The sequence below is a fragment of the Equus przewalskii genome, chromosome 13 (genome assembly GCF_037783145.1).
Source record: "Equus przewalskii isolate Varuska chromosome 13, EquPr2, whole genome shotgun sequence".
Taxonomy (NCBI): Eukaryota; Metazoa; Chordata; class Mammalia; order Perissodactyla; family Equidae; genus Equus; species Equus przewalskii.
The window spans coordinates 18650235-18722323 of NC_091843.1; the positions used below are offsets into that span (position 1 = coordinate 18650235).

Genomic DNA, 72089 nt, shown 5'->3' on the forward strand with positions numbered 1-72089 from the left:
TAAGGTAGAGACATGGATTCTAATCTTAGTTCTGTCAGTTCTTCTGTCCATCGGTGACAGAAGCAGCATGCAGTGGCTGCACTGGCTAAAACAAGCTGTGGGAAATAAGTGTCTAAATACAAACCCTTCAGTTCCTACTCAACCAAGGCCAAAAACATGGGCGACATTAGGAAATTTTTTTCCTTGAGTGAAATATTCTATAGTCTTATGTTTCGGAATCCTGTCTAAGCTCAGTGCCTAACTCCTCTGGGTCCTGCGTACAGGGCTCAAACCTCAGGTCTGAAGGCAAACTTCATCAGCAATGTGGAGTGCCTTGAGGTGGCGGGGAGCCTACTGTTGTCACTGCCCCAGAAAAGCACAGCCAGCAGCCTCAGTAAGACACAAGGCAACCTTAGAGAAGACAGTGATGGGGTGACCTTCACATGTTTAAAGGCAGCTTCTTGAACACCTGTGGAAAATGAGGCAGGGGCTGTCCCCGTGGCTAAGTGGTTACGTTCACACGCTCCACTCTGGCAGCCCTAGACTCGCTGGTTTGGATCCTTGGCATGGACCTATGCACCACTCATCAGGCCATACTGAAGCAGCATCCCAGATAGAAGAACTAGAATGATTTACAACTAGGATATACACTATCCTTTATACAAATATACAAAATCCATGTATATGTACATGGGCTTTGAGGAGGGAAAAAAAAGAGGAAGATTGGCAACAGATGTTAGCTCAGGGCCAATCTTTGTCACCAAAAAAAAAAAAAAAGGAAGAAAATGAGGCAGGCTAGAAAAGCTTTTGCAGCACAAGCTGAAGCTATAACTCCTGGCCTCTGATGCCAACTCTGCCAACAGCAGAATCCAATCAAAGTGTCACACAGACCTAGGAAATTATCAGACCTTTTCTCCCAGTTAACTTCATGAGGCAAAGTTGCAAATAACTATATTCTGTTTTGGGACAGTCAAACCATCCCTGTAAAGCAGTCTTGTTTACTTGAGACCAAGTACCACAGAGTCCACCAAAACCTACATCCTTTGAAATTTAAACGCTCTTCTCCCCACCTCACTCCCTTCCCTTGCTTCTGTCCCTGGCATTCTGTCCCTGAGGACTTCTGTCTTTAGTTTGAAGACTTTCACGTTTGTCTGTTTCTGACTTGCTACATTTGGTGGTGTGTGTGTGTGTGTGTGTGTGTGTGTGTTGGGAGGGCACCCGTGTGCTCAGGCGGCATGAGGCGGTTGCTTCGTGTGAGCCTAGGCTGGGGTGTCTGATGCAGATGTCAGTCTGGCACAGCAGCCCGTGCAGGGACCATGAGGTTCCAGTAACCTCAGATCTCTCTCCACACATCTGTGACTAAGGGTTCCCTGAAGAGCCTTTGGGTAGTTCCCCTCACAGCTGTAATGATGCCTGATGGCTTAGGACCCCCAGGGCCTGGTGGGAACTCCCCTCTGGGTAGGCTACACTTCCCACCAAGCCAGAACTAGCAGCTGGGACTGAATCCCATGCCATGCTTTAGCTACGGGGGAAATGTGAGCCTCCCGAGTTTCCCCTTGAGTGAAAGGAAAAAGGAGGGGGGGGGGGGTCAGATTTCTAGCTCTGGCTGATAGAACTTAACTCCTGTATGATGGAGCTAATTCCTAGCGTGCAGACCTCAGAGGGTTGGAAAGTTAGCAGCAAACTGAGTAAGAATATTTCCGACCTTTGTGATGGTAGACTGGTACAACCAACCCACCCCATACACCCATCCCTAGCTTCAACAGTTACCAGCCTGTGGCCAGGGAGATGGAAAGTTTTGATGCCTGAAATATGAGGGCATCCTCATTAGTTTTTATAAGCAATTTTATCATTGGTTTCTTTGCCCCTTGCAGGGTTTAAGCAGTCGTTCTGATACTCTACAGTTATTTCAGCCCTGCCTCTTGGGTTGGCTGGTGGCAAGTAATCCATTTCATTTGCAGGAGCGTTAACGGACTCGGTGCAGTGCGGGCTCAGGGCAGCTCTCCGCACAACACAAGGAGGTGACTGGAAACGGTCACCTCCTCTCTCTGTGCGGCTTTTAATTGTGCGTTTCCCCAAAGGAACAGATTTTTCAGGCACTTCTGGTGGAATGTTCACAGGCTTCCTTTTTAAAAGAAGTCCAGGTGATGGAAGGACCAAGCTTGTTAGTACGGAAGTGCAGCAGGGCGGACTGAAGAGGATCATAAACATCTCACTGAAACTACTTCAAGGAGATTTCCTAGGGCCTTTCGGGTACACTTCTGCTGACAGGAGTATTAGAGGAAGAGTTCAATGCCTTAAGAAATAGGGAGGCATGAGGTGGAGAGGTGAAAGGCAGGATGAAAAAGGGGCGTGATCACAGAAAGCAATGCAAACAAACGACAGCCGACAGCCGGGCGGGCAGCGACACTGGGACACTAGACACAGCTCCAGCGGCTCCAGGCTTTCCTTTTATGCCAATGGCACGCTTCAGGGAAAGCACAGATAACGCAGGAAAAGGGACAGGGACTTAAGTCACACTAATTTTCCCTGTCCTGTGTGGTGTCTCAGATTTGCACTCTGGTCTTGGAAAGTTATTGGACCTTTCCCTTTAAAGATCTTTCTCGAGGAGATTAAAGCAGCCGTTAACTGGCACAGCGGTTCTCAGCCTCCTTGGTCTCCCATCATAGCCTCCCCCTTTGACATTCCAAGTTCTGCTAAACCCGTTGTAAAACACAAGATTTGCAAGTCTGCTTAGCTCTTAGGATCAGACAAACAACCCTTGCCAATACATCTTCCGACCAGGTTTACATTTAACACCTGCTGCCAGCTCCCCAATTCAACAGTCTATTCAGAGAGTAAAATGCCGCCAGGAAGTCCCTGTGTCTGGGTTTCCTAAATCAGTCTGGATTCTAGCTCGAGAGCTGTGTGAGATGTTGTAATTCAGCAACAGCCTTGGAGGCCAGCTCAGAGACCCGAGGAGCCCCAGAAATAATCACCAGGCCCAGCCGCATTTCCTAAAGCAGTCCCCCATGTTCAACTACACAGCGCATAGGAACTATGGCTCTTGCCATTTATGGACTAAACAAACATTCATGCCTTTGACTATACCTGAGCAACTCTGAAGGTCCAGTGTGTGAGGTCTTGCCACTTTACTGAAGCTCAAATGTAGGCCCCGGGCTGCGACGTGCAGGTCATTAGCTAGTAGGCTCAGCCACTCCCCGGCCTCCACATCCCGGCATGGTGTAATAGTCTCTATTCCTATAAGCACAATAACTTGTAAACTGATAAAATATGGCATCTGTGGGGGTGGGACAAGGAGCAAAATGATAGGAAAAAACCCAAACAGCTACAGTGCTTGTGATGGAAGGGAAACGTGAAAAGTCAGAGTTCTTAGAAAAAGAGGTTAGATTCTGAGAAGCAGATAGCTTGGATCCATGGTGTGAGGAAAATGAGCTAATCCACGGTGCACTCTGCACAGGAAAACCACCATCCCAGTATGAATTTGCTGTAGTAACAGTCCCAATTTCCTTGGGTAAGCCTTCTGCAGAGGACCCAGGGAAGGGAAAAGCTACTCATGTGGAAGTCGGACATGTGGTTAAGACAGCGTGGAAACGTACACAGAGAACACAAGAGTCGATGGAAATGTGATGTGGGAGAAGGTGGGGAGGCCCACATTAGAGGAGAAATTGGGGATTTTTGAAAAGTCTCAAGACAAATCCTTGCAAATATCCAAGATGCAAAAATGAAAAGTTAACAACCAGGAGACATATGCTTACAGGCCAGGTTGAATGCTCAACATCTGAGGACATTCCACACGGCTGCACAAGACGGGCTCGACTGGCTGCAAGTGACTCCTTTACAAAATGTCTTCTTAAGCTTCATGGGTACAATTACTGCATTCACTGTTGACAAGTCCTAGCTGAGCCCTCCAACTTGGCCGGAACTGCACACCTATCCGAATAAAAATACAACTGCGCCAAGTTAACTGGGACCAGCAACTGCAGGTGTCGAGGCCCTTCTGGGCAATCCACAGGGCAGTCCCAGATCCACTGGCCTTGAGCAGGTGAAACCAAGCTGTTGTCTTTCACAGCCTCCCAATGCATTCTCTGCACAGTGAAAAACAGCATGGAAACCTTCTAAACTGACATTTGAATCACTTGCTAGGTTTTAAAATTTTGAGGAAGACGGCTAGTTTCTACTTATCTTGAGATAACAGATAATGGCTTATAGCAAAGGAGCTATCTTAAAAAAAACAGGTACCAAATAAAGGGCACAGAATCTGAAGATCTGGATAGTGATGGTTGTTCACATTGAGACCACTTCTTATGGAAGGTCCTTTACTGACCATTTACCAAGTTCCAGTAGGACTGTAGCCGGTGCTGCTGCCATGAACATGGCCCTTACCTTCTAGGAGCTCGTAGTCTGCTCCTGGAAGCAGACAGGGAATAGTAGATCATAGTATTTTATTAAAAAATTGTCTTAGAGTCTTCCAGGAAATTCTAGAAGGAGATCCAAAATTATTTCGATCCATTGCAATTTCATTGGAATACGAATATATACAGTGTCACCGCGTGATTGCCATCAAACTAAGTTCTGGTAGACTTCTTTTGGTGGGGGGAGGAAGGCATCACAGGGCTTCCTACATCTTAGACACAATAGGCAGATATAGGCCACTTTCCTCCCTTAGACCTGTCTACTTTTCAACCTTTTCAGGATTTTTCTGTTGTTGAACATTTTTAAAAGGTTTGAATCTATCTTTTCTTCCAGGTTTTGGAAGCAGAGAAATAATGTGGTAGATGAAAATTCCTTGGTCTAAGCTATCTCACACCTCGTTAGATTCCCTTCCTTTCTTTTCCAGATGCATCACTTGGCCCACTCACTAGAAGCCTTTACCGTTGGCCTTGTTTGGCATCCTGTAAGATTTCACTGTGGTGGCAGAGGACGGTTGGGGCCTAAGATGCAAAACCAGTATCCCCTGCAGCAATGCTGGTGTCTAAGGAAGGCTGGTTCTAGGCAAACACAGCTATTTCCTATTCCTCGGAGGCTCAGAGAGTCCTTCAGGAATCTCAGACCTGACCTTTGCCTAGTCTCAGCCATTGAGCTCAAAGTCATATGTGAGAAAGTGATTCTCAAAATGTAGTCTGAGGCTCTCCAGAGGTTCCTGAAACCCTTTCAGGAGTCCACAGGGTAAGTAAGAACTATTCTCATAGTAATGCTAAGGGGTTGTTTGCTTTTTTCACCGTCATTCTGTCACGAGTACGCAGAATTTTCCAGACTACATGATGTGATATTGTGACAAACTGAGTACAGAAGCAGATATGAGAATCTTGCTGTCTTCTATCAACCCACACATTAAAGAGATCAGCAAAAACGTAAAATGATGTCACTCTTCTTACTAAAATGTTTTTGTTTTGGACAATATTTTTCTAAAAATACTATTTATATTAACATGAAACGTATATGTCATTTTTAAAGGAATTAACTAAGAATTCTCTCAATTTGAATTTCTACTATGGTAAATATCAATAGATATAATCCACGTGAACCAATACGCTCTTTAACTTTGAGTGTGATGGGGTCCTGAGATCAAAGGTCTGAGAACCGCTGCTCTAGCATAACACTGCTGCACAGGATGCGCTCCCACCAACAGCTGGACCACACAACTTTCAGCCACAGCTTCTCAACAACTTGTGTGATTGTTCACACACACCTTTTTGGGAAAATTAGATGCAGATTTATCATAAAGATAGCTAGATGAAATTAACCACACTCTTTCTTTCTTTCCCATTCCCCTTGTAGAGCCCATGAAGAATTTCGCTTCAATCTGGGAGAGAGGCTTACTAGCCAATCAGAGTTAGTGCTGCACATCATTCTGCTATCTGCCAACACACAAGCGGCTCTGAGTAACAGATCAAAGAACGAGCACAATTCTGAACACTGGGGGGACGACTACTGCATGTCACTTAGAGAATTATATGTGTACTTCATTTCTAAGATGAAATTTCCAGGTCACTGCCTTTGTCACTCAAACCAGAACAGTGTGAAAGCTTTTCACTAGCATCAACTGATGAACAGAATTAAAATCTACCTTTGAAATTTCTGGGTTCATGTGCTCTAAAAGAACATGGTTTTGTTCTGGGAGACATATACCACCATTCCTGAATGAAGCTATTTTAAATTGAAATTATTCAGATTGATGCTTGGTCACAAACACTGATTTCACAATTATCTGCACAAACCCGGAGAGGCCAAGACAGCCAGTGAGGTGGAGTTTCTGAATTCTGGTACATGGTTGAATGGTCGACTCTTCAAGATCATCTTCAAGGTGGCAACTAAGACCTTGGGCAGATTTGTGGAATCCAGTAACACTGCTTGAAACCAACACTGCTCCCAAAGCCACAAAGTCTTCTGCTTTAGCTGTTTGTATGGGGACAAAATTCACAAGCCAGCTCAGACCATCACAGAAAGCGTTTATTACCACAGAGGAAATCGGGAGATGCTGTAGCCCACACATGGCAGCCCGGGCAGTGAATGTGATCAGGGAGAGGGGCAGCAGGCGGAACCCCATTAATCCTGTCTGGGTAGTCTCCAACTGGCAGGTTTGCTCGGTGTAGGAGAGACTCTGGCTGGCCTGGTGCGTTTGTATGGCTCAGGGCAGTCAGCCTTGACAAGCAGGCTCCCTCCTGGACAAAGCAAAGGACAGCCAGAACCAGGGGTGACAGCTGCACAGACACCACCTTAAAATGGAAATCAACTTAGGCTCATTACATCAGGAAGTGCATTTCTCCCTGGTCATAAAACAAGAGGGAAAAGGGAGCACTGGGCTCTACTGGATAGCCTGTCTGTGAGATAAGATGCTTTTAAAAGTTAAACATTGGCAGGGCCTTTCCCCTTGCTAACAGCAAGCAGCACACAATTGCCAAACTAGCTCAAAAAGCTACTGTTATCTTTGTTATCTGTTATTATTTGGATTTTGAACAAAATTGATGGAGTAGGAGCCAGTAGAGGAATCCTGTTTGATCTGGAAATTTTCTGTGGAGAGTCCAAAAGGTCGGAGAACCAAGTTCCCAAGATCTTTTAGTTTACCTGCAATGTGAAAGCAGAAACTCAAATAAATAAGGGAAATGAACAGAAGCAGGAAGACCCCAACTGATCTTGCCTTACTATCTGATTACAAAATATAAAGAGTATCTCTCTGTAGTTAAAGAAATTCCTGCTTTTAAAATGATGAAACCTTCAGCCCTACGGCGCCCCCCGCAGTGCAGTCCCTCGGTGCCATCCACCCCCACGCCTGTGCCTGTGCAGACGTGCGTGACGGAGCCCTGCTGGCTCCCTCTGGGTCAGCAACACTTCCTGTCCAAACTGGCCAGAACCCCTAAAGGACACAGGCTCTGACATGGGTGATGGCCAATCAACCGCAGCTCCCGGGGAGCTGGAGGTGTCCTGCTGAGCCCCGGCTACCTGGTGGGGAGGGCAGAGGTCCCTCCAAGTCTGTTCTCTATGAAACTGCAGCAGCCACTTGCTGAATCTAATTCCACTCAGCAAATTTCTACTGAACCTGGATTCAAACTCAAGAGCCACCTGCTTTTCTAAGCAAAGCCTTAGCTTTCACACCAAACCCATCATTTCTCTGGAAGTGGGAGATCTTGTTCATCTGTATAGCACCATCAACCTTAATCGTCAGTCTTTTCTCCCCAAGTTCCAAGCTACTTATTAATCACCAGGTAAGTTCATGTCCTAAAGCCCAAACTGAGACACACGGTATAACCAAGGACTTTTATGCTGACTTTACATACAAGAGGGCCATGGAGTCTGTATGTCAAAACTTGGAGTTTCCAGGACATTTGAGAGATTTATAGGGATTTATGGGGCAATGCGATGGAATATTTGAAACAAAGAGTATTTTAGAAAATTGTGGCTAGGCTGGGGGAACAAACAGTTTCAACCCTTTCTAAACTGTTCCAATTTTTCTTGTAGGTCTGCTTCCAATGGAGACGAGAATGGAGTTAAAAGAGAAAGAAAGTCCTAGTCATCAGAGGTACAGGTTTCTTCCCACTTTACCACTTGTTAGCAGCTTTGTCCCCCTGAGGCCTCCCACCTAGAAGTAAAGCCCAGGTAAAGAACTTAAAGATGCATGGCCTTTCAATGTCAAGGCCTTTCCTAATAACTCACGGAAAGAACTTTCAGTCTCAGTCTGAGATTTAGCCCCAGAAGCCCACCATATTCCGAGAAAGCTCCCAGAAACCAGGCTGACCATTTCCAGACAGGCTTCCTCCACTTAAACCTGGAGCAGTGCTGCTGTTTAAGAAGAATCATGGGCCCAGACTCACCCTGCACACAGGTGGCAGACACAGAGGCCCCGAGCACAGCCTCAACAGATGGACGCATGGGTAGGGGGCCACCAGAAGCAGAGAAAAGACAGGGCAGCCTCAGGAGAGCGTGAGTACCCAGAACTCTGGCAGTCTGCCTTGAAGTTGATGTAAGAGGACAGGGAGGAAACACACATTTCAAGAAACCCAATAAAATGTCACTGCTGGCACAACCCTTGGCTCTTCTGACACAGACTGAGCGAAATGAGAATGAATCTCAGGAGTCGCTCACATCACACTCCCCAGGAGGGGCAGCTCCACCCTGGGTGAGGGACTACTGCAATCATCTCCATTGTCAGAACAACACTTTAAAGTGCAAACTGGGGGCCGGTCCTGTAGCCAAGTGGTTAAGTTCGTGTGCTCCGCTTTGGCAGCCAGGGTCTCGCCAGTTCGAATTCTGGGTGGGGACATGGCACCGCTCCTCAAGCCATGCTGAGGCAGCATCCCACATGCCACAGCTAGAGGGAGCCACAACTAAAACTACACAACTATGTACCGGGGGCCTTTGGGAGAAAAAGGAAAAATAAAATCTTTTAAAGTGCAAACTGTACACTTCATTTGATATCTACTATGGGAGGCGCTGGGGTCTAAAGGGTAAAAGCTAGTCTTGGCTTTTGAGATGCTCACAGTCTAGTGGGGCATTAGACATAAGACTGAGGTGTGCCTGGAAGAGGAGCCCTCGGGCCTGCAGGGGTGTGAGGAAGGCATCTCAGGAGAGACTATACTCTGCAGTGCTGAGGGACGGTGTGCAGTGACAGGACGATGCCATGCCACTGTGTTCTAGAGATGGCAGCAAAGCAAGGGGACAAGTATTCAGACTGCAGACGGAGAGGGAGCATTAGGGCCTTCCGTAGGCCCTCACTTTGCTTGCCCGGCTGAAGGACCTGCCCACCACAAGGAGCCCGCAACTTTTAGCTTGGCTGATTCCATGGGGTGGCCGTCATGACAATGTGCTTCTCCAGATGCAGGGAGCACAGCTGCTGCACTCCGTGCTGAGGGCACATGTCCCATGGCTGCTCCCTGTCAATGAGTGAGCACGGCAGGGACAGGCCAGGGACTCCTCTGACAGGCAACTCTGGCTCCCCACTGGCTTTATTGAAGCTTTCTTGGCACTCACTGCAGTGTAAGACTTTTCCTACCTAACTTCTCTCTCTCCTCCACAGGGACCTGATGCCTCTCCCACTCACTTCCAGGTCCTGCCTCTCGGCCCCATTTTCCTTTGCAGGTGTTTCTGCCAATAAATTTCCTTTTTTTTTTTTTTTAGATTTTATTTTCTTTCCTTTTTCTTCCCAAAGCCCCCCAGTACATAGTTGTATGTTCTTAGTTGTGGGTCCTTCTAGTTGTAGCATGTGGGACGCTGCCTCAGCATGGCTTGATGAGCGGTGCCATGTCCGCGCTCAGGACTCGAACAGGCGAAACCCTGGGCCGCCGCAACCGGGCGTGCAAACTTAACCACAGGGCTGGCCTCCCCAATAAATTTCTTGTACTTCTAACCCAGTCTTGGCTTCTGCTTCTCTGAGGACCCAACCTAACACACATGGTATCATGGTTTTCCTTCCACTCTCATATCTCTGCCTTTGTAACAGTCCACAACAGTTTCACTAACTATTGTCTCTAGGACAGTAGAACAGAACATGAGGAGTTCTGCTTGCTAAATGAGACAATGTACATAAAGCGCCTGGCAGGCAGCAGCCCCTACTAAAGACACACGATTACACAGTCTCTGCGTTAGAGAAGACCTGAGGTTACCTGACTTAATTCAACCGACATGGACTAAGTACATATGTGTGGCAGCTGGCTGAGTGGTGGGGAAGCAAAGATATGTGACACGGTCTCTACACTAGAATAAGCTTAGATACGACGGGGCAGATACATACACCCAGAAGCCAGTTCAGACGTAGCTGAGATATAAAACGTTGAGAGTCAGGAAGAGGAAGATTCCTCCCTTTCAGCTTGGGCAGTGAGGAGGGGAGATCTGGCAGAGCTTCACATGTAAGAGTTTGCACTTACACTGCCACCAAAGAAGAGACAGGACTGCGACCGTTTGAGATAAACGGAGTGGACAGTGCAGGCAAAAACGGTTTGAGCAAACGTACAGAAACAGGTGGGCAAGGGTGAGCTGTGTGTCCCTTGGGCTGAAAGGTAGGCCCCCTGTAAGGTATTCATGAGCCAGGCCCAGCGGTCTATGGTTCTTGTGCCATAAGGCAGGCCACTGATGGTTTGAGAACTAAGCTTTCAGGGTTAATCATGCTGTGGCAAAGTGGAGAATGAACCAGAAGAGGAGAGCCTGGAGGTGGTTCCGGCAGAAAGTCAGTGGAACATTATGGGAAAGAGGCCATTTATCACTGAACAAACATCTGAATGTCTATATTGTTGCATAAAGCAGTTCTGAAATCACAGTGGGGCCACTGGGAACATAAGGGAACACAGCAAAACAATTATAGTAGAACCAACAAGTTTTTGGTGTTTGAAAAATTCACCTTCTGATGTTTACGATGGTGGCAGAGAAGCACCTTCAGTAGAGATCATGCTCCTAAAGACACACAGAGCCACATACTTATGCATTTTCCTGCTGCTGTTTGTCAGTTTGGGCGCTCAGAGACCAAAGCAGCTTCCTCGTACCCACGACAGGATCATCTGCCCAACTAGCCTATCTGCCTCACTTTGCACTGGCTGCCAAATTCTACACTCCCCTATCTGGGCAGTGATCAACGAGATTCCTTATTTCCGCTTGTAGCATATCTGGCACCATTGCTCGGCCTGAACATGTCAACAGGCCAGTTAGGATCTCATCTGTTAGATTGGATTCCATGGCAAACAGGAGTCCAAAACTGTTTGTGCTTAGACAAGAATGTTTACAACTAAGGAGCAATGCTTATCACTGGATCCAGTTCTCATAAATATTAATTTCTGCATCTCCAAGCAACATTCTCTCACGATAACCCCAGTGACTGACTTCTCTTCAGAGACACTGACTGCGCAGTAGTCAGTTTACCCTGAGGAGAGCCAGGAGCGCCATTTGTCTTCACTTCCTTATGATCCCCGGGGTTTGGGCCCAATGGAATAGGCCCGTTGGGACTTCCTCCTATTCAGGAGAACCAGACTGCATATACCTGAGCCCCGATACTGCATTTCCTCTTGTGAAGCAGGAACCCAAGCCCTGCAGCTAATTCTTGCTTTCCTCTGAGCAAAAAGCAAATCAGGAGATAGCACGGAGTAGAGAAGATAAAATTCATCCCCAGTTCAAAGGCTTATATTAGCTCTGGGGTGATAGTGGAGGCTGAGATAAGCCTTACCCAGAACTGTCAAAGAAGCAGGAGTTTCTCCTCAGAGGAGAAGCTGAGGGAGCAGCAACTAGGAAATGAAGCAAAAAGCAAGGCACTGAAAATAACAAACTGACATTCCCTACTGAGGGGATGACAACAAGGAATTGGTTCAGAGACCCTCAGGTGGCCAGAGCACAAAACACCGCATGTTTATGGTCTGTAATGAGTACTAGGCAGGGTGGCGTGAAGAGAAAGGTGAAAGACTCTGGATTTCCGCACCCACGTGTATGGCGTCAGCAGTTTTAGTGACAGTAACAATTCGGAGTCCTTCCTGTGATCTTCAGTGAGGGAGATGATTCTAGGAGCCTGTACTACTTGCAGAGCAGAGACACACATAATGCACAGGAACAGCCAAAAGAATGTGTCAAACCCTCAAAATGACAACAAACAAGTTACTTCTAGTTCCATATCTAGCTCTTGAACGTGGCATCATACAAGATGGTGGTCTTAATTCAGTTCACAATTGTGTGCTCCTTAGGATGCTAGTGGCCAGGAGTGAACATCTGAGTAACTTCAGGAATCAGGAGAGCAGGAATATGTTCCAAGAAGGTGGAAGGAGGTGACAGCACGAGTATAAAACCTGGGCTGGATGATAAACAAGGCCCCCGTGTGTGCGGAGCAGCTGGCAGGGCAGCAGCAGCAGGTGCCAGTGAAAGGCAGGTAGGATCACTGGGGCAACACCCTGCCCGTGTCTCTGGTGAATACATGAGTTTCACGTTGTGGCTCTAGGTTATCCAGGTCAGGGCAGGCACCCGGCAGCTCTTGGATAAGATAGGAAGGGCACTATCTCATGGAATAGTTGGACCACAAGCTTTATATGCTATTGGGACACACCCCACCCCAGGACCTGGGTGGTATTCCCCACCCACTCCATAAATGGTGATGACCTACAGTGGGCTGACTTGAATTCTCCAGTGGCAGCTTCTCCAAATAAACACCAGAAACGAAACCTGGCACAGAATGGCTCGCCACAGACAGCTGTCTGAGATCTCACGTCCAGTGAACTGGAAGAGCACATTCTGAAATGTCTACTTTCTACCTTTCCTCTGCCACAGCTATGGCACAAAGAGGGAAAGAGAAAACTCAGTGACATGCCTGCTTCCACTCAGGAGGGATCTCTCAGAGAGAGCAGCTGAATTCCACTCGTCACTGCATCACTGTTAGGGCCAGACCCTGATCTGCCTTTAGATCCTCTCCCAAGCTGCCTGCATTGCCCACCCACTCATCAATCACACCGCCACACAGCGGCTGATAAACTCGAGTGTGCATCAGAAACACCGAGAGGTGGGGCCGGCCCCATGGCTGAGTGGTTAAGTTCGCGCATTCTGCTTTGGTGGCCAGGGTTTCACTGGTTCAGATCCCAGGCATGGACATGGCCCCACTCGTTGGACCATGCTGAGGCAGCATCCCACATAGCACAGCCAGAGGCACTCACAACTAGAATATGCAACTATATACTGGGGGCCTTTGGGGAGAAGAAAAAAAGATTGGCAACAGTTGTTAGCTCAGGTGCCAATCTTTACTTTTTTATTTATTTATTTACTTTTAATTTTTTTTTTAAGATTTTTAAAATTTTTTTTCCTTTTTCTCCCCAAAGCCCCCCAGTACATAGTTGTATATTCTTCATTGTGGGTCCTTCTAGTTGTGGCATGTGGGACGCTGCCTCAGTGTGGTTTGATGAGCAGTGCCATGTCCGCGCCCAGGATTCGAACCAACGAAACACTGGGCCGCCTGCAGCGGAGCACACGAACTTAACCACTCGGCCCCGGGGCCAGCCCCAGGTGCTAATCTTTAAAAAAAAAAAAAAAAGAGAAACACCCAGAGGGGCTGTAAAAACTCACAGTGCTGGACCTCACCCCCCCAATTTCTGATTCAGTAGGTCTGGGGGGGGCGCTGGAAAATGTGCATTTGGGGCAAGCTATCAGGTGAGGCTGCTCCAGGCACTGTATTTTGAGAACCAGCCCCAGAAGATGATTAGCTTTTGCAGCTGGTGAGTAGAATCTTGATGAGAAGCCTGATATTGAAACTAATGGTAAACATCTATCTCTAGTGATCAGTGGGATGTTAAGGTTGCCTGGGTGGAGAGGCCCTCTTAGACAACGTGAAAAGCAGCCCACGTTACTTTCTGGAGACAGCAGACGACTTTCTCTTCTGTCTATAGATCAATACGCTGAGATGACAGGAGACTGAGGGAGAACCACTAACCTACACATTCAGATTCTTGGCAATTCCACTTGTTTGAGATTTCATGGCTGGGCCAGGATACAGGATGAAACAATTTGCAAATGATGATGAGAAAAGTCTTTAGCCCACACTCCCTTCTATTTGTAATCACAGTTGGCTCAGAGGCCTATGTTAGCATCACCACCTGGCCTCCAAGTACATCCCTCTTGCCCTCCCAGCACAGCTGCCCAGAAGAGTGGCTCATCTCACCACCTCCTGTGTACAGACCTAACCCAGGGAAGGCACCCCTCTCCCCTACAGAGTTAAACAGCCACGCTCCCTGAGATGCTCCTGAACGCAGAGCGGCAGACCGAGAACTTGTCTTCGGTCTTCTACAGCTGAGCAGAAAAGCTTCAGGGATTCTGAATATGTCTCAGCAGTTTTCCTTTAAATTTTGGGGTTTTTTTTTTACTATTTACCTATCTATGTGAGCAAAAAATTTAATATTGTGAAATCAAAACAAAGAAGTAAGTTAGATACAGATACTCAGAAGGCTGTGCCTGCCATCTGAATCCCTCTGATTTCAAATTTTTGTTCCTCAAACTTGCCTGATTATTCTGATTATAAATGCTGCACATGTGAACTTACACAAATAAAATACCACTTCTTTTTTTCTATACTGTGGTTTCATGTAAGATTTTTTTAAGAGGTTCAACTGTTCTTTTAGATTTTTTTTAAAGATTGGCACCTGAACTAATGTCTGTTGCCAGTCTTCCTTTTTTTCCCCTTCTCTCCAAAGCCCCCAGTACATAGTTGTATATTTTCAGTTGTGGGTCCTTCTAGTTGTGGCACTTGGGACACCGCCTCAGTGTGGCCTGGCGAGTGATGCCACGTCTGTGCCCACGACCTGAACCGGTGGAACCCTGGGCAGCGGAAGCAGGACGCGCTGGCTTAACCACTTGGCCACGGGGCCGGCCCGTATTTTTTTTTTTTTTTAAGTGAAAATCCCTAGATTTGAGCAAAGCCCAATAACAGGATGTCAATCACCAGTACCATCAGCACCACCAGATGCTCAAAAAACTCGGAGCCTCTTGGGGTGCTCTGTCCAGGAAATCTGTTCCCACCTCATCACACCATCAATCATACCCATAAGGCCTTGTAAACCTGACATTCCCTGGCTATTCTGGCCATGAGGCTAATCTTCCCTGAGAAAGGGATAAAGCAAAACACTCCAGTTGCTGCCTTCTTTAAAATCTGAAGCCAATACAATCGTTCTCTCCAATTAGCAAGGACTGTGGCACTATGACTGATGGCTACCCTGGGTCTCCACTCGTGTTCTAATGATGATATTTATAAGTGACAGGCTAGGAAGGGAGGAGCAAGTATTTTCCACCCATTCATAATTCCAATTAGGATTTTTTTCTCAAGGAGTGGGGTACATAGCTCTTCAAGTTACAGAATGAAAAGAAAAGGCAAGTCAAAGGTTACTGAACAAACCTAAACAAAAGCTCATATTATTAAATAATTACATAACTGCTTTGTAAATGTCAATGATAAACAGTGTTGAGCAGTTTTTTAAATTTGTAACTGCCAGTCTTCCAGCAGAAGCCAGTGAAGCTAGCACTAAAAATCGTGCAAAAACTTTGCTCAGGACTTCTAAGGAAGTAACATTATTTTACCCTCAGAGTGACTAGCCTCCAAGATCTCCCAGCACAGGTTACATCATCTGTAACCAGTGGGGAAGAACACCACAAAGCTCGAGAGGCTAAGATTCCACGTGGAGAGTGATTTCTCCCTTTTAGGCTCTGCTTTGGTGGCTAACACCTAGAAGCAATACTTTATTCACGATTCTTATGTTCATTATGAAAATAAAGGAGCCTAGCCATTCAAACTATTGATGTGTAACAACAAACTGACACATTATTTACCAAGCAACTTAAGCTGTTTAAGTCTGACGGGAGGAGAATTCAGTGCAGAAGCAACTGAAGGAATGAATTCAATTAGACTATTTCAAATGAAGGGAACAGTATAAGTAAAACCCAAAGCCATAAAGGCAGGCAAGTCTGGCTCATTAGAATTTAGAGTGACAAGGACAGACGGAAGTTTTGATTCCATCTGGAATTGACAATGGCAGTAAGATTCGGTTTATACTCATCCCTTCGTGGTTCCGTACTGGCTCAGAAAAAAATGGCCCTAGAGAGTGATGCCTAAGTGTCTTTTCCAAGTCCACTACGGTCATTCAGAGTCATCTCTTTCAGTGTGAAATCCAGCTCAGCTAAATGCAAAAATTTTTTTGTTGTTAAAATAAAGCATCACTGATAGAATAAATAAGAAAATGCTCTTTTCTCTCTTCTTTGAAGAAAGAGTACCTCTAAAATATTTTTTCTGCTCAAACATGGTGTCAAATTTAATTAAATATGTAAAGTAGGGAAAGAGCCTTTTTGGAAAAACTGAGGAAGGCTCCAGAAATCTGCTGAGACTGAGTCAACCCAGCAGGGGCCAGAGGGCTCTGGACCGTCTACGTTACTAGCCTCTTCTCAATCAACTCCGCTATAAAGTGATCCTTTGGGAGGTTTGTTCTTATTCTCTGGATACTGATGCCTAAAGGCCATAAATGGTTAGGCTCAATTTATTTTAAACGATTTTTCCTTTAGGCCCACATGACTGCAATATCTTAAATGCAATTTACATGACAGATTTAGAAAATATTCAGAAGGAAGAACATATAGCAGATCTTGAGCAGGGAAATATCAGACAGGTCATAAGCAGAATATGCTGGACAGGGCTCTGTCCAGGAAGCTTTATTCCCCTTAGCCACGCAGATTGTTCATGAGAGGTGTTCCTGATTCCAGCTATAAAATGCTTTGGAAAATAAGAGAACTAAAATATACATCTATTAACCCACTTGCCCTATCCTCCACCCACAGTCTTTTTTGCCACTTACTTTTTACTCCTAATTCCTGCCCTCTCATGTCTTCTCAAACACTAAGGGGACTCTCAATGTCATTTTCAAAACAAAAATTCCCTTGGTTCTGACATGGTGTTGGCTTATAGCGATGGCATCCTAATGAACTTAAAACCTTAGGTTGTTTACTCAATGAAGAAACTCAACTGTTTCTATAAGATTCATGATCTGAAACAGAGGTTGGTGGTATCCCAGGTTGGGAGTTGAATTATGTTTGCTCCTTCTGAAGTCAAAAACGACTAAGAACTCAACGGCCACGTGGTATTGCTGCCCACAACAAATGAAGGGCCTTGAAGCTGTTTCCAACTGTTGTCCTCTCCTCTAGTGAATAAAAGTACTGATGTCCCCCATCCCCAGCTTCCTAGCTATTTATGGTCAAGAGAAAGTAAGGGAAGAAAACTTACCCAACATCTCTTCCTTTAGCCTTTCATTACGTTCTTCAATTTGCTTAGGTAATCTCTGAGGGAAAAAGAAAAGAAACAAGGGTTGGGGAAAAATCCTTTGGCTTTATTTTGAATTTGAGAAACCTTAAAAACCTAATGTGAAAGCGAGATCAGGTTAAGTACATATATACCATCCTATTAAATAAAGAAAAAACCAAGTATGTGTTTGTGGGTAAGCTACACGAAGACATGAGTTTTGTCTGGTTCACTGCTATATTCCCACTTCTTGGCACAGCGGCTCGAGGAGGACCGCAATAAAAATTTGGTGAATAAACAGATATTCACACAAACAAGTCTGAAAGGATACACACCAGATGATTACAGTGGTATATTTAGGCGGTGGGATTATGGATATTTATATTTTTAATTTTTTTGCTCATTTGTATTTTTAACTTGTCTTTTCTTTATATAGTCTAACTTGTTGAGAAAGAGCTCAATATGGGACATTCCCAAATGATCCTCTAGCTCAGGGTTTTTCAACCACGGCACTATTGATATTTTGGACGAGGTTATTCTTTGTCGTGGGGGCCGTCTTGTGCAGTATAGGATGTTTAGAGCATTTCTGGTCTCTACTCACTAGATGCCAGCAGTCCCCTCCCAGTCATGCCATCAAACTATCTCCAGACATTGCCAGTGTCCCTGGGAACCAAACCATCCCCGGCTGAGAACCACTGATGTAGATCAGGGTCTCCTATGGCCGCTTTTGGCTCTGTAATTGGCCCCAAGTTCTCTGGGATCCTAATAATAACTCAATTATAATAATTCAAAATAAAATAAATTCTTTATTCATAGAACAACTAGCATAAAAACCTTCCTTTTACAGAAGGCTTAAAACTAATTTGACAAGGATAAAGGCTACCGAGAATTTAACCCAGATTTTAAGAACTCTATTTGCTTTCCTCGTGTCAAATTTAAGTTAATCCTACCACCATTCAGAGATATGTTAAAAGTTGGATAAAGGATTCAAACTGTTTATGTATTTTAAGTATCCAAACCAGTCTATCTCCCATTACTCCATTTCTAGATAATAAAAGATCTGTCATTGTTAAGGGAATTCACCTCAAGGGTGTGTAAAAACAAAGCAAAACAAAACCCAAACTACCGAGGATATTAATGCAGATAGATCAGTCAGTATCCTCGGGTCTGCTCAGTGGAATAATAGTCCCATGAAATAAGTGGGAAAGCCTGGATAGCACGGGCTCAAATGCCCTCAGGGGCCAGAGATGAACTGAAAATAAGTAAAGGAACCAGGTGTAAGGCAACAGGAAGTGGTGTGGTCAGCAGTGGAAGTGGAGAGCTCCAGTCCAATGCCAATGTGTAGAAGGTGAAGTAGGATCCAGTATGTTCACATTCTCCAGTTTTCAAGAAGAGTCCAACTTAGTTTTTATTCAGTAAAATCTTCCCATTTTTGAATGTTGGCAAGTGGCCTCAATTAAATAAACAAAACAAAAAAATCTGGCTTAAATAAAACAAGTCCATTGCTTTCCCCCTCCTGCCTGCTGGCCTGCAATCTCTGCTGCATACGGGGGTTGACGACAGACCCCTCCATTCTAATGGCTCTCTGAAAAGTCTGGCAGCAAAGAAACCTGGTTAGTTAAAGCTAGTGTTTCTCAAACTTATTTGAGCATCCATTATTTTGGGGCAATAACATATACACATCCAACTCTGTAGCACATTCTTCAGACAGTATGTTGCTCTGTGCATTAGAGATAATCAAGGAGTGATGCTAAAGGTAAAAGCACAAATCTGGGGTTATTTTTAAAGGAGGGGAACCCAGTAACATTTAGCTAATTTATAACCAACATAAAAACATTATGACGCTTAGAAGCAAAGGGATTTGTAGTGCCAAGGACAAGAATAAGAGCCATTTTAAGAAAGATAAGAAGGTTAGCTTAGGAGACATTCACTTGGAAATGTGCTGGGCACATGACAATAAACAGAAACTTAGTGAGTAAGGAAAAGAATGGACAGAAAATGAGAAGTTTACGACCTATATACTAGGGGTCACTTTGGACTAAGCGATACACTACAGTGGACAAGATTTCCCTCGTCCAGCATTGAAATACAGTTCTTTTCAACCCTACCGATTAAAGGTTTTCACAGATGAGACTTTTAGAATAGAGATTAACTGGTACATGGCCACAGTGGGTCTGTGGCCACCACTTCAAAGTTCTATCTCCCATGTGTTTTTGAAAGCTGCTCAAAAGCACAGAAATGGAACATAGTTATGTCCCAAAGGATTATTTAAGATTTGCTGAGTAGCAATACAGGGAATAGAAGAAAAAATATTTTTTAAAAAAGAGGTTTACCATACAAGCTTCTCTTGCTTGATGTACTGATGGATCTTTCTCTAATATAGATTTATAGTCTTCCAGGGCTTCATCTAGCTTGTCAGTTTTCTCGTACAATTCCGCTCTCCTCAATATTGCTCTGATATAGCTGGGGTTTAACTTAATTGCTGTAAAAAAGAGAATAAATAATTGTTACCATGAAGAAAACGAGCCTATACATCCTCAGCTACATCTTTCCTTTATTAAGCATGCTCCAAGAGTCCAAAAGGAAGAGTCATTTGTCAAAGGTGTACCTGGGTCAGCAAACTTTTCCTGTACAGGGCAAGATAGTAAAGATGACAGGCTTTGCGGGACAGACCTCTGCCACAGTTACTCAACTCCGCTGTTGCAGCACAAAATCAACCACAGACGATGAGTAAACAAATAACGGTGGCTGTCTTCCAAGAAACTTTTATCTATGGATACTGAAATTTGAATTTCACATAATTTTCATCGGTTACAAAATATGTGTCTTTTATTTTCAACCATTTAAAAATGTAAAAACCATCCTTAGCTCATGGGCTGTACACAAAAGCAGATGGCAGGCTGGATTTGGCTTGCGGCTGTAGTTTACAGCGTGGTCTATACCCCAACTCCTGGTTTTCACCTACTTGTCCTCCACCCAGTTCAGAATACGTCAGAACCCAAAGCTCAAGTGCACAATGGCAAAGTGAGAGAGACTGTAAAGGTACATATTAAAGAGTTTGGTGACAGGCTCTGCTATCATTCTCTTTTTTCTAGGCCTCAACTACTGAGGTTGTGCCATGATTACTGAGGTTACATTTTTAGCTAAACCCTCACTGTTCCTTCAAACTGCTGCTATAGCACGTTTAGGTCACTGACACATAACATCCTTTCCTTTATCCGACGACAATTCCCCTTCTAATAATCCTTTGCCTGTGTTTTGGTTCAAGGGTACTGCAATTCTCCTATTCTTTGTTGAGTTGTTTCTTTTTCTGTTAGAAAGCAGTGTCACAGGTCTAGAACATTTTTCTCTTCAAATAATTTACTCGATTGTCATTAATTCATGCTTTCGGTAACTATTTATTTAGTACCTGATATATGTACCGAATGTACTCTATCTCTGGAGTGGTAAAAAAGATGGACAAGGGTCTTGTTCTCATGAAGCTTTAGGCTATTCTAGTAGGCAAGAGTAGAGAGAACACAAATAATTTCAGAGAGTTATAGTGCTATATAGAAAGATAAAACAAGGTAATGTAAATGCAAGTGAAGGGGGAATAAGGTAACTTCAGAGAGTGGTCAAAGCATATGAAGAGGGAATGTCTGAGGGAGACCAGCCATTTGAAAAGCTAAGGAGCAGCTTACCAGAAAGAGGGACTAACAAGAATAAAGGCTCTAAAGTAAGAATTACTTTGGAGGCATGTTAGTGACTAGGCTGGGGGCTGTGGAAGAGATGAGGTCAACAGTATAGGCAAGGACCAGATCATGAAGGCCTTGCTGGCCAGGGAAAGGAGCTTGGACATGTTCCTAAGTGTGATGAGAAGCCAGTGGAATGGTTTCAAGCAGACGAAAGTCATGATCTGATTTTCAGTTTTAAAGGATCACTTTGGCTGTAGTGTGGAAGGCACAAGTGAAAGCAGTGAGACAGTTGGGAGGCTAGTGCAGTGGTCCAGAGAGATGATGTTGGCTAAGCTTGTAATAGTGGGGATGGAAAGAAGAGGCCAGATTAAGTACATGTCTATGAATTAGAGCCCATAGGACTTGTTGATTAATTAAGCCATGTGGAATGAAAGAAAGAGAATACTACAATCAGGGATGACACCAAGATTTTAGTTGAAGCAAGTGAATGGATGGTAATGCCATTCATTAGAGTGGAAAAAAACTAACAGCAAGTTGTGTGTGTGTGTGTGTGTGTGTGTGTGTGTGTGTACGTACGGGGGACGGTACCAGAGTCTGTTCCAGGCACATTAAATCTGCAATACCTACCAGAAGTCCAAGAAGAGATGTCAAATGTGCAGTGGAATATAGGGTTCCAGACCACAGAGAAGAGCTGAAGATATAAACTGTAGCATACAGATGGTATTTAAAGTTTCAGAACTGGATGAGATCATAAAGGGAGAAAATATAGAGGAAAAAAAAGAAGAGGGCCCTACGTAGGACTAAGATCTAGGGACTTTCAAAATATTGAGGTTGACAGAGAAGTCAGCAAAAGAAAATAAGAAGGAATAGCCAAGGAAGCAGGAAAAAAATGAGGAATGATGCACTGTATTAAATGCTTTTGGGAGGTCAAGCAAGGCAAGGCTAGAGAAGCAATTATTTAATTGAACAAGATGAAGTTGCTGGTGACCATTACAAGATGGGTTTCGGCGGCATGGATGAAACAGAAGCCTAGTGGATGTGGGTGAGGAGAGAATGGGAGAAGACACAGTAGAGAGAGCAAGTATAGACAATTCTTTCAATGACGAGGATCAGAAAAATGAAATGGTACAGGAGTTGGAGAGGTATATTGGTTCAGGAGAAGGTTTTCTGAAAGAACCCAAACCTCTTAACATTTCAACTTCACATGCTACCTGTCACCTCCCCTTAGTCCAGTGCATAATATTCTCTTAAAATACCCCCAACTACAATATCATAATATCCCTAAGAAAAATACACCAATGACCTCTACTACATCTTAAAAAAAAATGAACCCCCTAATTTACATTTTAACCCAGATACTGCCCTATTCTCAACTAGTGGATACCTTCTAATAATGCAAATATCTATTGAAGAGAAAAACATCCCCATGATTACTTTATAAAAACCTCAAAATCTGGGGCTGGCCCCGTGGCCGAGTGGTTAAGTTCGCGCGCTCCGCTGCAGGCAGCCCAGTGTTTCGTTGGTTCGAATCCTGGGCGCGGACATGGCACTGCTCATCAAACCACGCTGAGGGAGCGTCCCACATGCCACAACTAGAATGACCCACAATGAAGAATATACAACTATGTACAGGGGGGCTTTGGGGAGAAAAAAGAAAAAAAAAAAAAATCTTTAAAAAAAAAAAAACCTCAAAATCAAACACATCACTCTAACATGTAATTTTCTTTCCCAATCCACATAAGAGAATGAACTTGAACTTTATTAATGTCAAGGCTGAAAACCGTAAGGTGAATGGCATTAAATATTGTTTTATGACTAGTAGTAATGAACTCTAATATGACCTCAGAAATAAGTCCTTTGCCAAGAAGGTTATGACTGAGTGGGCAAGTCTGTGTTAGGAGGGTTGGGGGAGAGTCCTAAATACAAATAAACCATACTATTGTCAACGTATTTTGCCTATGGGCACAATGCATGTAGCCCATTAACAACTATGTATAAATACATGAATACTGGCTTAACCAAATCCAAAAACAAATCCGGAAAACACTTTCCTCCCCTTCCTCTTATTTCCTTGGCAAGGCTCCTACACCCAGGGCTATAAATGGAAATGAGCTCTGTTCCTAGTGTATACCCTGCTAATCAAGCTTACAGGGCATTTTCTCACCATTTGGTTGCAGAGAAAGCAGCTTTGAAAATCAGCAACTTGTTCCTAATTTAAACTCTTCAAACTCACACATCTCACACAGATTAAGGTTAAACACTGTCTTCCAAACAAAACAGTACATTCAGAATTAGTTCCAGCCAAAGACAGTACTAGACCAGAAGTAGTTCGCTAAATTCTAACGTAGTAACAGTTTCATTCAGATACTATAAAGCAATACCAAGTATACAGAAGAGAAAGCCAACAGAGAGGGTGACTAATACAAAGGGGAAAATAGAAGAAGAAATTCATGCACGGTATCAGAGTGGGACTAGGTAACATGAGGTTCTTTCTAACTCTACGATTCTCTCAGAGAAAATATTATCCAAAGAAAGAAAACTGGAAAAAAATACAAACTACAAAAAGTAGTAATTAGCTAGAAAAACTCCTCACAGTAGTAAGATGCAAGGAAAAGTGATTACAGTCATGTGTCACTTAATAACAGGCATATGTTCTGAGAAATGCATCACCGGGAAACGCCATCCTTGTGCAACATCATAGAGTGTATTCACACAAACCTAGATGGCATAGCCTATTACACACCTAGGCTGTATGGTACTAATCTTATGGGACCATCATCATATATGAGGTCTGTTGTTGACTGAAATGTCATTATGTGGTGCATGACTGTATGTATATTCTCCACACCAAGTTGGTTAGAAGTGCAAGACAACTGTCTAGCCTATGCTAAAATTTTTGAAAAAAAAGAAAAATAGGGATGCTATGTCTGGGGGTGTCTCTATAATTTGGTGGAATGAAAAGACCTTAACGGAACTCAGACATCAGATAACAAAGGCTCGGTTCACTGTGTGGAAGTGAAAGGGTAATTAAAATGAAAGCAAGTAGCTTTGGAAGAATTATTACATCTGAAGAGAGTACTAATTCCTGAACAGAACCTGCCCTTCACCACAGCTCCCCACGCCCCTGCAAAAGCACAGATCCAGATGCCCTAATACAGTTAAGATCTCCAATTTCAAGCTCAGAGGAAAGTAATTCGGACACAACAGAAGTAAATTCTCTTCCACGAGTTTCTGTTGCCAAGGTAGCTTTGAATTTTTCTTCACATATTTACTAATACAGGATAAACTGACTGAACTATCCACTCAAAAGCATGCTTACACTAAGATGACTACCATACAGCACCTCTAAGAAGGGTGAACTGTGAAGCTGCTTCTTTAAAGGCCCCAGAGGAAGGGGGCACATGTACAAATACACACCTGACTGAGAGCCTCGGCACGTGTCTAGCTGAGGTAATGCTCTTGTATGTTAACATGTAACAAGACCAAAAAGTTGTACCTTTGCTGCAGTCACTGATGGCCATCTCTTTCTTGTCCTAAAAGGAAATATAACATTAATATGTGTCACCCTAGTTCTATCTTAATGGCCTAAAGGTTCAGTGTCATAAGCTGATCATTAATAACTGCTTATGGAGATGCAGAATGTTCTTCAAAGAAATCACACGAAAATATGCATGTTACTTCCAACCTTAAATTAAAAAATGGTGACAGATCTGATTTGAAAGCCTTCTGCCAACAAAGTATTCAAGGAGCTTCTTCCCAAAGTATCTTTAAAGATTGCTGTAATTGACCTAATACATTTACAAGACATTTTACATTAGAATGCTGAATTTGAGAAAACTTTGTGATCAATAAACAGGGGAAATGATATATGAACAACTGAATTAATAACTCTCCTCTTTGGCCAGTTGTCATACTAACACACCCAAAGTGGTATCTTCCAGATGGTCCATCTACAGACACACAGTGTGGCTCGTCATGTAATCTCAGTTACAAACCTTAATGTATTCACTGACGAAACAAAAACACAAAACAATTCACCAAATAAGACATCTAACTGATTGAACTCACTGAATCTAGAACCGTGGCACAGTGGAAAGAACACTGGTTGTCAGAAGAGCCAGATCCCAGCTCTAGCTCTGACACTAACCAATCTGACTCTTCCAGCTCTAAAATGGCTGTTTTCCTCCGATTAGAAGTTTTCCACAATATTACTGAAACATTAGTTGAAATAAATGTTCACTACTTCCATAATAGCTACTGTAGCAAATACTAAATGTTTTGCAGAATATTTTAGAGCAGTGTCTACTAAACTGAGCTTGAGGATTCAATCAAAAACACTTCCAAGATGGGGAGTGACTGCTTAATGAGTACAGGGTTTCCTTCAGAAGTCAGGAAAAAGTTCTGGAACCCGTTAGAGGTGACAGTTGCATAACACTGTGAATGTATTTAACGGCACTGAATCGTATACTTTAAAATGGTTAAAATGGTCAAATTTTATGTCGTGTATTTTATCCACAATAAACAAAAAAGGTTCCAGAGTTGTCTGGGAAACACTAACCATATTAAATCTCTTCCAACTTTCATCATAGCAGTTTAAATAATAAAAGTTCTAAGAAGTCACATATTCACATATGAACAGTCTAAGAAGTATGTAGTAAAGAAATCTGTGTAACTGGGTATAAGTCAGTATTTCTCCAACTTATAAAATTTCTATAAATCTACGACACAATTTCATATTTTAAAGTTTCTGAAATAGGAGTAAATCTTTACAACTTATGTGTACAACTGCTGTGGTGGTGTCTGTGCCCCTAAGAAACTAGCATTAAGTTGCAGTGTGTCTGATCAACAATCGGCCTCTGCAGAACAAGGACTCATGGAATTTTACTGCAGTCCTTTGAGGCTCAGAGTCAACTAACAGCTCAGGGAGCTCAGGTGCTGTCTGCTGCTTAGAGTGGTAGTCTCTAAAGTGGGGTGGATGAGAACAACCACAACTTATTTACCATCCTTTCATAACTTATTGAAGTCTACACACATATATAAAACAATGCACATAATATGTAAGGACAGTTGTTCTAAAAAATTTAGAGTCTATTCTTTCAGGACTTTGTCTGCCCGTGTAGCGAGGCTGAGAGCTGAAGCTCTGCCAGAACTCCAGTTTGCCTTGTCCCTCTCCAGAGAGGAAATGTAAAGCTTGGCTGGGGCACTCAGAGATGCCGAGCCTGCAAACTTGCCTTTCAGAAATTCTTCTTAAAGCAGTTAACCCATCACTTCCCTGAAAAACTCAGAATATGCTCCTTCAATCACTTTAGTGCATTAATCCTGGAAGTTTTCAGGTCTCTGATTTTAGCATCTTCTTAAAATATTACAAGTGAGGCAAGTGCAACTTAAAAGAAAACAAAACACCCCACTAACAACTCTATCCTCTGTATAAGAAATAGTCACAGAGCAACCCTCTTTTGAGTTCTCCTCAGATGTGACAGACAAAAGGCTGGCAAGACGTTTTCCCAGCTCAAGAACTAGTCGCTCATGCTAGCCCAACCTTAGCAATAGCACTAACTTGGCAATTGTGGAAACGAAGAATCCCAAATCCCAGGAGCCACATGGGTACAGTACATTTTCTCTCATGCTGAAGTTACCCTAGATCCCATTTCACAACAACAATTTTGAGTCTGAGAATGTGGCAAGATATCTCTGAGAAGCAAACACAAAAGATCAGAATTTTCCTGCTAAGTGTAACAGCTGTTAGCTGTGAATTCTGATTGATGATAGAATATATTAATGAATATTGTTTTAAATAAACTTAAAATAATCATTTTACTTCTCCTAAAACAAAATGTCTGTTTGTATGCATTACAATTATTTCTTCTCCCGTGCCACGTGAATCACTCTAAAAATACTTCACCTTGGAGACTGAATCCAATAATAAAACATACAAGTTTGGGTTTAAAAAAATAAAAAACCTTTCTGCATGTCCAAGCATTCAAGAACTACCCCCTGCCAAAAAAACACACAAAAGACCTGGTCACGCAGAGTGACTGTGGAAGAGGCACTGGAGAATTTCAGGCAACATCAAAGAGAAAGTGAGGTCGATACCTGATCGAAACAAACAAAAAACCACTTCGCCCAATCTTGAGCCTGCTTTGTGCTTGCTTAATGGTATGTTAAATAGCCTACCCTTTGCACTCTGAATATAAGTAGCCATAGCAAAACAAGTAGTATTGTTTTTTTCAAAACTCTCATCATTTCAATCCAGTGAAACTACTATGTTGACTAAATAGGAATATCACACAAATCAACACCAAATCTAACTTTTAATACCAGTACAGGACAAAACAGACCTAACTGCACTCTTATCTGTTCTACACCCAGCCTGCTATACCAGGTTCCCAATCCTTTGGAAATACAAAATGCTTTTGACCTTCTCTGACATCTATTTTGCATTTAGGGGCACCCGTCACCCCAACTGTTGGACCTTTTCCCCCATGTGCCTACCTTCAACAGAAAAATCAGAATCTTAGGAACAAGCATCTTGAAGTCCAGATTTTTAACCAGTTTTAACCAGTTTAATCAGATTTTAATCAGAGATCCCCTTCTCTTTGAGTCTTCATCTAGAATTCCAGAGGCCTGAAATAAGCAGCCGTAGCTATTCTAGGACGTGCACTACTTGCCTCTTTGCTTCATTAACCTGCCCTAGTTTGGTGGAAGCTTCGCTGGCCTTCCTTCCATGAAAGTGTTCACTCAGCCACTTTAATGAGGAATGGTAACAGTAATCTGACTCAAGTTCTTCAAAACATTTTTCTATTCTCCCTGTGCCCTTTACATCAGGAAATATACGGGCAGGAAAAGGGAGGCAGCAACTTTAAGCTCCTATGCTAGTTTTCAGAGAAGCAACTCTGTGAAAACACTGCAAGTTCATATGCTTCTTAAATAGAAAAGGTCAAAGATACATACCTGTTTCATCCTTGCAGCAGCTCTATTTGAAAACAGAATGGACCTGTCTTTCTGGAAGCAGGATGGGCACATCTGAAGGGCTCGACTATAAGAACTTTCGGCTTCTATATAATCTGAGGATAAGGTAAAGACAAGAGGTCATTATGATTTTATTTCTGAGATTACTGTATTCCACAGGATCTCAGAATGCACAGTTTTCCATTCATAGGACAACTGTCTCAGACAGAATGCTTTGTAAGTTCAGCTTTCATTTGACTTACTGATTTAGTAAGGAGTTCTGAAAGGGGATTAGGGAGCTGGACAGATGAAAGAGACTGAAGTCTGGGATTAATGGTCTAGGATGAAGGAAAAAAACTGTACACATATATTTTCATTAAAGATATTGTGCTTTCATAGAGTTAACCTGGTTAAAACTGCTTCCATGAAACGTTTGGAGAAACATTTTATGTAGCTAAAGCAATAATGTAAATATCAGTAGTTGTCTAAAGATCTCAAAAGAGAAAAATAAATTTCTATCTTCACTACCACACAGAATTATGGTCAGGGTATTAAAAGAAAATTGCTTATTCACTCTTTTCTTAGATTTAAAATATTTAACACTAAAATACAAAGAGATATGCTTTCAAACTTACAACCATTAGTTTTCTTAGGAAAAATGAATCAATGATTGCTAAACCAGGATATAAAAAAACAACTATAAGCCTGAAAATAACTGGGGGAAAATGTTACTACTCCTAAATTTCTAAAGCATATACACTTTGAAATGTGACAGAAGGCAATTATAAGATCAAATAATTCCCCCAAATTATCAGCATGAATTTATTTCTAAGCAAAGGTAAGAAATGCAGGAGGACATGAAGAACATCTCTCTTCTGAAAGCATCCAGAAAAAAATGCAGAAGAAAGAGCAACCAAAGTACAGGCATAGTATACTGCCCGAGGCCACGCTGGAAGCACCAGGTCAGTGTTTCAGCAGGGCTGCAAACGAGGAACGGGGACCCTGTTTGTACAGCAAGGCAACAAACAGCCTTTTATTCCAGGTTAGAGTTTTCCAAAGCAATAGCTGAAGAGTTCTTCCTCCTAATTTCTAGATATACAGATAGCAGATTATAGAAAAGAAAAACTATGCCTGTGCCAAGAGACACATCGTAATTGGTCACTGTCGGTTGAGAACAATTTGGGCCTGGTGAAGAAAAAACAGAACTCCAAGGCGTTGGGAGGCAATGCTGTACTGTTAGCAGTTGAGGTTTGCCAGTTGTTTCTAAACGTTCTTTGGTGTTTCTTCAGACTCTAAAAAAGGACGAGGAGTCAAGATGACCAGATATTAGCGCTGAAACAGTTATCTTACCTCCTTTCTTAAACTGCTCATTTCCCTCTTCTTTTAGTCTAGTGCTCTCTTCTCTTCTTTTCTGAAAGAGATCAGAGAATTACATAATTTCTCACAATATTATTCTAAGTGAACAAAAAGGTCAGCTTTCTTTACATATTAGGTTAATAGGTAGCAACTCAACGTTTTTTTCCCCCTTCTTCTTCTTCTCCCCAAAGCCCCCCAGTACACAGTTGTGTATTCTAGTTGTAGGTCCTTCTGGTTGTGCTTGTGGGACGCTGCCTCAGCACGGCCTGATGAGCTGTGTGTAGATTCACGCTCAGGATCCAAATTGGTGAAATCCCGGGCTGCTGAAGCAGAGCACGTGAACTTAACTACTCGGCCACGGGGCCGGCCCCAGCAACTCAAGTTTTGGGTCAGTTTTATCTAAATCTCAAATAGATACAGAGAAAAACACATGACCCTCTGGTTATCATCAATCTCATTCTTGATGTCTAAAATACAAAACCTAGGTGTTCTATGTTTCTTTCCTTTGCTTGGAATGGTAATTCAGGTATCATTTAATTTCTATTTATTCAAAACAAAACTAAACAACATACCCACTGGTATGCATACCATTATAAATTCAAATTCTGAATCTGTTACTTATTTATTTATTTTATTTTTAAAGATTTTATTTTTTCCTTTTTCTCCCCAAAGCCCCCTGGTACATGGTTGCATATTCTTTGTTGTGGGTCCTTCTATTTGTGGCATATGGGACGCTGCCTCAGCGTGGTTTGATGAGCAGTGCCATGTCAGCGCCCAGGATTCAAACCAACGAAACACTGGGCCGCCTGCAGCGGAGCGCGCAAACTTAACCACTCAGCCATGGGGCCAGCCCCCGGATCTGTTACTTATTAACTGCATATCTTGGACAAGTTTCAGTTCTTTCTGAGCCTTAGTTTCTTCATCTGAAAAATAAGGCTTTAATAATTTTATGGATTAACATAATAACGTATGTAAAGCTCCCAGTACAGTGAGTGGCAAATAAGGGCTCAATAAATATGAGCTACTATTTTTCTGTAAAATAAGTGATTTAATACTTATTTAACTATAATTATGGTTCATGTCACGTAGGAGACATACAGCATGCTGGCAGAGTGCAATATGGGAGATGAGCCTCGTGTGCAGGATTGGGGCAGTATGCTGTTAGTAGGCTAACACGGGGAAATTTGAAGGAACCCAGGTAAATCTCTCTCTTTTTGGCTTCTTCTAGCAACTCAGAAATTCACAAATGGCCAAGCACCCATCAAACTGAAAGGCAGAGTGAATGTTCTGCAAAGCAAAGATGACATGTACTGAGTTCTTATGGGCTTCCAGCCCTGTACATCTTAGCAATACGGCTGGCACAAGCAGAATTGGGAGAAGCAGCTGCTGCCTGCCACCATTTTTTTGTTTTTTTTGATAAGGACGATTGACCCTGAGCTGACATCTGTTGCCAATCTTCCTCTACTTTTGAACATGGGACGCTGCCACAGCATGGGTTGATGAGCGGTGTGTAGCTCTACGCAGAGGATCTGAATCAGTGAACCCCAGGCCACTGAAGCCAAGTGTGCGCACTTAACCACTATGCCACAGGGCTTGGCCCCTGCATGCCACCTTTCGACAGCACTTTTTTCTTTTTTTAAAGCACAGAATCTCGAAAAATCCCCTTCTTCATTCTTGAAGCTTCTGACTAAATAAAAACTTCAAAGGGAGGAAATACAGTTAGCAGGGTATTTCATGCATAGGAGAAGCCTGGAGCCTAAACAATTATACACCAAGATTAGGAACCAAAGTAAAATATTTTCTCTCTGAAGAGGATTTGCAAATATGCTGTTGAGACCAGGGTGCTTCCCAAACACCCTATTATTATCCTCTGGATGAAAGAGAGCACTTGATGAATCTCAATAAAGAAACGAAAAGGTAGGTATAAATTTAATCTAATACTTATGGTATCTACTAAGTGTTAGACGTACAGCAGATACAATAACAATTCATTTTAAGATATAACTTATCTGAAGGAGAGTTATTCGTTTTTTTTTTTTTTTTTTAAAGATTTTCATTTTTCCTTTTTCTCCCCAAAGCCCCCTGGTACATAGTTGTGTATTTTTAGTTGTGGGTCCTTCTAGTTGTGGCATGTGGGATGCCGCCTCAGCGTGGCCTGATGAGTGGTGCCACGTCCTCGCCCAGGATCCGAACCGGCGAAACCCTGGGCCGCCGCAGCAGAGCGTGCGTGGTGGTGATGGGTATCAAAATATAAGAATGTGGCCACGTTTACTTAGTACTACCCAGAAGGGAGGTCCTTGGATCATAATGTTCTCTATCGTATTGGTTAGGATTTTTGGATGCAAGCAAACAGACTGTCTATTTTAGGCAAAAAATTTTAGAAGGGCAGATTTACTGGAAAGATACCGGGGGCTCACGGAATCACTCAGAGGCCTAAAATATGGACTTAGAAAACAGGCAGGACTCAAGGCAGCTTTGTTAAGTCAAGAAGCAAGAAAGCATTAAGTGTCTTTTAGTGGAAGAGTCTGGACGAGACAGGGCTGTAATAGCAAATAAATCCTAACCATTCCCTTTTCCTTGCCCAGATCCAGATTCAAAGCCTTGGTCGGAAGCATCCAATGAGCCAAGCATAGGTCATATGCATCAGCTGTCAGAGAATGGAGGGAGGGACATGGGGTACTGCCACTCAACAAGATTACAACACGGGAGAATTCCTCCAAATAGGAAGCGGGGTTTGGATGCTGGAAGCTAAGCAAAGTCCCTAACAAATCCAGTTAAAAGTAGTTTCAGCTCTGAATAGCCAAAGCAACCCTGAGAAAGAACAAAGCTGGAGGCATCACGCTCCATGATTTCAAGCTATTTTACAAAGCTTAGTAATTAAAACAGTATGGTATTGGCATAAAAACAGACAAATAGATCAATGGAGCAGAATAGAGAGCCCAGAAATAAACCCACACATATATGGTCAATTAATTTACAACAAAGGAGCCAAGACTATACAATGGGGAAAGGACAGTCTCTTCAATAAATGGTGTTGGGAAAACTGGACAGCCACGCACAAAAGAATGAAACTAGACCACTATCTTACACCACACACAAAAATTAACTCAAAATGGATTAAAGACTTGAACATGAGACCTGAAACAAAACTCCCAGAAAAAAACGTAGGCAGTAAGCTCCTTAACATAGGTCTTGGTGATAATTTTCTGAATCTGACACTAAAAGCAAAGGCAATAAAAGCAAAAATAAACAAGTGGGACTACATCAAATTAAAAAGTTTCTGTACAGCAAAAGAAAACATCAACAAAATGAAAATACTGAATTGGAGAAAGTATTTGCAGACCATAGACCCAATAAGGGGTTAATATCCAAAATATATAAAGAATTCAAACTACTTAATAGCAAAAAAACCAAAACCAAAACCAAACAAACAAAAATCCAATCAGATTAAAAAGCAGGCAGAAGATCTGAATAGATATTTTTCCAAAGAAGACACACAGATGGCCAACCGGTACATGAAAAGGTGTTTAAAAGCATTAATCATCAGGGAAATGCAAATCAAAACTACAATGAGATATCGCCTCATACTTGTTAGAATGGCTGTTATAAAAAAGACAAGAACTAACAAGTTTTGGCGAGGATGTGGAGATAAGGGAGCTCTTGTTGCACTGTTGGTAGGAATGTAAACTGGTGCAGCCACTATGGAAAACTTTATGGAGGTTCCTGAAAAAGTTAAAAATAGAACCAGTATATGATCCAGCAATTCCACTTCTGGGAATTTATCTGAAGAAAATGAAAACACTAACTCAAAAAGATATATGCATCCCCATGGTCTCTGCAGCATTACTTACAATAGCCAAGATAGGAAACAATGTAAGTGTCCACTGATGGATGAATGGATAAGGAAACACACACACCCACACACACACAAACAGGGGAATATTATTTAGCCATAAAAAAAGAATGAAATCTTGCCATTGTGACAACACAGAGGGACACTGAGGGCATTAAGCTAAGGGAAATATGTCAGAGAAAGACAGACACCGAGTAATCTCTCTTATGTGTGGAATCTTAAAAAAAAACCCCAAAAAACAGAAACAAAAAACCATACTCACACATAGAACAGATCGGTGGTTGCCAGAGGCAGGGGGTAGAGGGTAAGATAAAAGAGTGAAGGGGGTATTAAAAAAATAAATAAAATTATAAAACAACTTGAATTAAGGTAAAATTAAAACCCTATAAATATTAGTGAATTAATTCAATCAATTTTAAATTCACACACACACACCATGCATCACTGGCCAATAAAGTTCTAGCAGTGAAATGAAAAGTTGGTTTCACATTAGAAAATATATTAATGCACGGTAGCCTGTTAATAAGTTAAAAGAGAAAATTATATGATCATATGAATAAATGCACCACAGGTCTTAAAGGTCTTTAATATATTAAAAAGAAGTTATTTCAAAAACAAAAATTCTTTAGAGAAAGGCAGCACATTAAGTTACTAGAATTTAATGCCCATCCTTTAAGAATTTTCAACCTCCTCTGTGTTAGCTCCAATTTTAAGCTACTTTCTGATGTATACTCGGCTCTCCAGTGCCAACTCATCACGAATGTTCTATGAACACAGATGAATCACACAGGCTCTTGTGAAGAAAGAGAGAGAGAGAGAGAGGGGGGGGGGAGAGGGGGAGAGGGGGAGAGGGGGAGAGGGGGAGAGGGAGAGAGGGAGAGAGGGAGAGAGGGAGAGAGGGAGAGAGGGAGACGGAGAGAGAGAGAGAGAGAGAGAGAGAAAGTGTGAGTGAGAGAGTGTGTGTGTGTGTGTGTGTGTGTGTGTGTGTTAGGAATTTACCCATTCTTTGGTAAATCTAGAACATTAAGATCCCAATGGGCAAAGAAATCCAAGATACACCCAGAAGGAGTTACTGATAAGGCCCAACCTGAGCAGCCAGCCCGAGAAAAGCTCACGATGTCTTTACAACTAGGACTAAAAGTTGCACTGGTACAGAGAAGTGCTCCAGAACATAATTCTACGGCCAATTATTCTGAGGAAGGCATTTTATTTTTTGGCTGATAAATCACAACTCAGTAACTCATTAAGCAATAAAACTGGAAAAGAGCCACTGCTTCCACAGACTGTGTAAACTGAGGATTAACGCAATTATCATTATCCTGCTGAACATCTCCTTGGAAACAGCTAAAAATAGCACTTTGAGGAGAAAGCTGCACTACCTCCCAGCTGTGCCAACAGACTCACTTGATCCCAGTACAAAGACCAGGGTTTATTCTGCTGCCGGAACACACTCTTTCTCCAAAGGATGGCACGTGTACTGTGTTAGGTCACTGGAATCCAAGGACAGATGATATCGTGCATGTGTCTTACTTAGCATGCTAAGTGCCAAGTACATTCACACATAAAGCAGCTGGTAATACTGATATTCTGCAGCACCAGGTGCAAAGCTTTCCAGGTTCTGGGCTAATGTGGTTAAGAGCCCTCTCACATGCCTCCACAATGCCTTTGAACACATTCCAGAGAGGCGTCACAGGGAATCATCTGCTCCAGAATGATATTTCCGTAAGAACAGGAACCAAAGAAATTTTACAGGCCTCTTTACTCAGTACTCCTCCCCATCACTGAAAACTCAGGCGGAAATAGTCACATTATTCTGCACGGTAAATCATCACAGGAACTGCCAAGGAAAATCCCAAAGAGACAATGCCCTTGACAAATGGAGTTTATTTCAACAGTTATTACCACAACTGCAAACTTTTCAGCCTGGTATTCAAAGTTCAACATAACCTATACCAGTATAGCATTTCATTGCTTAAAATCTGTTGTCACACACATTAGCTCATTTGCTTTTCAAGACAATTCTGAGAGGTGGGCATGGAGGTATTTAATGACCACTTTTACAGCTAAGAAAATCAGAGTTCAGAAGTCTCTTATTTACACTACATCAAATTTCTAACCTACTCAACCCTATCTCCCATTACTACCAACACAAATGCTCTCTCCTAGACAGTCTGAGCTCTTTATTGTCTCTCAAAACTCAGCATGCTTATTCTCCATTCTCACCTTGGAATGCCCTTCTTTCTCTTCCATATCCTCCTCCCAACTACCTAAACCAAATTTTCCTGTTTTCAAAGTCTAGCACAAAGCATATCTCCACCCCAGGGCCACCTTTCACTTCTTTCCCCACACAATCTTCCTTTGAATACAGACTGTACATAATGCCTCTAACTTGGGAAGTCAATTCTGCCTCACAGGTTAATTAAAAAAAAATAAGATAATAAAAGCATTGCAAAAAATCAGGAAAGTTACTTACTGCTTAAATGGTTTCATGGGTTGTGGAGCTGCCTTTAGACTGGGCAGAGGGGCCGCTGTCAAGGCCCTCTTCTGACCCCACCCTTCCTCCTGTGGGGCCGGCTTAGACCGTACTCCAGGATTTCCTCCCTAAGTCTCCCTAGTCCACTTCCAGGATCTGCACGGGCCTTTGCCTGGGTCTGTCCCCCTAAGGGCGGACTTTCCTGCAGGTGTACATTATATTCCAGGTGCAATAGTTTATACTCTGCCTGCCCCAGACCTGGAATCAGCCATTTCTCCAAGGAATCCTGGGTCCTTTCAGTGGACAATGGTATTTAGAAACAAAGATCTGGGTGCTAGTATGTTCACTGTTACTAGGGAGCCACTGCTTTTAGGCCCCCCCAGTGAAGAACAACAGGAAATACATCTTAAAAAAACAAAATAATCATCTCACGAGTCAAGGAACACATACAAGTGAAATCTTGTATATATTCATACAAGGGCACACCACAGGATTCTTCCTCACCTTTTCCACAGTGAAAACTCTGGTTTCCCACAACAGCAATATATTTACTCATTTGCTCTATCCTACAATAAACAAAAAAGTTTCAAAATTACTATACGAATATCACTATCTATAAAGAACCTACTATGTAGAGTTCAAGATTTCACTGCCGTTCTTTCAGACTTTAGAGTCTATCCTATTAAGGGTTTACAGCCAGAGTGCTGTGTCCAAAGTTACTGGAAATATTTTCTCTATGTAACCAATTTGATACAGTTACATTAATTTGTGTCTGTTTGCAATTCATTTTAAGGCCTGATTTTTTCCTCATCCTTTCTGATTTAACTTTAATATCTGAATGTATAAAATATTTCCACAGTTCAAAACTCAATATTAGATGGAACTTCTGATGTAGTGAAGTGAGGAGGCTGCCAAATCCTCTAACCTAAAAGCAACCATAAAACTGGATAAAATAATAATAAACCACCATTTCAGTGTTCTGGGAATTGACCAAAGGCTTACAAAAAAGTGAGTAACATTTATTCATGAAAAACTACTGAACTTTAGGAAATAGGCATGGAAAACTGTGGCGTACTTGCTAAGGACTGCTCCCCTTCTTCCTCCCATCATTTGACTTGGTAGTTCTAACAGAGCAAGGTAGGCTGTGAATAACCAGCCGTTTCACTGCTGGAGGAGGCTGCCCTGATTCAGAGCAGAAGGCAGAATAATCCACGCCCAGTGGTGTTAGCAATAAGTAGCAAGCAAACGGGGAAGGTCAGAGGCTCAACTAATCTAGGGTTGCAGTTCTAGTTGTGCAAACAAGGGATCCAGGGACCAGACAGAAACGTAACAAAAGATATAAGAGACAGTCACAGAGGTGCTTGATAAGCTCTTCAAATATCCCTGGCTGACTGGAGATGGTGTACATGCTTGGGAACGGTGGAGAGGGCCACAGCTATTCACAAATCCTCACCCAGTCAGGAGGTTCTGCACATGTAGACACAAGAGGGTCCAGCTGGGGCAGACTTGAAAACTGCCTAAACTTGGAATACACTTCTAAACCCACACACGGATCCACCGACAGCAGGTGAAAGCCTTATTGGTTTGAAGTGTCTGAACATAATCTCTGACCAGTTATTGGCTGACCACTAAGTCATGCAGAAACAGGAGCAACCCCAAGTAAGCCTGACTTAAAAATAAAAACAATACTCAACTGAGCAGAGCCATCAGTGGCCACATACTCCAAGGGAAATGCATCACACAGCTTAAGTCAAGATAAATTACTAAACAAATAAGTAGACAGACAAAAGAGCAACAACATAATAACTGGCAGGGAAGAGAAGAGGTCAGAATCCAGAGTTGCTACAATATTACTTAAAATGTCCAATTTCAACAAAAAATTATAAGAGATGCAGAGACAGGAAAGTTTGACCCACAAGTCAGCGGGAAAAAGCAGTCAATAGAAACATCTGAGTATTCACAGATGTTAGATCTAGCAAAGACTTGAAAGCAGCTATAAACAAAAATGTTGGGCTGGCCTGTGGTGCAGCGGTTAAGTGTACACGTTCCACTTCTCAGCGGCCCGGGGTTCGCCGGTTCAGATCCCGAGTGCAGACATGGCACTGCTTGGCAAAAGCCATGCTGTGGTAGGCATCCCACATATAAAGTAGAGGAAGATGGGTATAGATGTTAGCTCAGGGCCAGTCTTCCTCAGCAAAAAGAGGATTGGCAGTCGTTAGCTCAGGGCTAATCTTCCTCAAAAAAAAAAAAAAATTCAAAGAACTAAAGGAAATTGTGTTTAAAGACTTAAATGAGAGTACAATGACAATGATTTTAAAAACTTGAAAAGTTCAATAACTAAAACAAAAAATTCATAGAGGCTCAACAGCAGATTTGAATTGGCATGAGAAATAAACAAAGTTAGAGCAGAGACATCCAATCTGAAGAACTGAGAGCAGAAAAAAGATGGAAAAATGAACAGAGCCCTAACAATATATGTGATAGGAGTCCCAGAGGAAGAGAAGAGAGAAAGAACAGAACAGTATTTGAAGAAACAAAGGCTAAAAACTTCTAAATTCTGATGAAAAATGTTAATCTAAAGATCTAAGCTTCGTGAACTCCAAGTACACAGATCTATATCTAGAGACAAGAGAGTCAAGCTGTTGAAAAGCAAAGACAAAGAGAAAATCTGAAAGCAACAAGAAAAAAAAACCTTGTCAGGAATAGGAGAACAACAAAACTATTAAGATCTGATTTCTCACCAGAAACAATGGAGACTAGAGGCAGTGTGACGACATATTCAAAACGGTGAAAGAAAAAAACTGTCAACCAAGAATTAGATATTTAGCAAAATCATACCTCAAAATGAAGGCAAAATGAAGATGTTTACAGATAAAGACAGAAATTACCGCTACCAAACCTGCCTTACAAGACATACTAAAGGAAATCCTTTGGACTGAAAGGAAATGATACCAGGTGATAACTCAAATCTACATGAAGAAATGAAAAGCATTAGAAATGGTAAATACAGGGGCCGGCCCGGTGGCGCAGCGGTTAAGTTCGCACGTTCCGATTCTCGGCGGCCCGAGGTTCGCTGGTTCTGCTTGGCAGCCATGCTGTGGTAGGCGTCCCACGTATAAACTAGAGGAAGATGGGCACGGATGTTAGCTCAGAGCCAGACTTCCTCAGCAAAAAGAGGAGGACTGGCAGTAGTTAGCTGAGGGCTAATCTTCCTCAAAAAAAAAAAAAAAAAAGAAAGAAATGGTAAATACAAAAAAAGCTCTATAAATATATTATTTTCTCTCTTCTCTTGATTTCTTTAAAAGACAAAGATTATATAAGATGGCAATTATGACATTATATGGTTGGGTTTGCAACACATATTGATATAATGAATATGACAATGGGGGCACAAAAGAGGGGAGAGGAAATGAAGCTATATTGCAGCAAACTTTCTATCTTTTACTGGAATTATATAGTATTAAACTAAAATAGATTGTAATAAGATGAATACTGCAATCCATACAGCAACCACTAAGGAAATTAAGTTAAGAAATAGTTAAAAAATTAGAAATATTAAAATAGCACACATTTGTTAGATCAAAAAAATGATCTAACACAGAAGAAGGCAGTAAAAGTTAGAAACAGGAATAAAAAAAGATACGAGAGACATGTAGAAGACAAAATGGCTGATGTAAATTCAACCATATCAATAAGCACATTAAATGTGAATGGACTAAACATCCCAATCAAACAGCAGAGGTTGTCAGACTGGATTTAAGAAGATCCATCCATATGCTGTCTACAAGACACACTCTAGATTCAAAGACACAAATAGGCTGAACGTAAAAAGATGAAAAAATATATGCTATGCAAACAATAACCATAAGAGAGGAGAGTGGTGGTCTTAGTTCAGGCTGTTATCACAAAAAGTACATAAACTGGGTGTCCTATAACCAACAAACATTCATTTCTCACAGTTCTGGAAGCAAGTAAGTCCAAGATCAAGGTGAAAGCAGATTCAGCATCACCTGGTGGAAACCTGATTCCCAGTTCATAGGGATCTTCTAGCTATAACCTCACATGGGAGAATGGTCAAGGGAGCTCTCTTCAGTCTTTGATCAGGGCACTAATCCCACTCATGAGGGCTCCACCTTCATGACCTAATCACTTCCCAAAAGTTTCGTCTTTTACTATCACCACACTGGGAGTTAGTTTCCAAGATATAAATTTTGGGGGGACAAAAACATTCAGACTACAGCAGTGCCTATAGTAATATCAGACAAAATAGGCTTTAAAACAATAAATACTCCTAGAGACAAAAAAAAAAAGGATACTTCATGATGATAAAAACATCAATAAATCAAAAAAATGTTATAAATGAATATGCATCTAACAGCAGTTATATAATAAAGAAAAAAATGACAGAATCCAAAGGATTAGACAATCCAACATCAATTATTAGAGATTTCAATATCTCACTACATCAGAAATTGACAGAATCAGAAATAAACATGGAGAAACATACACAAGACGAAGCACAGCTCAACACGTTGTAAAACTTATATCCACATACCTACCACTCAGATGAAGTAAGAAAGAGAACAAATTGCCAGAATCTCAAAAGCTTCCCATGTGCTCCCTCCAAATTCTTAATCCCTACCTTTCACCCCCGACCCCACATCCTCAGCCAAACATTCAATTGGTTCTTCATAAATTAACTTGAAGGATAATTTATGGATAATTGACTGAGGTTAGCATATTTCCAAAAATTACAGAATTCATTTATGCCTGCCACCTTGGGGGAAATGTGTCCAAAATGACTTTTAAGAAATCTTAGAGGTTCCAGATCCCTAGGTATTTTTTGGTCTACAGTCATGGTGAATTTTGACTTAACAGCTATAACTAACACTTTCTGATTGCTTTTATGTGCTAGTCATTTTTTTTCCCTGCTTTTTTCTTCCCAAATCCCCCCAGTACATAGTTGTATATTTTTGTTGTGGGTCCTTCTAGCTGTGGCATGTGGGATCCCGTCTCAGCATGGCCTGATGAGAGGTGCCATGTCCTCGCGTAGGATCCAAACCAGCAAAACCCTTGGGCCACCAGAGCAGAGCACGTGAACTTTACTCCTCAGTGACAGGGCCGGTCCCTGTGCTAGTCATTTAATCCTTACAGTGACTTTCTGATATAGGTACTATCATTATCTCACTTTACACCAAGATAAATGACAGAACTAGGAAAGATCTGTCTAACCTTCCAAGCTTTTAACCACAAGACTGTACTGTCTTCCACAGGTGTGGAAATAAGGAATTCTTTGCAAGAAGAAGTAATTGAGTAAGGCACAGAAAATGCTGTAAAAAGGTAAGCACAGAGCTAACATGTTCCATAGGCCTAAAGAAAAAGTAATTTTTAATTCCCTTGCTATCAAGAATTAGGGCACTTGAAAAAAGGATGACACTGCTCCAGAACATGTCATGCAGTTCCAGAGATCTGATCTATAGTCATTTTGAGACCTATGTTAAAAATAAACCTCTGCTTCACTGAATCCAGGGCTTGAACCACAGGTCTTAGGTTTTTCTTCTATAGTTAATCCAAGGTCATTTTCCACTGACTTAGCAAAACAGATTCCTTGCAGACGGACCAATTCAATTTGCAAGTGTTTAAAATCTATTCTTTGCCCTCACAAACACCGAGATCCTCAGATCTTTTATTTTATTCTATTTTCCAGGGAATATTTTCTTGGATCACAGGGTAACATAATTTCACATGACATGGGAACTATACTGTTTTTTTAAAAGATTGGCCCTGAGCTAACATCTATTGCCAATCTTTTTTCTCCTTTTTCTCCTTCTTCCCAAAGCCCCCCCAGTACATAGTTGTATATTCTAGTTGCGGGTCCTTCTGGTTGTGCCATATGCCTCAGCATGGCCTGATGAGCTGTGCCATGTCTGCGCCCCCAGGATCTGAACTGGCAAAATCCTGCGCCGCCACGCCGCCAAAGCAGAGCATGTGAACTTAAGCACTCGGCCATGGAGCCTGCCCTATACTTTCTTAAAGATGAAAGAACTTCGAAATATATCATAGAAAACCATCTCAACAGCACGTTTCTATACTTCTTAAACTAATCAATTGTCCAGTTATTTTAAAATTTTATCACCATGCAGATCTTCGAAAGGTGGTCTAATCTGCATCTAAATGAGGTGGTTTTGATAAATGATGCCACCATAAGCTTAACTTAGGTTTTAAATGATAATCTGACAAACAGGTCAAGGTGAGCATTTGGAAAAGGATACAAACTTGGTCTTAGCTGATATTAAAATTTAGCTAGATCACTGAGGCAAAAATGGACTTAAAAAAAATGGTGCTGGGACAACTTGGTAGTCATTTGGAAAGAGATAAAATTAGATCTATATGTCACACCATACACAAGAATAAATTCTAAGTGGACTGGAGATCTAAAAGTAAAAGTGAAACCATAAAAGTACTAGAAGAAAGCATAGTGAATTCTACTTGAACCTCAGTGTGAGGAAAGGCCTCCTGTGACTCAAAATCCTAGCAAACTCCAGCTGATCCGACTTTAAATCTTGGTGTAACCTGGCAAAAGTGTCAGAAGGTGCTCCTCTATCGCCTTATTAACCATAAAACAACCACTCTCCACCCGAGACCCTCTCAGTGCAGTGGCTGACGAGGAGTATTCCTTATATTTTACGTCAGCAAATACAACATAACACACTTGACTTGGAGCTTACAAGTGTAAATCCCTTCTATCATCGTTAAATGATAAAAACCTGCATTAATACTCTCTCAATTAAATAATCCTGCAGTGAGCACATGTTTAACAGACAGAGAGAAAACCAAGAGATTCACACCAGCAAGTGAATTTCCTTACTGCAAATCTATCAGCAGCTTTGTAATTTGCCACAAAATAAAACTTGGCATAGGGGCCAGCCCAGTGGCGCAGCGGTTAAGTTCACATGTTCTGCTTCTCAGTGGCCCTGGGTTTGCTGGTTTGGATCCCAGGTGTGGACATGGCACCGCTTGGCACGCCATGCTGTGGTAGGCGTCCCACATATAAAGTAGAGGAAGATGGGCCCCGATGTTAGTGCAGGGCCAGTCTTCCTCAGCAAAAAGAGGAGGATTGGCAGCAGTTAGCTCAGGGCTAATCTTCCTCAAAAAAAAAAAAAAAATTGGCATAAAGTTTGAAGTGAAGCACAGCACTCAGAGATCAATCACAGCTCCATAAAAAGGAAAGTGAAAAAAAGTGACATACATGCTACAGGGCTGGAAAACACAGGCAGACGCAGTCTTTCTACTTCAGTCCTATCTAGGTGGGATGAGAAAACTACACAGGGGAAGGGCTAGGCACCCCAGTCCTACAAATTATTCTGAACCGAGTTCTTTACCACTAAAAAGGAAACAAAAGTTTCAGTTTTGTTTTCTTTGCAAGCAGACATCATTTGCTTTTTTAAGAAGCCCTCCAGGGAGGCTGGAGGGAGGATTTCTGGACTTCAGCTGTAGTTAGAACCTGACTCTCGTTAAGTCTAACCCTTAGGAGGAAAGATGACTGATCTTATGGAATTAATCTTGGAAATATTTCCTTGCTTTTTAATTCAGAAACTTCTATTTCCCAAACTCAATTTAATAGAAATAAACTTCCTTATTTCTGTACTGCTTAAATTCTGCCCAACAAGTCTTTTTCAGACCTTACGCACATCCTGTTAGTAAAAGAAATGAGGGTAAAAGAAAACATCTCTTCTGATGTTTGGATGCAGGCAGTATGCTGGCTAGGTCAATGCTCCCTGTTTTCGGAGAGTGAAAGATGACATGAGTGGAGCCACATGAAAATAGAGCTGGAGCAGCCATTTCAGAGGAACTGCCTTGCACGTCTCCTGTTTTCTCTATCTTCTAAACTGGACCAAACCACCAACATTCCAAGAAGTCAGTAAGGACAAGAGTATTCTGTTTGTAAGGACTGATGAAATCAGACTTTGCTGGTGACTGAATCACTAAGCAATCAATGAAGTACAAGCCTAGCCTTTTGCCCTAAGACCGAATCTCAAGCCAATCTAGGAAGTATAAACCTAGCCTTACCTCATCTAGCACCAATGAACTCTTGTTTAATACAACTCACCTCATCCTCCTTTCTCCCCATGGAAACCCTGAGCCCCTCTCCAGTAATTGGGACACTATTTGGGTTTCTACCTGAATCTGTGTTCCCTGAATTGCAATTCTTTGATTCCCCAAATAAACGCCTCACTGCCTCTCACCTGGGCTCTTTATTTTTAGGTTAACAGAAGCTTGGTCATCCGTGTCAATCTGGCTCTCTGTCTCCCAAAGTGTGGCCACAGTTCTATCAATATCAACATGAACCGGGAAGCTTGTTAGCAGAGCAGATTCCTGGGGGGTACCACACAAGTCTGTAGTATCAGACACTTCTCAGGGCTTTGCATGGTTAGTAAGTTTCCTGTGATTCCCACGCACAATAAAGTTCGTGCATCACTGACCTACACAGAGTGATCTTCGTTAATGAACACAGGAAACACTGAATGCCACTTTAGTATCCCACTAACTTCAGTAATAAGGGTTGAGTCAACAACCCTTATTTCCCGTTTAAACTCAGGATCAGAAACCTAAGGTCCCTTCCTGTTCTTAAATTCTAGGATTTTATTTAATCACTTGTCAACAGCATTCATTAAACCCAATACTGGTAAACTCTAAGAAATTAAATATGGCAAGTGCCCATTAGAAATGAAATAAAAGGTAAATGACAAAGCAGAAAGGGTTTTCTCATGAGGTTAACAGAATACGCAGCCACTATAGAAAAGTTACTGAAAGGGGCTGGCCTGGTGGCACAGCAGTTAAGTGTGCATGGTCCGCTTCAGCGGCCTGGGGTTCGTCGGTTCAGATCCCCAGTGCGGACATGGCACTGCTTGGCAAGCCATGCTGTGGTAGGCATCCCACACATAAAGTAGAGGAAGATGGGCATGGATGTTAGCGCACGGCCAGTCTTCCTCAGCAAAAAGAGGATTGGCAGCAGATGTTAGTTCAGGGCTAATCTTCCTCAAAAAAAAGAAAGAAAGAAAAGTTACTGAAAACTTTCTGGCTGCAACAAAGAGAATTTCCCTGTAAACATGCCCACTGTTACAACAACATTGATAAGATTATGAAAATAATGCAATGAGGTAGTAGAAACATGGAAATCGAAAGGATTAAGTAATGTGGGATTTAGGAAAAATGAGAGAGATGGGAAAAGGACTGATATAGAACTTGTGTTATAAACCTATACTTCAATAATGGTTCCTGGTTAAAGATAAAACAGCCTTAAAGGAAAGAACAATCTTTATGTTTTCAGAGTCTAAGGAAAATGTTTTAAAATCCAAGAAACCATGTGCTCTGAGTCAATGTCCACCAAGCACAAGACTCTCGTATCCCTTACTTAAATGTATGTATGTATGTATCTATTTGTAAATGAATACCACGCACACAAAACTGGCAACCAGGGAGCAAACCCATCAAAACGACCAGATCTGCATTTTGGCTTACAAATAATAAAACCCTTTCACTTGTGGGCAAGAATTTAATCACCAGAGCCCTGACAATTCAAAGTTCCTCCATCTTCTCTGTATCTGTAAAGGGCATCACCAGCCACCCAGTAGCTGAAGCCAAGGAATCAGGCTAATTTCTCACTCCAGTCTCCAAAGTGAATCCACCAGTATGTTTTGTCTACTCTACCTCCAAATGTATCTTGAAATCATTTGCTTCTCTTCACTTGATCCACAGTTCAAGCTACTATCATCTTTGCCCGGGTTACTGCATTAGGCCCTAATTGGTCTCAATGTTCCACCCATGTCCCCGACTTTCATTCTCTGCACAACCACCAGAATGCTTTTTTGTGTGTGTTTGAGGAAGATTGGCCCTGAGCTAACATCTGTTGTCAATCTCCCTCTTTTTTTTCCCTCTCCCCAAAGCCCCAGTACGTATTTCCGTATCTTAGCTGTAAGTCCTTCTAGTTCTTTTGCGTGGGATGCCACCACAGCATGGTTGATGAGTGGGTGCTAGGTCTGTGCCCAGGATCCAAGCTGGCGAACCCTAGGCCACCAGAGCAGAACGTGAGACCTTAACTGCTATGCCACCGGGCTGGGCCCCAGAATACTCTTTAATAAAATATAAATAATTTCCATCTCTCCTCTGGCTTAAAATTACCCATCTGTTTCCCAATGTGCTTGGAATTTCTTATTGAAAACTTCAAATTTCTTACCATGGCTCACAAAGTGTTCCATTACTGGAGCCTCACTTATTTCCTCACTCCACTGTCTTCCTTAATCACTATGCTCCAACTACTGGCCCTTCCATTCCTTGCATGCCAAGAGTACACCAAGTTTGTAACTGTCTTAGGGCATTTATACTAACTGGCCCCCTTGTATGCAACACTTCCCTCTCAGATTGGCACACATTTGACTTCTTTTTCCCTCCAACTCTGCTGAAATGCCACCTCCCCAGAGAAGCCTTTCCTGATCATTCAATATAAAGTAGTCCTCCTCATCCTTCCAACCCCCATCCCTTCATCACTTCCTCTTAGCATTTTCTTCCATACCTCCCAACTAGAATATACCTGTAAGAGAAGAGAAACCTTCTGTCTTGTTTACCACTGTCTCCCTAAGGGCCTCAAACAAGGCCCGGCATGTGGAAGAAATGCAAATATCTCTTGAATAAATGAATGAGATAAAATCTCTCTAACTTTTAAGAACAATTACTGGCTCTCATGACAGAGAAGCATACTATTTATTCAACATCTATTTAATGAAGGAAGACTACGCGCAAGGTCCCATGACAGTGGTCCTCCAGCTTTACTGTGTGTAAGAATTACCCAGAGAATTTATACACGAGGCCTAAAAACTCCACTGTGACAAGCAGCCCATGAAAGGTGATTCTCTTACAGGATCAACATCACTACAATGCAGTATATTCTACAGGTCCCAATACTATACGCATCCTTGTATCAAAATATTACTATAGCAGTAATTACTACAGCAGTAATTCTCATCTGCTGCCAGGTCCGTCCCTCACCTCAGCTGAGCCTTTGAGAATCACTTATTTGCGTCGCGGATCTAGTACATCTCAAATGTTAGCTAAAACCCCATTCCTTTCGGTAGTCGTGTCTCACGGAAGTCTTCACAAATAGTTAAGATTTGCTGCTGAAACACACACACACAAATGCAGTGCTTTCCTTAAGAGATTTTGCCTATTTTTACCAAATCTTAACTGCCTTCCTCCTCCATTACTCTTGATTTATGAGCTCTGCAGAAAACTGGCACTCCACTTCAGCCTGGATTGTCTTCTCAGCCACAGGGCAAGTCAAGTCAGCTTGAATAACAGATTTAGCTAGTGATTTTGATTCTGCCCGAAGAGAAACATTTAGCAATACATAGGTCCTAGGATAGCACTTCTTTCCCAAATCCTCAAAGGTCAGCTTTATGTGCTTTTTTGGGGGCAAAAAGTCTATACTGGTTGTAAAGAATCATATTTATATTCTCAAAGTGGAATAACATTTTTTGTAGTTGACTATAAATGTAATCCATGCTTACCATAAAAAAAAAAAGCAAATATTACAAAATTATGTTAAATATAAATGAGAATTCCCCAATAATCACACCCCTCAAAGCCACTCACTTTTCATAATTTGGTGTATATCCTTTCAAACTTTTATGTATAAACAGATTTTTATACAGGTTTTTAACTTAAAAGGAATCATCACTGACTGTTCTATAACCTGCTGTAAGGGGAAAACACCTCCTGTGTGTCTCCTCTATTCTCAGAACCCACACTGAACAGTTCTGTGACCAGAGGTGTGCAAGTTTCTCCCAGACCAAGCAACTCCAGCTCTACAGCGGACACGAGCTGGTATTCTACAATTTAACTTAATTCTGACACTATCTACCTGGAGATGGCGTCAGATCCCAGAGGTTAAAGGCTCAGTCCCACACGACTGACCCCAGCCCCACTTCGAATGCCAACTCCAAGTCCAGGCTGTCACCTCTGCTTTTGATCCATTGGCTCTACATTGGAGATTCCCACAACCTTCTCCTCACGTTCAATTAATTTGCTAGAGAGGCTCATAGAACTCAGGAAAATAGTTTACTGGTTTATTATAAAGTATATAACTCAAAACAGTCAGATGGAAGCGATGCATAGAGCAAGGTACATGGAAAGGAGCACGGAGCTTCCAAGCCCTCTGTGTGTGTCAGCCTCCTAGGGCCTCCAAGTGTTCACCAACTCAGAAGCTCTGTGAACCCCACCCTTTTGGGTTTTTATGGAGGCCTTATTACGTAAGCATGATTGATTAAATCATTGGTCATTAGTGATGAACTCAATCTCCAGCCCCTCTTCCCCGCCTAGAGCTGGAAGTGGGATGGGGATGAAAGCTCCAAACTCTGACAACCAGACCTCATCCTTACCAGCTTTCCACAAGTCACCTCATTAACATGACCTCAGGTGTGGCTGAAAAGGGTTTGTTACGAATAACAAAACACACTTTTATCTCCTATCACTTAGTAAATTCAGAGTGTTAAGAATTCTATGCCAGGAACTTGAGAAACACCAAATACACATTTCTTTTTTTTTCTCCCCAAAGCGGCCCCCCCCCCCCACCACATAGTTGTATATTCTTAGTTGTGGGTCCTTCTAGTTGTGGCACGTGGGACACCACCTCAGCATGGCTGATGAGCGGTGCCATGTCCACGCCCAGGATTTGAACCGACAAAACACTGGGCAGCCTGCAGCAGAGCGAGCAAACTTAACCACTTGGCCACAGGGTTGGCCCCCCAAATATACATTTCTTATTACAAATCATATTATCACACCTGCTTAATTCACTTAACATTACATCACAGGCATTCTTCCATGTCAATACTAATATTCACCTCTTTCTTTTTAATGATTGCACTGTACACTACTGCAAAAATATGCCAAAAATGTTTAAATTAATACCCTCTGTTGAACATTATTTCCAGTTTTCCAAAGTTATGAATGATGCTGCAACATATCTTTATATATACATCTGTGCATGTCTTGAGTAACCTCCTTAAAATAAAAGACTGGAAGAGAATCAGAGGTTTAAAGCTATGCTGTCCAATATGGTACTCCTAGCCACAGATGATTAAATTAACTAAAATTAAAAAATTCAGCTCCTCAGTTGTACTAGCCATATTTGCAATGTCCAACAGCCGGATGACTGTTAAAATGTGGTAGCAATGGCCAGTGACTACCGTATTGGACAGTGTAGATTTAGAACATTCCCTCATTGCAGAAGGTTCTATGGATAGCCCTGGTCTAAAGAAATGTTTATATAAAAATTTGATACCTGTATCCTATTGACATGATGGAGCAATTTAAACTCCCAATATTAGTACATAAGTACCTATGTCCCCTTCTTGTCAACATCAGATCAATGTTCTGATCTGATAGATAAGACATAATGTTTAATTTGCATCTAAAAATTATTAGTGAGGCTGAAAGTCTTTCACGTTTCTTTTGGTCATTTGTGTTTATTTATTTATTTATTTATTCATGCTGAGGAAAATACACCCTGAGCTAACATCTGTGCTAGTCTTCCTCTATTTTCTATGTGGGTCGCCGCCACAGCATAGCCACCAAGTAGTGTAGGTCGGTGCCTGGGAAGTGATCCCAAGCCACCAAAGCAGAGCATGCCAAATTTAACCACTAGGCCACGGGGCCGGCCCCTCTGTTTATTTTTTTGTTGTTGAATTATCTGAACTTTGTCTATTCTAAAAGAATCAAGTTTAAAGATATGCTGTTCCCAATGACCTATAAAGGCAAACTGTATGTGCAGAGAAGAGACATTTCTTCATCTGTTTTGCTGGTTTGCTAATAATTTCACAAAGATATTTATCAAAACAGCATAAAAATAGCTATTAACGTAGTACCACAATTAGCTAAAGGTAGCCTGCATTCTCATAGGTTGTTTCCTTACGGTGAAGTTAATGGTTTACATTATCTATAAAGCAACAATGGCTACCACTGCAGTATGTTATTTCTATGAGACATTGTTATAAATTTTCAAATTAACCTATGAAAACATATAGGTTGATTTACAAAATATAAAATAATTGAAAATGTTTATATTTTAAAAGTGATTATGTTCATATAAAAGTCTGGAACAGGAGGAAACCAACCTGTGGGATAGGAATCAGAAGAGTGGTTCCCTGGGTTGGTGGGGGTGGGGTAGAAGGAATGAGCATGAAGCACACAAAGGGAGTTTCTGGCATGATGAAAATGTTCTGTTCTTGATAGAGGCGTGAGTTACACAGGTGTGTACAGTTGTCAAAACTCACTGAACTGTACACATTAGAACTTAAACACTTCCAATGTCGATAAATTATATCTAATTTTTTAAAGGAAGGAAAAAAGTTTAAAACGTATTGTGCTATTTAGAATGTTCAATTTATAGGCAATAAAAATAATTATTTTAAATATTTATATAATGTAAAATGTGATTTCCTGGCCAGGAGACACAAAAAAAGTTTTACTAAATTGGGAATGAGGAGCAGAGTACGTAACACTTTGAACCAAACAGCTCAATTGTCAGACTGATGGCACTGTAGAAAATTCACTATGATGTCAGGGCGAAATATGTTAAGCTATCAGAAAAGCACTGCTAACATTTTAACATAGACGTTTAATCACTGTTTCTAAAAAGCCTGCACCAGTGATATGAAAGCTGAACCAAATGCTCACTTTCTGGAAAATCATCTCCCTAACGTTATCGAACAGTACTTGATTTAATTTTCTGAGCCATCTCTGCTGAGGTAGTTTATGAACTTGGCTCATTTCTGCCCTTTATTCTCCTCTTCTGGTGGCACACACGAGCACAAAAGCTAGCAAGTGCAAGTTAAAACCAAGAGATTTGATCCTGAAAATGCCTAAGCACAGACAAACAGAGGATGCTCCTCCCATCTCACACCACCTCCCCGCTCCCACTGTTACACTGCAGGTTTATTGTCTCAGCCCGTTACCAATCTATCACAATCTGTTCAGCGAGTGAGCTCCTCAGAGGCATAAGCTACAAACCTCACTCAAGTTCTCTGCAGACAAACAGATATTATGGTAGCTCTTCAGATGACCTTGCTTATGAGATCTGAAGGAAGGCTATGCGGAGGACACTAAGACTTCTGTCTCCAAAAGTGAAGGCTTGCCCAGTTAAGGATGTGGCCCAGCAGTAGAAAAGCAGAACACTGTTCATTTTATTAGCGTATCTGCTTTGCAGGAAGAGAGCTGTTTTTACTAAGTTCTTTATTATACTTTGGCTTTGGAATCAAACAGATCTGGATTTGAGAATCAGTTCTGCCACTTATTAGATGTTTGATCTTAAGCAAGTTACTTTCCCACCCTAAGCTCTGTTTTCTTATGGGGAACAGTTTATGTCCCATAGTGTGTTAGATAAAATGAAAAGATTAAATGAAAACACAAGTAGCATTTTAAGCTCAGTGGCTGGCACATTATAGGTGCTTAACAAAGGACAGCTACTGTCATATATGATTCTGTTCCTGGAGAACGCTATGTAAATGATACAGGCCCCAGTCACTGCCCTCTGTAACCAAACCACCACCAGGATATTTTGCTAACAAAGGATTAACACAAACAGGCAGCATATTATAATTCTAACGTCTGAAAAAAAATGTTCATTACAGGAATTTCAGCAAACAACCATAGACAAAATCATTGAAAAAACGCTAACAGTTATGTATACACGTTAGAAAATAATTACACAAGACGAAGATAAGAACTCAAAGTTCACAGAACAAAATAGAAAATTCTTTGCTAAGCAGACACACTCAATGCTTCCCTGTCATGTTACTGACTTCTCTCAGATGCATTAGTGTTAAAGCAATAAGGACACAGGTGGGCAAGCTACTCTTTACTACAGATGAAGTGGTCTGTGATACAGTATCAGCCACACTTATTTACTTTAAAAAGCAGTTCATGTGACAGACCAGCAGAATAAATAAAATATTTACCTGTTTCTCTTCATCTGGCATGTTTTTTTCCAGTTCTACTAAATATTCTTCATCTAGTTCAGAGGCATTCACATCATCATCAGGTTTGTTCTCAGCCTTGTCCACTCCTGGCTCCTCCTCCTCAAATGAAGTGTTGGTGTCATGAAAGCACTCCTCTTCTTCCTGGTCCTCCTGGGGATGGGCCTCACCATCCTGGAGCAGGTGGCTCTGGGAATGGTGACCCTCAGGATTAGAAACCGAAGCGCTAGCACACTCTGCTTCCTGGGGATCTGTAACTTTCAGATCACTGAGCAGATCCTCTGGAATCCTAGAGTTTTCCGACTTCTCCCCCATGCTGAATCAGCGAGGGAGGTGAAGCTGAAGCTCTGGGAAAAGAGAAAACATGTTACTTAAGGGTGCTTATATTTAAAAAAAAAAAAAATTCTATCTGTCATACCTAAACAAACTTCTGCATCGAAGCCCAAAAGACACTCTAACTTCTTTTTATTGGAATTCATTATTAAAATAAAATAGGTTTATCATATGCCCATAAATAATGCATCATTTTAACTAACAGCCCTTTCAGAACTTCTTATAAGCGACAAAAGAGACCAATTTTTAATGTGACTCTTCCACTTTCTACTGCTCGCGTTTTGTCGGGGCAGCAAAAAACATGCAGAAGCTAAAACAATGCAAGAAAAACGAAGCTGCTCTAATCTTTATTCAGGATGAACAGCCAGGTCATAAAGAAGAAACTAGGGCCTGCCTTTCCAGTACCACCACACGAAGCTCAAGAATAAGTTTCTGGTGGAGATGAAAATGCAGGCCGTCCCAACACAGTGACCATCAACGCAGGGCCCACGCAAGTTACAGCGGAAGGAGAGCCCTGACGCAGGTGGTCCTAATCAGGAACTCCGCGGGGGTCAGAATGAGGGGCTAAAAGCGCGCTTCTCAACCCTGGCTGTACAACACAACACTCGGGACGCCTAGCAAGTACTGCTGCCCAGATCTTATCCTCCACAGATTCTGATTTACTGGCCTGGAGTCGGCCCAGGGCATCTGCATTTTTAAAAAGGCATCTTAGGTGATTCTAATCAGTCAATTGAGAACCACCGCTGCAGAAGCTGAGTCAGACGAGCAGCAGCCCCGCCCTTCTGGTCGCAGCAAAATCACGCCAACGACTCTTGTGTCGCGACAAGAGCCCGAACTCGCCCCAGCTCCTCCCAAGAAAACTTAAAAATACCAAGATCTTAATACGGAGATTTCGCTTCTACAGCAATGTTTTGTTTTCCCCGCGCCCAGATCTAGTAGAAGAACGCAGGAGTTTGAGGCCCAGGGTTAAGGAGGGCCACCCCGCTCTTGCCAAGAGTTTGTCCTCTAGCTGCGTCCCTCACCGCCAACGGGACAAACCCAGGTGGCTACTCACAGCTTCACGGCTCCTCTCGTCTTCACCTTTCTAGCCCGTGAGATCCTCTACTTCCGCTCGGTCAAGTGCACTTCCGTCGGCGCAGACTAATGGCGTTGCTGTTGGCGAAGCATCCTGGGAAATGTAGTGGAATCCTCAGGGAGGCAGGACATCGCTGTCGCTGTGTGACATCATTGTACTGAATGAAACTTGAGTGACGGTTGCCATCTTGGGTTACGGCGAGACTGCGTTACTCAGCACAGGAGAAAAAAGGAAAAGAGAAAGGCTGTTTCTATGGTGTTCCTTTTACTCCTTCACTCTGATCTCTCTCATGCTACCAACGTACAGGGGAATCCTGAAGCATCAACCTTGTCCAAAAGTGGTACTCAAAGTGTATCTTTCAAGGAGTCCACCGCTATATCAAAATCGTTTTCATAATACTACTAAGCTGCTATTTGCCTTTTCCGTACTCCTTCTGTCATGAATGTACAGCGGAGTTTTCCAGAGGCTGTCATTCAATGCACTGAGTGCAGGAGTTATAAGAATCTAACTGTCTTCTATTAAGCTAGAGAGTTGCACAACTGTGGAACAATGCCACACTTCTTACTATTTATATTTTTCGTTTTGGAAAATATAGTTATTATTTATAAAAAGATTATTTATCTTACCATATAATGGGTGTATTATTATCTTAAAGGAATTAATAAATAAATATTAAAAATTTTTCAGTTCTACTTTTTTTTTTTTTGAGGAAGATCAGCCCTGAGCTAACTACTGCCAGTCCTCTTTTTTTTGCTGAGGAAGCCTGGCCCTGCGCTAACATCCGTTCCCATCTTCCTCTACTTTATATGTGGGACGCCTGCCCCAGCACGGCTTGCCAAGCAGTGCCATGTCCGCACCTGGGATCCAAACCGGCGAACCCTGGGCCGCCAAAGCAGAACATGCGAACTTAACGGCTGCGCCACCCGGCTGGCCCCAGTTCTACTTTCTAATACAGTAAATATTGATAGGTATGACTTGCATAAACAAAAGCTTTTTGTGGTCCTCAAAAATCTTTAAGAGTGTTAAGAGGTCCTGGAACCAAAAGCGAACTGTTGCCCTGTACATTAATTCAAGAAATGTTTATTGAATGTTTATCAACCCCAGACATTGCACTGGAAATACAGAATTCAGATATCCCGTAAGGTTGCCAGACAGGTGACCAGCAAGGACAGCAGAGTACTAGTTAATTTTCGGTAATTCACAGAACCTATTGCAGAGATAGCTAAGAAAGACTTTTTCAGAAAAGTTATCAAACTTGTTTTTTGAATTTTTGTCTGAATGACGTTATACCTACTGTTGTATTTTTGTGTAAGTCAAGAGCTTTCATATACTAAAAGTAACCATTAAAAAGATATCAGAATTTTTTCCGGCTGGCCTGGTGGCGTAGCAGTTAAGTGCGCAGGTTCCGCTTCAGTGGCCCGGGGTTTGCCGATTTGGATCCTGGGTGTGGACGTGGCACCGCTTGGCACTCCATGCTGTGGTTAGGCATCCCACATAGAAAGTAGAGGAAGATGGGCACGGATGTTAGCTCAGGGCCAGTCTTCCTCAGCAAAAAGAGGAGGACTGGCAGTAGTTAGCTCAGGGCTAATCTTCCTCAAAAAAAAAAAAATCAGAATTTTTGAAACCCTTTAATATTTCTTAATTTTTTTTTTTTTTTTTTTTTTTTTTTTTTTTTTTTAAGATTTTTATTTTTTCCTTTTTCTCCCCAAAGCCCCCCAGTACATAGTTGTGTATTCTTCGTTGTGGGTTCTTCTAGTTGTGGCATGTGGGACGCTGCCTCAGCGTGGTCTGATGAGCAGTGCCATGTCCGCGCCCAGGACTCGAACCAACTAAACACTGGGCCGCCTGCAGCGGAGCGCGCGAACTTAACCACTCGGCCACGGGGCCAGCCCCAATATTTCTTAATTTTTTAAATACAGCAAGAACTTCAAAAATGTAAGTGGTTAGGCCTCTTATGACCTTTAACAAATCCTGTTAATTAAATTTCAGTGTAATAGAAAGGGTGTGAATTTTGAAGCAAATTAAATAAGTAAGTAAATAAAATGAACTTGAGTTACAAAGACAGCTTTTTTACTTTACTAGCTGTCCAACTTTGGACGGTAATTCTAGTAGCTAACATTTGTTGATTGTGTGCTTATTAGGTGCCACATGCTGTGAAACATGCTTTAGGTGGATTATTAGATTTTTTTTTTTTGAGGAAGATTAGCCCTGAGCTAACTACTGCCAATCCTCCTCTTTTTGCTGAGGAAGACTGGCCCTGAGCTAACATCCGTGCCCATCTTCCTCTACTTTCTATGTGGAATGTCTACTACAGCATGGTGTGCCAAGCGGTGCCACGTCCGTACCCGGGATCTGAACTGGCAAACCCCGGGCCGCTGAAGCGGAATGTGTGAACTTAACCACTGCGCCTCCTGACTGGCCCCTATTAGACTATTTGAATTCTATTTCTGGCTCTCCCACTTGACTAGCTTTGTGACTTTGGGGCAAATTACTTAATGCTTCTAAGCTTTAATATATAAATTTACTTCATACTTAAAAATTGGCATGGATAACAATGGTACCTCCTTCTTAAGTTTCTTGGGAGAAAGAAATGAGGTAATCTAGAAGAAAAGGAGCACAGGATTTGGCACATAGTGTTTAATGAATGTTAGAGACAATAATAATATGTGACAGGCCTTGTGACAGTAGCTGGGTACAGGAAACCTACTAAGACACAGTTCCTGTCCTCCCCATCCCCAGGAGCTCACTATGCTGAGGATTATTTTGGGCTGGTTACTTTTAAAAACTGCAGATAGGAAGGAGGCTCTGAAGAGTGGAATTTGCTTGCCCTTTGATGAGAGACATTTACATTTATAAGGGAGATCTCCATCTTTGGGGGTGTCTCCCTCTCTGCACCGGGAGGAAGGGGGGATGACCTTATCTCTAGAAACTCTTGATGGGGAAGCATAGGACATCGTGACTTAATCTGATCTGATTCTCATCTAAAGTTATAGGACCACCCAATAACCAGGCCCCACCTGCACTGATACCATTTTAATGACTTTTTTTTACATATTCTTTCCTTTGTTTTGTAAAGAGATAACTCACATACCTATGCCTTAAATTTAGCCCAACCCTCAACCCATGGCAGCAGCTCTTTACTGCCCATGGGTCCTGTCCGCTTGCTAGTCTCTAAATAAAAGAGCATTACTGCCAGACTTTGAGTCCAAGAAATCTTTCTTTAGACTCCTCGACTCACCGACCCCATACCAACTAGAGGGGGGAAAGGAGGAGGGATAAAGACATTATTGAGCCTAAAGGAAGAAGCAATCTGCCCTTTTCTTTTTACACCAAGACGAACCAACATCCAATCAGTCCAATTTGATAGGTCTTCGCTAATAAGATATTTGGGTTAGGCTGTTGAAAGAGGAATAGTTCATTTGGAGGAAAAAAACAGGAGAGGCTGAAGGACATCTTAAAAATATCAGGAGCATTTGGGGAATAAGTAGTGGGATATTATTGAAGGATGGAGCATGAAGCAAGAGACAGTTTTACAGACAGAAGCTGCCAATCAGTTCCCAGAACCACGAAAATGGTCTCATAGTGCTTACAACTGCTCTGTAAAAGGAAAAGAAATGTTTTTCATCTAGAGGGCAGTTCTGTTCTTATTTTCCCAGGGCAGAGATCACGTCTGTCTTGTTTCAGTGGACATCCTGTTATCACGTGGGTGAAAGATCCTCTTTCAGGAATTTATGGCCAAAACACTGGGTAACTCAGTGCTCTGATGGGTTGAGTAAAGAGATTTTGAGACTTCTGGAATGACCTTACAGGACTGTTGTAAGAATTAAATGGTGTCATGTCTTATCTAAAACACAGAAATTGAAGTGCTCAAGATATAAAAAAAAACATTAATATTAACAGCACTTAGCACAATAAGTACTTAATAAATGTTTGTTGTTATTGTTATCATTATTAAAGAAGATCTCACAGTATTATCACTATTATGATCAATTACTAATAGTAATAATAATTTGATTATTACTTGTTATTAATAATCAATAATATTATTAATAATGATAAATATTTGTGAAGATTTCCTTCACACCCTCCGGACAGGGGACTGAGGTCCTAAGTTTGTTGAAAGAACAGAAACTGAACATGAATAAATGAATAATGAATGAATGCTAGGCATCATACTAGGCTCTGTGGTGGGTACAGAGAAAAATCAGGAAAGTATTGTAGGGGAGGAAGACAATTCCTCTACCTGCTGTGGGTTCTTCTGGCTGCAGAACGAATTAAATTCACATGAGACAGAATAACAGGAGAAAATTAAACAAAGCTTTATAACATGTATACATGGGAGAGGCTCAGGCAAGCTGAGCAACTTGCCAAAATGGCTGAAGCCACCACCTTAAATATCGTCTTCAGCTAAAGACAAAGGAGGATGTAGGGGTGGTGGGGAGTCAGTTACAGGAGATTACCAGAGAAGTACAGTAAACAAGATGCGTATTTAAGTCCTTGCCTTTGGCATTGATTAAGAGTTTCTAGAGATAAGGTCATCACCCCTTCTTCCTGGTACAGAGAGGGAGATACATTTACAGATGGAGCTTTCCTTTACAAGGTAAATGTCTCTTAACAAAGGGTAAGTAAACTCTACTTTTCAGAGTTGCTTTCCTGTCTGCAGTTTATTAAAAGTAACCAGCCCCAAATAATTCTCATGCCAAAGAGACATATCTTGGGGTGGCCAATTCCAGTCCCCCACAGTATCAAAGGAACCAGTTTCTCTTTGCTTTTCTTTTTGGGGGAGCAGCTGGCTGCCTTGTTAGTGGCACATGCCTATCCCTCAGTTGGTAAGGAATTGCCAATTAGTCTGTAGCTGGCTCTGTGCTGGGAGCAGGCAGGGACTGAGGAGAGGTGAGCAAGTCTCAGCTGTGGCTGAAAGTGATGGAGGATACAAGAGAAGGAGTCTTCTACTCAAGGGTGGTCTTTTGGGTCCCTGGCATGACAATGGGATTGCCATCTAGTGTGGAGGTTAAGAGTGTAGGTTTTGGAGTCAGAATGCCTGGGTTTGAATCTCCGCTCTGCCTCTTAACAGCTGTGTGAGCTGATCTTGGACAAGTCATTTAACCTTGATACCTACCTTATAAGGTTTCATGAAGCTTAAGGAGATAACGAACCTAAAGTACTTAGTACAGACTCTGGCATGTAATTTCATTTTTTTTTTTAATTTTTAAAAAATTTTTTTCCTTTTTCTCCCCTGAGCCCCCAGTACATAGTTGTATATTCTTAGTTGTGGGACCTTCTAGTTGTGGCATGTGGGACACCGCCTCAGCGTGGTTTGATGAGCAGTGCCATGTCCGCGCCCAGGATTCGAACTGATGAAACCCTGGGCCGCCTACAGCAGAGCACGCAAACTTAACCACTCGGCCAAGGGGCCAGGCCCATGGCATGTAACTTTAACTTAAAATAAATTGCTTTGTGGAGAATCTGCAGGCAGGGACAGAAATCATCCCTGTCTTCCCCACTGACTTATTATGCACACACTGTGCTAAATGTTCGGGAAGCTCTGTGCATCTACACTCCCTGGAGATGGAGATTTAAATCTGTGCTAGACTGACTCAGTCTATTTTGTGCCCAAAGTAGATATATTAATACCACAAGGCTTACTGTGCCTGGCTTTGGGGATAAAGCTCTGGGATCCTCTGAGTCCTGGCCTCCATTCTTCACCTTCCCCCAGAGTTGGGGTGCTAGAACTTGCCAAAGCAGGTCCCATACCCAGGAATAGTCCGAGATGCCAAAAGAATTCCTTGGGGATGAGATGTACGTAAAATACATAAATAAGACATGGGTCCTGTATCCCTATAGTGTTTCCAAAAGATAGCATTGCTTTTTATTTTTTCCCAGTTCCAATCTTCAAATTAAAATTTCTGATAGGAGACATAATCAAGAGTTAACATTCTGGGAATTTAAATGTCTAGATTTCTGTTTTGCGTTAGATCAGCATGTCCAATTGCAATACAACGTGAGCAATATATGTAATTTTAAATTTTCTATTAATAGCATTAAAACAGTAAAAGAAGTGAAATTAATTTAAATAATGTATGTCCAGCATGTCCAAAATATTATCTTTTGAACATGTAATTATTATTATTATTAAGAGAATTATTTTACATTCTCTTTTTCATACTGAATCTTTAGGATCATGTGTGTATTTTACTGTTACAGCACATCTCAATTTGGACATTAAATTTTTATTGAAACTACTTGAATCTGCACACAGATTTCATAAAATTTATGGGTCAATTCACATATTCAAGTTTTTCCAAGTACACTTCCCAATGACTGAAACAAATATTAATTTTTAAATTTAAATTTAAATTAATTAAAATTAAATAAAATGAGAAAATTTAAGTCCATAGTTGCACTGGTCACATTTCAAATGCTCAATAGCCACATGAAGCTAGTGTTTACTGTAAACAGAACAGGCTTAGAGTTTCCAGAACAAGCACTAACTAACATTCATAGAGAACTTATATGTGTCAGGGGTTGTGTTCATTAACATTTGTAATAGTAGGTAATCCTTACAACAACTCTGGCCTCCCTACTTTCAGTCTCGTTTCCTATAATCTCTTTATCTTGCAGTAACCAGACAGATCTTTTAAGAACATCAATTCCGTACAAGTCTTAACCATTTTCATTGGCTTCTCAGTCTGATTAGAATAAAATCTAAAATTCCTGGTCATGACCCATAATGCCCCTGTGGTGTGGTCTCTACCTACCTCTCTGCCCTCTTCTTGTCCCACTTTCCCTCTTGGGTACTGGACTGCTCTCGGTTCCTAAAACAGGACAACATTTCCCCATCTCCGGACCTGTGTGCTCAATGTTCTCTCTGCCAGATGCCATTAACAGCTCTTTCCATGGTTTGCTTGTTCTCATTCTTCAGGTCTTGCCTCAATGTTACTTAAGTAGCTCACTCGATTACATCTCCTTCATATCATTTACACATCTGTAACAATCTTGAGTATTTATTTACTCAATTATTATAACTCCCTCTACTAGACTGTAAGAGCCACAAGGATCGAGATCTTGTCTGTCTTGGCTATGAAATCCCTAGAGTTTAGCCTGGTGTACAATAGGCACTCAAATATTGTATAAATGGATGACATCAGTAGGTACTTTATTACAAATGATAGGACTGAGGCTCAGAGAGATTAAAAGTTTTCCCCCAAGGTCACACAGCTAGTGGAACAGAACAAGGCCATAAAGCTGGGTCTAACTACAAAGTCCATGTTTTTCTAAAGAACAGAAGGGGTGGGCAGATATAGTAACCTTAACTGCAAAAAAGGAGAAGTGGCTTTGAAGATGATTTATATCTATAAAAATACATGTGGATATATACTTGGCAGGAAACCTCAGCAGTTTTTCAGTGTCAAGCAGATGGCTCAGAGCCTGGTTAAAGATGAGGCCTTTAATGCTGGTGATGGATGGATGAAATTACCATATAAAATGGAGACTGACAGTCGGAGGGAGTCATCAAGAAGACTGCCAAGGCGAGCATCCTACGCCCACTTGCCTGATGGTCCAACCCCTCTTTGCCCTCAACCTTGGTCATTTGTACCAAGAAAGGGAATTTGTGCCCCAACCACAAATGGAATGACAGAGCTAGCACATTTTTTTCTGTGGGACTCATCAAGCTGGACCAAACAATTTATTCTGAGTTAGGAAACATACTTCCAACCCTCACTTTACTATATTAAATGTCAATGGCCATTTTAAAGGAAGAAGCATTGTGTTTGTGATGTACAAACCTTTGCAAGTTCAGGCAGTGGGCCAATTTTGGTCTAGCAAGTGGCAAGAACAGGAGTGAGAAGGAAGAAGGAAGGGATGTTTGCTGAATGGCAACTGAGTGTCAAGCACTATGCTGAACATTTTCATCTTTCATTCTCCCCACAGAATCCTCCTGGGCTCCCTTTGAAGGGGAAGGAAATCTTTTCACTCCAGAATGGAGACTGGTTTTTTGTCATCCTCTGCTTAGGTCAAAGCAGAGGCAGTGGCTATTTGGGGAGCTAAGTAATCTACAGATTCCTCAGCAAGGAGCTCAGTCCCAGGATTCAGATCTCAGCTTGGAGGTCCCCTCTTTGGGGGCTCACATTTTAAAGAGGATGCCTCTAACCACATCCCACCACTCAGGTTGCATTCTCTTTCTTGGCACTCCATTTCATGACTCATGGCACTTAAAAAAATTATTTTCAATTATTTTACTTACCTTTTATTTGTCATTTTTGCTAGAGAGGAAGTATAGCAGAGTTTTAGAGCTGAAGTTGGCACACTTGTTCTGTAAAGGGCCAGGTAGTAAATATTTTAGGCTCTGGGGGCCGTTCAGTCTCTGGTTGCATGCTGGACTGCTGTTGTTACATGAAAGCAGCCATAGACGCTATGCAAATGAATGAGAATGTCTGTGTTCCAATAAAACTTTATTTACAAAACAGACATCAGGCTGGGCTTGGCCGGTATGTTGCAGTTTGCCAAGCCATGTTTTAGAGCATAGATTGTAGCATCAGATCTGGCTAAGACTGAATTGCATCTCAGTTCCTGACTAGTCCTATAAACTTAGACAAGCTCCTTAACCTCAACAAACTTCAGATTCCCTATCTGTAACAGGGGGTAATAACAGTGTTTTCCTCCTAGGGTTATTGGGAGTATAAGTGAATTAACATATATAAAATACTTAGAACAGAGCCTGTCTTTTTAAAACTTTAGTGTTATCCACATTAGCCTTTAAGTTTCACGAGGGCAGGGGCCACCGTAGTTGTATCCTGGGTACTTGGCACCGTGCCTTGCAAAAAGTAGGCAATCAAGAAACAATTGTCAGCAAATGAATAAGTGAATGAATGAATGAATGATCCCATTAACCCCAAGATAAGAAAACCAGGGCTTATTCTCTGTTGGTTTTTTTAAAATTTGAAAGTAGACTTTTCTTTTTCTTTTTCTTTCTTAGTAACGTAAAAATTTCCCTAGACCTAACGTTTAGCTGGGTTCTTTGTGTGACTCAGACCCCAGCATCACACTGAAATTCTCTCAAAGCCGGAAAAAGGGGGAGCTTCCATCGCACAAACCAAACATCCTCCCCAACATAAGCATCCCAGAGTATTTCCATAAGTCCTTGGGGAAACTGATCAAATTCCAGCTTGTTCGGGAATTATCTTGGCCAAGCTGACTACCTCACAGGACCCCGTGTCTTTGAATTCAAGACTGTGAAAGAATTCAGTAACCCCCCAAATATAATTTGAGGTTCTTTTCAAAATATAATTTAACCACCAAAGTATTTGTAGATCTGTACTTTGCTATTTAAAACATTAATTATGGCTACCTCAGCAGACTTCTTGGATGAATAAATATTTAATAAGTATTCGCAGATATTTTAAAGGCACGGATTCTGAAGGAAACAAACAACTCTCCCAACTTTCCTGTCATTTGTCCAATTATCCCTGTGTTAGAGGTTGCAGAGGAAATGATTGCTTGATCTACTGTTTTTTTTAACCATGGTATATTGGCTCTAGTTTTTCAAAGAGCCTAAGATAATTAGAGCTAAACAACCCAGTGGATTTTATCTCCTTGTGTTCTTAAGCAGTTCCATCCAAGTGCACTTAAGATGCATTTCCCCCTTTATTATTGAATTTTCTACTGGTTCAATCCCAATCTGGCTTTAGAAAATACATGGCTGTCTCAGGACACTTACCTGAAGTGATAGAAAAGCATCAGCATCTCTGGGAAATAGGTCTAAAGTGGAATAATTTAATCACACTCAGCACTTTACTTAGCACTCCAGAAGCTGACCCTGTGTAACTGAATATGCATAAGCTCTGCATTTGAGTGTGCTTAATGTAGATTACTTTGGTTCTCCTAGCAGCTCTGAGCCAGACAAAGTGAACATTATTCCGATTTTACAGAAGAGAAAACAGAGGAAATCAAGAGCTGAAGGGACTCGTTCAGGGTGACCATGATGGCTAGTGGCAGAGTTTAATTTACAGTCAGAGAGGCAAAGAGATCTCATAGTCTGGGAGCTCTTCATCTCGTGTGTTCCATGGACTCCTTTGGCAGTTGGCTCAAGCCTGTGGACTCCTTCTCAGAAAAATGTTTTTAAGTACATAAAACAAAATATGCAGGATGATGAAGAAAATAAATTATACTGAAATACAGTTACTAAAATATGAAAAATAACATTTGTGATATATGTTTATTAACACATTAAATATGGCAGGTCTAATAAGTACCATAATTTTGAAATAGTGATGAGCATAAACAATATTTAAAAATATCACAAACAACTATAATACGCTGTAAAATATTTGTAATTCCTTTGGTGAAAAAGGCACAGGTTCTGCTAATATCACGGTGATCTGTTGCCTATAGTCATAATAGAAAGAAACGCTAAATTTCAACTAGAGGTTAGTGAAAATAAGAATGTAATATATTTTCCTATCCAAATTCAAGACCCTCCCCCATGGCCCCATAGGGGTCTACAGACCCCAAGTTAAGGACTCCTTTATTTAGTCCAATCCCTCATAAAACAGATGAGAAAACTGAGGGCCAGAGAGAGAAAGTGACTTATCTAGGAATACCTAGCTATCTAATAGCAGGGATTAAACTAGAACCCAGGAGTGGAAAAGACCTTCCTTACAGGGCTGTTATGAAGAATAAACATGATAATATATATAAATGCTTAGCACAGTATCAGGCACACAATAGCCATCTTGCAGAAAATATGGCCACATGACACAGTAAAAATATACAGATGGCGCTTTCTGGAAATCTCCCTAAAAGGGAAACTGGGGCTGGCCCGATGGCATAGTGGTTGGGTCCTCGTGCTCCACTTGGGCAGCCCTGGGTTCCCAGGTTCCAATCCTGGGCACAGACCTATACATCGCTCATTAAGCCATGCTGCGGTGGCGTCCAACATACAAAATGGAGGAAGATTGGGATAGATGTTAGCTCAGTGACAACCTTCCTCAAGCAAAAAAAAAAAGAGGAAGATTGGCAACAGATCTTAGTTCAAGGTGAATCTTCCTCACGAAAAAAAAAAAGGGAAACAGAGTCAGCTATATGTGCCTTTGCCCTGTCCATTTTGTCTTCCTGCCTGGAAGAGGGACTTTATGACCACTTTAGAAGGATGGTGCAGGCAGATGCTAGAAGGGACATGGGCTTCTCCTGACACTATGGAGCAGTCATGCTATCCCTGGATGCCCACCCCCAGACTTCTCACAGGAGAGAAACAAAAGATCTCCTGACTTGCTCAAGTCACTGTTGCTTGTGTTCCGTAATGTGCAGCCAAACTCACTCCCCAGCTGACACACACCTCTTCCTGGCTGGGTGACTGACCCTCTCTGAGCCTCTCGTCTATGAGAACTCCAGTCAAGGGTTTTTGATGAGGATTAGAGGGTACGGAGGACTTAATGGGGCACCCGGCCCAATTTCAAGCGCACAGTAAAAGGCAGCTGTTATTATTAGTACTGTTTCAGTGCATAGCAGTTCAGTGCACTTTCTACCGTATTGGCTCACAGCTTCAAAACCACGAGCACAGCCTCACAATTCTGCCCACCCCCCAACCCCCTCCTGCCGCAGCTCTGGTACATGTGCCTCTAATTCAGCCTTGAAGAAATGCTTGTCATGTCTCTCAGAAAGGAACCATTTATGAAAATGCTGACAGAGACACAACACCTAATAATTAGTGGCTAACAACCACAGACATGGAGGCAATTAGGAGGTTTATATAAATTCAGGAGACTAAAGCAACTTCTCATTTATTCCTCAGATTGCTTGCATCAACCCCTGAGATGTTATTTCTGCCAGCAGTACTGATTTCACTGGAAGAACATGGGATGAGAAGGGAGTGGAGTAGACTGTGGGGGGCTGCGAAGGACCTTCAGACTCCAAACGCCACCCCCTCCCCCACTCTAGTGGCCGCTCTGCTGGACCTTCTACCATCAGAACTGGGGCCCTGGGGGTGGTGCAGGGCATGTGTAAGCCCACGGGTCTTAGAAGAGGCCAAAGGATGAAAATGCAGTGGTGGTTCCCAAAGACACTCTCGGCCTACAGTCTTGTCACAGGATGATGCTGTTTCCCACACCTCGCTCTTTCCCTTTCTTTGACGTCACTTCGTTCAACACTGATGCACTTGGGACCACTTGAGATGCTAATGCCTGTCAAAGAGGGCTTCCTGCATTGTGGGGCTTAGAAGTGAGGTCCATGGCTCTCTGTGCTCAGGGCTGCTTGGGCCTCTGTAGGTGTATTGGGCAGGCTAAAATTTGGCATCCCTTCTAATAAATATCTTTTTATCATCATCATCTTTTTAAACAACACAATTAAAAAAACTGAGGCAGAAGGAGAGGACTAACTTGGAATCCAAGAACCACTCCCCAGAAGTGGTATTAACAACCGTTTGCTGTGTATCCTTCCAGAAGATTTCCATACACTGTGAGGGACTGAATTGTGTCCCCCCAAATTCGTATGTTGAAACTGTAACTCCTGATGTGACTATATTTGGAGACAGACCCTGTAAGGAGATAATAAAGGTAAAATGAGGTCATCAGGATAGGGCTCTACTTCAATAGGGCTGGTGTCCTTATAGGAAGAAAAAGGGACACCAGGGACCCACGTGCACAGAGAAAAGGCTACGTGAGGACACAGAGAGAAGGCAGCCAACTGCAAATTAACGAGAGAGGTCTTGGGGCAAACAACCCTGCCGACACCTTGATCTTGGTCCTCTGGCCTCCAGAATTGTGAGAAACTACATTTCTGTTGTTAAGTCACCCATTATTTTGTTACTGCAGCCCCAGCAAACTAATGCACTGATCTAATTATTTAAGTACATGAGCAGGACAATTTATTAAAATATGATATTATGCTTAACCTATTTTCCCCTTCCTCTTCTTACCAAGGAGGCAGCAGCTTTTGCAATTCCTTGCCTCAGGGGTGACTAACGTGCCCCAACTCCTAAGAGGTTTTGTTCATTTCCATTTCAATGAATACTACATGAAAATGTTTGTTTGCCCACATTCTCCCAAAAAGCAAATTGTCAAACTTTGTCCTTCAGATGTTGTTCAGTGAAAATGAGGAGGAACTGATTTTCTATAAATAGAAATTCACAGAAACAGATTAATTACCCAGTAGTGCCCACATCCACTGGCCAAGCGATGGAATGTTCTAAGAAAAAATTCAGGAGAACATCTCTTATTGTTCCATGAACTTACTCTCTCTTTAGCTCTCTTTTGTTATTTTTCTGAACCAGACAACTTTTGGGGAAGAATGTTAATGGGGGCAAAATTAAGATAATTAAACAATGAGCTTTTCTATTAATTTATCCCAGTGATGTTTTAGCATTTCTTGTAGGTCCCCCAGCCCACCTGGAAGCTACACAGCTGGTTTGTTACTTAATCCAGCTGTTTACACTAAAATCCCAGGGCTCTCAAGACGTCAGTCTGAAGAACATCAGAAACCCCTCAAGATGTTTTCTATTCTTTTATCAAAGAAGATATTTCTAAGTCTAAAGCACAGAGAATTGCTTTTGTTATTCCTTGTAATGAACAACTTTTTAGATCTTAGTTGGAAATGGTGCTCACTTGGGGATTTCTTAGCAATCACTGCTCCGAGGGCCTCCCGGAATAGGATGAATGAGGAGAAGAAATTTGACTGCTATGGAGGCTGCTCTGCATTATCTCGACCTCACTTGCTTCTCACAGCAACCGACACTGCCAGCAGCATCCTCTTGGGAAGATAACCAGGACCAGCAGTGTGAGCACAGCTCCTGAAGGCCTGTTTCTAGAAGTCTCTCACTTCGGGAAGCTGAGGAGGGATTTGGGAGACAGTGAGACTGACCAGGCTTCTCTTCGCTGTCCCTCCATCCTTTCCCTGCTGAGGGCTTCTGTGATGCAGTCACAGCAGAGTCCCCAGTTACCCTCAGGGTCAGCTCCAAAGGTCTTGGACCAGAAGCCAGCTCCTGTCTCCTCAGCTTTAATTTCCAAACCACAGGCCTCCCTGGCCCACTTTCCTTGCTCCATTACAGTGACACAGCGACAGAGTGGTGTGAGTGGGGGCCAGTACAATCTGAGTTTTAGCCAGAACTTTGTCAGCAGGTTATAATTTCTAAAGGTTTGATGGGCTATCATTCCTGCTTCCAGTTCCTGAGAAGTAACAGCAGTAATTAAACAGTGTACTGTTTCCCAAACTTCAGCAATTAGCACCCACACCATGACTTTTGGTATTTCTGCAATCCTCTCTTATTTATGTAAATTAAAAAAAATTCATCAATTTTTCACTTAATAAAGGTTATTTTAAAAGGAGAATTTTATGTTATCTGCATAGTTGAAATACCAGTGTCACTTACTCTAAACAGAAGTTTTCAGTAAAAGTGAATACAACGAAAACAAAACAGAGTTATTAAATTTGAGCTCAGAAGTTGCCTGCCTAAAGCTTTAAGACTAAAGTCTGCTATCTCTTTACTTAAAAAAAAGAGAGAGAAATTAGAGGGGTGTTAGGGATTTACTAGCACCAAAGTGAGACTTTCAACTTGATGTAATCAGGAGGAATAAAAGAGACCAAAAAGAGAGTACTTTCTCCTTTTGTGCTTCAATATTATTGCATATTCAGTGTTTTACTTAAATCATCCTACAGGTGATAGTGCAAAGTACACTACCTGAGCAGTTATGGCATCTTAAAAGGTTAGGACCAGAAAGGCACAGTGAGATCAACTTCGCTCTTGCACGGATGAGGGAGCTAGGGTCCCAAGGGGCAGATGAGGATAAACTAACTTTTACACTTTTTATTGTAGTAAAATACACATAATATAAAATTTACTACTAGTGACATTTAGTACATTCACAATGTTGTGCAAACATCACCACTATCTAGTTCCAGAACATTTTCATCACCTTAAAAGGAAACCTTCTACCCATTAATGGTCACTCCCATTTCCCCCTCCCCTCAACATTGGCAACCACTAATCTGCTTTCTCTTTCTCTGGATTTGCTGACACTCTAGATGACACTCATATAAATGGAATCATACAATATGTAGCCTTTTGTGTCTGGCTTCTTTCACTTACCATGATGTTTCCAAGGTTCATCTATGTTGTAGCATGTATTGGTGCTTCATTCCTTTTCATGACTGAATAATATTTCATTGTGTGGATACACTACATTTTGTTTGTTCATTCCTCAGTTGATGGACATTCGGGTTGTTTCTACCTTTTGACTGTTATGAATGAATAGTGGTTCTATGAACATTCAAGCACAATTTTTTGTTTGATTCCCTGTTTTAAATTCTTTTGGGTATATACCTAGGAGTGGAATTGCTAGGTCAAATAGTCATTCTATGTTTAACTTATTGGAGAACTGCCAGTCTGTTTTCCATAGGGGCTGCGCTATTTTACATTCCCACCAGTAATGTACAAGGGTCCAATTTCTCCATATCATTGCCAACACTTGTTATTTCTCTCTCTCTCTCTTTTTTAAGTTATAGCCATCTCAGTGAGGAGGACAAACTAAGTTTTATGAAGCACTAATTCTCCATTCTTTCTCTAATCCATTCTCTACCCAGCGGCCGGATTGATCTTTCCAAAATGCACATCTGAACACACCGCCCACCTTTTTGCTCCCAAATTCTTAGGATGAAGACAAAAATACATCCAAAGCCCTCAGGATCCTACCTGCCTTTCCATCAGCATCATCCCCACTGGCCTCTCAGAAAGCATCCTCTTGCCCGAGCCTTTACCTGGACCATTCTCTCTGCCTAGAATGTTCCCTTCCTACCCCTGTGAAGCTCAGCTCAAGCCCCATCCCCCAGGAAACCACCTCCTAACATTTCTCCTCCCCCAACAAGGCCAGAGGCCTGGTTATCATCTCTCAGAGCACCACGCATCTCTCCTTCATAACACTCACCCCTGTCTGTGGTTATATATTTATTCATACTGTTATTTGATTCTGTAAGCGAGCTCCACCTTCTCTCTGCTTGCAGGGCAGAGCCAGCCAGTGAGGACTTGGAAGTTGCTGGAACCTAGAGCAGTTGTCTCCTCCTGTCTCTATTCAGTCTTCTCAATGAAGACTTCACTAACTTTTCCTTTCTCTCCATTCCTTAGCTCAAAACCGACCATGTCATTCATCCCCACAAACTTCATCAAGCAAGCAGGGTTATCTGCTCGGTTTGCTTTCTTCTTAAATTAAAAACTTACTTATAAGACAATAAAAAGCATGAACTATAAAATAAAAAATAGATGAATTGCACTTCATCAAAATTAAATATGCCTGCTCTCCAAAAGACACTCTTGAGGAAATGAAAAGACAAGACATAAACTGGGCGAAAATATTTGCAAAGTACATATATGTTAAAAGAACTGGACCTAACATGTATAAAGAACTCTTACAACTCAATAAGAAGATTAAAAAAACACAATAAAAATGAGTAATATATTTGGACACATGACCAAAGATGTACAGAGGACAAATAAGCACCAATAAAAATGTTCAATATCATTAGTCATTGGGGAAATGCAAATTAAGGCCACAAGAGAGAATACACACCTACTACAATGACTAAACTTAAGAAGACTAACAATAATAGGTGTTAAAGAGGATGTGGAGCCACTAGAAATCTCATGCATTGTTGGTAGGAATACAACATTGTACAGAAATTTCGGAAAACAGCTTGGCAGTTTTTATGAAGTTAAACATACACTTACTACAGAAAATGAGCAATCTCACTCCTAGGTATTTACCCAAGAGAAAGGAAAACGTAAATATGTTCACACACAAAGACCTGTATGCCAGTGTTTATAGCAGCTTCATTTATAATACCCTAAAACTGGAAACAACCCAGTGTGTATTAACTGCGGACTTAGTACACAAATTGTGGTATATCCATACAATAGAATACCGCTCGTCAATAAATACGAATGAATTACTGATAGATGCAAAACATGCATGAATCTCAAAAGCTTAGGACCTCAGGTTAAGTGGACAAGGCCGGATACAGAAGGCTACCTACAGTAGGATTTCGTTGATATGACACTGGGGAAAACTATAGGGAATATCAGTGGGTGCCAGAACTGAGGGTGGGGGGAGGAGATTGACTGCATAGGGGCATGAGAGAAATTTTGGGGGGTGATGAATATGTTCTATATCTTGATTGCGGTGTTGGTTACATGACCGCACACATTTGTCAAAACTTATCAAACCATATACTTAAAAAAGAGTGAATTTTATTTTATATGTTATACTCCAATAAAATTGACCTTGAAAACTTACTTCAAGTTCAACGACAGAAATAAATAATTTCATTAAAAAATGAGCAAAAGATTTGAATAGACTTTTATCCAAAGAAGATATACGAATGGACAACAAGCACATAAAAAGTTGCTTAATATCACTAATCATTAGGGAAATGCCAATCAAAACCACAATAAGATATCATCTCGTACCCATTCAGATGCTTACTATTAAAAAAACCCCAGAAAATAACAAGTGTTGGTGAGGATGTGGAAAAATTGTAACCTTTTGCACTGTTGGTTGGAATGTAAAATGATGCAGCCACTATGGAAAATGGTATGGGCAGTTCCTTAAAAAATTAAACATGGAATTACCATATGACTCAGCAATTCCATTTCTGGGTATATATTTAAAAGCATTGAAAGGAGGATCTCAAAGAGATGTTTATACACTTGTTCATAGCAGCATTAATCAAAATAGTCAAAAGATGGAAGCAACCCAAATGTTCATGAATGGATGAGTGGATAAACAAAATGTGGTATATACATACAATGAAGTATTATTTAGCCTTAAAAAGGAAGGATGTTCTGACATATGCTACAGCATGGATACACCTCGAGGACATAGGTAAAATATGCCAGTCACCAAAGGACAAATATTGTATATGAGGTATCAAGAGTGGTCTAACTCATAGGAATAGAAAGTAGAGTGGTGGCGCCAGGGACAGGAATGGGGAGGTGGAAGGTGGATGAGGAGTTGTCTAACGGGTAGAGAGTTGCATTTTTGCAGGATGAAAAAGTTCTGGAGACTGGTTGCACAACAATGTGAAATGTGAATATATTTAACACTGCTGAACTGTACACTTGAAAATGGTTAAGACGGTAAATTTTATGTTATGTGTATTTTGCTACAATTAAAAAACCCCATACTTGAATATTTTAGGAATATATTATCTGTGTAAAAAACACCAAGAGATAGAGAAGATGTGAAATAAAAAGAGTGACCCTTCCTGCTCCTCTCTTCCTTCCCAGTACTCATTCCATTTCCTGCTGGGAATCGTACATACAAACATATAGCTTTAAAACGTATGTAAACGGGATGAAACTATATTTATGGTTAGGGAGTCCGGCTTTTCCATAGTGTTGGCCTCGTTTTAGAGATTTTCTATGCCAGTACATGCAGAGAGACCTCATCCTTTCTGACCACTGCGCAGTATTTCACAGCACGGATGCGCATAACCTGTTTAGGCATTTTTCTCTCGAGGTACAGTTACATCATTCCCATTTTTCCTGGTACAGACAATGCCGCAGTAAACATCCTCATACATCTTCGTGCACTTGTAGGAGTATCTCCTGGAGTCAGAGGCTTACAAGTGCTCTGCTGAAGGAATGTGCATTTAAAATGTTTTAGATGTTGCTAAATTGCCCTCCACAATGTCTGCACGAACCCACAGCACTCCCCAGCACGGTATGAGATTGGTTTTGTCTCCACACTCTCAACAGATTATCAATTTAAAATATATTTCCTCTGGGGCTGGCCTGGTGGTGTAAAGACTAAGTTCGAGCGCTTCGCTTCAGTGGCCTGGGGTTTGCAGGTTTGGATCCAGGGCACAGACCTAGCACTGCTCATCAACCCACCTTGTGGCAGCACCCCACATAAAATGGAGGAAAACTGACACAGATGTTAGCTCAGTGACAATCTTCCTCAAGCAAAAAGAGGAAGATTGGCAACACATGTTAGCTCAGGGCTAATCTTCCTCACCAAAAATATATCTGTATATGTATTTCCTTCTGAGCTTTCAGAGGCCTCCAGAACCTGGGTCACCCGCCCACTTTTTCCCATGGACACAGTGGCCAACCAGCTAGATTGTGTCCTTGCAGACTCTCCCTCCAGGAGTGCCCCCTTT

General features: G+C 41.7%; 1 protein-coding gene across 3 annotated transcripts; it reads right to left on the bottom strand.

The window, feature by feature from the left end:
- Positions 1-6414: 6414 nt before the first annotated feature.
- Positions 6415-53970, bottom strand: TTC1 (tetratricopeptide repeat domain 1). 3 transcript variants are annotated; one of them, XM_008523364.2, is made up of 8 exons: positions 52926-53970; positions 51521-51885; positions 29176-29236; positions 27829-27941; positions 24374-24410; positions 19537-19685; positions 17189-17243; positions 6415-7047 (listed from the first exon to the last, which is right to left on the bottom strand). In XM_008523364.2, exons 2-8 carry the CDS (start codon positions 51851-51853, stop codon positions 6914-6916), a joined length of 882 nt encoding a protein of 293 aa, XP_008521586.1. In that variant the 5' UTR covers positions 51854-51885; positions 52926-53970; the 3' UTR covers positions 6415-6913. The 3 variants fall into 3 exon arrangements, with proteins under 3 accessions (XP_008521586.1, XP_070425232.1, XP_070425233.1); XM_070569131.1 differs by lacking the exon at positions 52926-53970 and adding an exon at positions 52539-52670; XM_070569132.1 differs by lacking the exon at positions 52926-53970 and adding an exon at positions 52266-52661.
- Between the last annotated feature and the right edge of the window lie 18119 nt (positions 53971-72089).

What these genes read in the sequence shown, in the direction of transcription:
- TTC1 (XM_008523364.2), bottom strand. Translation starts at nt 51,853, where the DNA reads ATGGGGGAGAAGTCGGAAAACTCTAGGATTCCAGAGGATCTGCTCAGT. An exon ending in CATCAGTGACTGCAGCAAAG is followed by an intron (nt 19,686 to 24,373) that starts GTACAACTTTTT and finishes TCTTTTTTACAG; the next exon opens with CAATTAAGTTAAACCCCAGC. An exon ending in GCTAAAGGAAGAGATGTTGG is followed by an intron (nt 7,048 to 17,188) that starts GTAAGTTTTCTT and finishes TTCACATTGCAG; the next exon opens with GTAAACTAAAAGATCTTGGG.